The 72,089-nt window shown below is 36.9% G+C and overlaps 3 protein-coding genes and 1 long non-coding RNA gene across 5 annotated transcripts; 3 read left to right on the top strand and 1 right to left on the bottom strand.

The window, feature by feature from the left end:
- Positions 1 to 4,731: 4,731 nt before the first annotated feature.
- Positions 4,732 to 7,010, top strand: LOC110689456. The gene is made up of 4 exons (XM_021866245.1): positions 4,732 to 5,076; positions 5,208 to 5,661; positions 5,871 to 5,947; positions 6,114 to 7,010. Exons 1-4 carry the CDS (start codon positions 4,732 to 4,734, stop codon positions 7,008 to 7,010), a joined length of 1,773 nt encoding a protein of 590 aa, XP_021721937.1.
- Positions 7,011 to 9,067: 2,057 nt separating this feature from the next.
- Positions 9,068 to 12,799, top strand: LOC110689199. The gene is made up of 2 exons (XR_002504849.1): positions 9,068 to 9,430; positions 9,771 to 12,799. It is a non-coding gene; the product is annotated as an uncharacterized LOC110689199 (long non-coding RNA).
- Positions 12,800 to 15,186: 2,387 nt separating this feature from the next.
- LOC110689201 lies at positions 15,187 to 29,236 on the top strand. Of its 2 annotated transcripts, XM_021865925.1 has the most exons (8): positions 15,187 to 15,710; positions 16,350 to 16,497; positions 19,033 to 19,258; positions 19,419 to 19,469; positions 21,414 to 21,465; positions 21,534 to 21,592; positions 21,706 to 21,751; positions 28,748 to 29,236. In XM_021865925.1, exons 3-8 carry the CDS (start codon positions 19,130 to 19,132, stop codon positions 28,885 to 28,887), a joined length of 477 nt encoding a protein of 158 aa, XP_021721617.1. In that variant the 5' UTR covers positions 15,187 to 15,710; positions 16,350 to 16,497; positions 19,033 to 19,129; the 3' UTR covers positions 28,888 to 29,236. The 2 variants fall into 2 exon arrangements, with proteins under 2 accessions (XP_021721617.1, XP_021721618.1); XM_021865926.1 differs by lacking the exon at positions 16,350 to 16,497.
- A 20,142-nt stretch (positions 29,237 to 49,378) lies between these two features.
- Positions 49,379 to 51,698, bottom strand: LOC110689202 (zinc finger protein 8-like). The gene has a single exon (XM_021865927.1). The coding sequence runs from the start codon at positions 50,768 to 50,770 to the stop codon at positions 49,763 to 49,765; it is 1,008 nt and encodes a 335-aa protein (XP_021721619.1). The 5' UTR covers positions 50,771 to 51,698; the 3' UTR covers positions 49,379 to 49,762.
- Between the last annotated feature and the right edge of the window lie 20,391 nt (positions 51,699 to 72,089).

Here is a 72,089-nt window from a genome sequence, read left to right on the forward strand (position 1 = left end):
AATTTCAAGCCTTTAAATCCCACTAGCTCAAACCCCACTGTGATCATACAATAAAGTACGGTGGCGTCCAAAAGGGAAGAAGATAGAGCGAAAGAGTCGCCAACAAGTTTTTAAGGAACTTGTAAACCGTTCACGAGGATGAAGGTTACACCCCTTAACGATCCAAGAGATCGTCAACTCCATAAGGTCATGAACCAAATAAGGGTTCGGGGATGATGGTACAAATTCAACCTAAAAGAGATTGAACCTGCCCTAATAATAGGCCTCTACTTTATTCTGCTCGTATTCATGTGCGCTTTCTGACTAACATACAATCAATAGGATTAACCCTAAACCTGTTTAACTATGTTGGTTGAATTTTAATGCACAAATAAACTATTATTGGCGATCACTTGAATTATAATCACAATTAACCTAACAAGATTATTAATTATCTTATTAAGCGTGATTGCAAATACCAATTCCCTTTAAACATGCAATAAAAGTGATCAAGCAATAACAATAATAAATATCAAGCATCATAATAAATAATCAATAATAATCATAATCATAATAAATATTAGGGAGAATATAGGAAGCATCATACTTTTAATCATACTTAATACTAAAGTTACCCTAGACATGATACTAGGAATTAAAATAACACTCTAAGCATGATGTCTACATCATAATATCAATAAAACCATTAAAGTACTTACTTGGATGCCTCGTACCTCTTTCTAATAACAAAATACACGCGTTAGTAACTTCAAGGAAAATAATAATCAAAACAATTAAATAAAATAATTGAAAGAGAGATTTGGGACCAAACCCTCAGAAATTAAAACCTTTCACGTCTAGGGCGAAGGCAACTTCGAATATGGCTAGGTGTTTCTAGATCTTGTGAATACGGAATTTTGTATTAAAAAGCAAAGTATTAAAGGAAGAATGAATGAATGTTAAGAATTATTGATGAAAGAGATGAAGATGATGGAAAGAATTGAATTGATGAATAATTTTGTGAATGAAGAGAGTTGATTATTGGTCAATGAATATTGATCATTGGTGAAAACTTAAGAATAAAGAGAATTGGTGACTCTTGGTGAATCAAAACGGAGTTTTAAATACGATATTTATAGAGAAAATCATCCAAAAAAGATAATTTATCAAAACAGAGTCTGAAGACCACAAAATCACCTTGGCGCCAGCCTGGCTCATTGGCGCCAGGACCAGTGGCTAGCGCCAGGCGCCAATGGGTGGCGTCTGGCGCCAATCCTGGTTCCAGGCGCCAAGGCCTGGGGTTGGCACCAAATTGGATTTCAACACGTTTTCGAAAATCTAATAAATTTCCCGTACTGGAAGATAAAATAATATAATTTCAGTCGAAAATGCTATTTGATCTAATTAAAACTCTGAAGAGTCCTAATTGAATTAAGAATGATAAGACCTTCTAGAATGTTCTAGAAGACTAAAACCATTCCTAATTACATTAGGAATGATAAATCATATTAGGCCCTCCCCTAGATCATTGGGCCGTACTTAAAGCTCAAACCAGGCCCAGTTTAGTAAATTGGCCATAAATTCCTCAATATTCATCGAAATTGGGCTTATAATATATCGTTGGAAAGGTCTTTGCAAGCCCCATCCAACTACACCACTATTGGACCCATATCATGGACCAACCAAACTGGATTGGCTGTTTTCTTAAAATAAAGTTTTCAAAAACAGAGAGAAAAGAAAAGAAATAAAACTTTCCGCAACACTAGACCTTTCCACACTTTCGTTTCATTTGATTATGATTCGACGTGAAAGGTACTCATTACCGGGTTTGGTTTTGGGGAGACACAAATGGGTGTTTACAGTTTTAAACTTTATTTCCGTTTGGTTGACTTTTGAGTTGACTTGCTTAATCGGTTTTTAATTTTGAGTCTTCCGCTTTGTATCTTTGATAATTGCCTTAGCCGTTTTCACGGTGGCGGTAATGTCTTAGTTATTCCTAAATCGTGTTTTTAAAAGAGTAGAATGGGTATTTAAAAGAAAGGAATTTCTAGGGTGTTACGATAGGTTTACCAAACCTGTTTAATCTATGTTGGTTGAATATTAATGCGCAAATAAAACTATTATTGGCGATCACTTGAATTATAATCATATTAATCCTAAACAAGATTATTAATTATCTTATTAAGCGTGATTACAAGTACCAATTTTCTTTTAAACATGCATAAAAGGCGTGATCAAGCAATAACAATAAATATATATCAAGCAACATAATATTAATCAAAATAATAATCATCATCATAATAATAATAATCATAATTAAAAATAATCATGTTAAAGCATAATAATAGCAAGATCCTAGGCATGGTACTAACAAGATTAATAACAAACCCTAACATGTCACTAAACATAAAAGATCAAATCTTTAGCCCTAACATGAATATTAGGAAAGAAAATAAGAAGCATCACAACAATCATACTTGATATTAGGAATTTTTAGTTGTTACCCTAAACACGATACTAGGAAGCAATAAAACATCCTAACACGATACTAGGAATCAAAATAACAACCTAAACATGATTTCTATGTCAATTAAACAAATAAAATACTTGGATGCTTCATATCTATTTCTAATAACAAAATACACACGTTAGTAACTTCAAGGAAAATAATAAAATTAAATAATTAAAATAGAGATTAGAGATCAAAACCTTAGAAATATCAAACCTTTCACGTCTAGGGCGAAGACAACTTTGAACTTGGCTAGATAGGTGTGTTTAGATCTTGTGAATGCGGAATTTTGTTTGTAAAAAAAGTTGGTTTAGAGAGAGAGAGAGAATAAGCTTTAGCTTAGAGAGAGAGAAGAATTAGAGAATTTTGTTTTTATCATATCTTTTGATCTAGAAGTCCAAATAAGGCATATAATATGTTGTCGGAAAGCTCTTGAAGTCTACTTTCCTACCAAATTGGAATCAGATTAAAAATATTTTTATATATATATTTAGAATTTAAATATTATAATTAGACTCCCTCGAAAGAAAGGGCTCTCTAGCGCTTAGGGTTTACTGCCGCTTTGTGACGGATTTTGCTGCTATTTCCGGTGACTCTGACTGGAAGATGGCGGACGAATTAGCTTCTCAATATGAAAAATTGCGATTGAATGAAGAGGAAGGTGCAATTGTGGACTTAGGTGCAGCTGAATCTTCTCAACCCTCAGAAAAATATCATCTTATGCTGATTGGAAAATTAATAACTGACAGACCTTACAACGTGGAGGCTTTCAAGTCTACAATGGCGAAGGGCCTGGAAATTGACTAATAAAGTAGTAATTAGGGTTCTTGGCCCTAACTTATTTGCATTCCAATTCTTCCATTAGAGGGATAAGGAAAAGGTCTTGGAAGGGAGGCCTTGGTGTTTTGATAACCTTCTGCTTGTCCTTAAAGAAGTGGATGGTGATGAGCAACCGGAAAATATAACGTTGGTCTATTCTCCATTTTGGGTTCGAATTAAACATTTACCTTTCAATTGCCGCTCTTATGAGGATGTTAGGGAGTTGGTCGCAAGTATGGGTGAAGTCATTGAGATTGAAGAGGATTTTCTTGGGCTGGAACAAGTGATGATTAACATCACTAAACCGCTGCGCCACTGCCAGAGAATCCGCGATAAGAGTGGAAAGGAGATACTAATTGAATTTGCCTATGAGAGGCTCCCGTTCTTCTGTTTCGTGTGTGGTGTAATTGGGCATTGTGAGAAAGATTGTGACATGGTCTCGGAAGAGTCCAAGAAAAAGCAATTGGGGTGGGGAAGATGGATTAAGGCGTCACCACGTAAAGGGCGTATGAAGGACTTGGAGGAACTTGATGCGGTGATGGTGGCTAGGAAGAAGCTGTTTATTTTAAAGGAGGATGAGGAGAGGGATGTTAACGAAAATAACAGGGAGTTGGAGGAGGTCGTGATTAGTGAGAAGGAGGGGGAGGGGGTGAGGGAAGAGGGCGGATTGTAGCTGGTCAATGATACGACCACTGTCAATCCAAGGATAGATGGGGATGTTATTAGGGGGGTGCAAAACAATTTCTTATTGGTTCTGGCCCTATTGTCTTTGCGGCTGGTAAAGGTAATGTAGGGGACAAGGAGGTGGGAAAGAAGAGACGAAGGATACCGAGAGGAGTAGGTAGTGGTGAGGGTAATGATATGGAAGTCGAGCTGCATAAGGATGAGAAAAAAGGGGTAGGTACAATGTAGATGATGTGGAGCAGAAAGGTATGAGCAAGAAACAAATTACTGAAGATGGTTGGCGATTGGCGGGGGTTGACATGGAGCAACCCCCCCGAGACCAATGAGTATACTAAGTCTCAACTGTAGAGGGTTGGGAAACCCCTCTGCAGTAAGTAATCTCCGTGATTTAATTCGGATAGAGGCCCCGTGTGTGATTTTTCTATTGGAGACGAAATTAAGTAGTATAGAGTTTCGAAGAGTGCATACAAGTTTGGGTGATTTTGAAGGTTTGTCTGTTGATTCTAGAGGTAGATCGGGTGGTTTGGCATTATTATGGAAAAAGGGAGTGGCCCTCCATTTACGCTCTATGTCCCTTCACCACATTGATGTTGAAATTAGAGGCGGTTTAGGGGAGGAGGTTTGGAGATTGACCGGGTTTTATGGATGGCCGGAGGTTGGTAATAGACATTTATCATGGTCCTTGCTTCATGATCTCCATTCTCAATCTCATTTACCGTGGGCGTGCATCGGTGACTTTAATGAGATTTGCATCGGAAAAGAATGGTGGAAATGATAGAGCGAAGTGGAAAATGGCAAATTTTAGAGCGACAATTGATTTTTGTGGCTTCCGGAGTGTAGCTTTCTCGGGTTACGCTTTCACTTATGACAATGGGAGGGATGAGCTCGATAATACACAATGTCGCTTGGATAGGGCGTTGACCAATGATTCTTGGTTTGCGTCATTTCCCGAGGCTCATGTTATTCATATTGATCCTGAGTGGTCCGATCACGCTCCTATTAAGTTGGTTTTGTTCCAACAGCCTTCTTTCTCACTTGGTGAAATCCTTTCCGGTTTGAGCAATATTGGCAGCAAGATGAAGGATGTGCGAATGTAGTGGAGAGTGCTTGGATTGGAGGCCTTGGATTGGACTCTAAATTGTCATTGTGTGCTACGAATTTAAAAGAGTGGAGCTCTAATACTTTCGGTGCTACCTTTCGTGAGCTTTGAAAAAAGAGAAAGAAATTGCAGAAGTTAAATAGAGGGGGATTAACAGCGTCTCAAATTGAGCAGCGAAGGAGCTTGTTGCGTGATATTGAGGGCCTGATTAAACACGAGGAGCTTTATTGGAGACAAAGATCACGGGTGTCATGGCTTGCGGAGGGAGACCGCAATACTAAGTTCTTTCACCAAAGAGCTTCGGGCAGAAAGAGAAAAAAATTTATTCGCTCTTTGAAGGACTCTAATGGTGATCTTAAGGCTGAAGACGAGGTGATTGGGAGGATAGCCGTGAAATATTTTAAAAATTTATTTTCCTCTTCTAGTCCCTCTATAATTGAATTTGCCCTACAAGACTTCCAGAGTAGGGTAATGGATGATATGAATGCTATATTGAGAAGGTCGTACTCTGCGGAAGAGGTGAAGTTTGCTCTTGATCAAATGCATCCTATCAAAGCCCTCGGTCCGGATGGTATGTGCCTCTTATTTTTTATGACTTATTGGCATATTGTTGGTCCGTCAATTACCTCTTCTGTGCTTGCTATTATGTGGGGTGAGTCTATTCCTGAGTTCCTTAATAAGACTTTCATTGCTCTAATTCCGAAAAAAATAATGTTGATCAGATGTCGGATTTTAGGCCTATTTCATTGTGCAATGTGATTTATAAATTGGTCTTGAAAGTTCTTGCTAATCGACTAAAAGAGTTTCTTGATAAAATTATTTCTGTCCAACAAAGTGCTTTCACGTACTCCGGGGAGGTTGATTACAGATAATATTTTAGTCGCTTTCGAGGTGTTCCATCATATGAAAAATTTGAATTCAAAAGAGGGTTGCATGGCAATGAAATTAGATATGTCAAAGGCTTATGATAGGATCGAATGAGATTTTTTAGAAGCGGTTCTGAATAAATTTGGCTTTGATCAGAGTTGGAGTAGGTGTGTGATGAATTGTGTTCGTTCTGTTTCTTTCTCGATGTTGATTAATGGGAAGCCGTATGATGTTTTTACCCCGAGTAGAGGGATCCAACAGGGTAACCCTCTTTCCCCTTATCTGTTCATATTGTGTGCGGATATTTTTTCTCACCTTCTCCAGAGGGCGGAGGAATGTGGTACTCTTCATGGCATTAGAATTGCTCCGACGGCTCCGGATATTAGTCATTTGTTGTTTGCGGATGATTGCATTATTTTCTCGAAAGCAAATATGCAAGATTTAGAGGCCATTAATGATGTGTTGGAGGTCTATGAGAAGTCGTCGGGTCAAAATATTAATTTTGATAAGACGACTATTTTTTTTAGTAAGGGTGTTGGAGAGGGAAAACGGAAAGAGTTGGCTAATAGGTGTGGTGTTAGGGTGGTTGATATACATGATCGTTATCTTGGGCTTCCTACGGTGGTGGGGCGTTCGAAGAAGGTTATCACGAAAGGGATTACAGAAAAATTGTGGAAAAAACTCCAAGGATGGAAGGGGATGGTTCTTTCAAAAGCGGGTAGGGAGGTTATGATAAAGGCGGTGGCCCAATCTCTCCCTACTTATGCAATAAGCGTGTTCAAATTTCCATCTTCGTTTTGTGATGAGTTGAAATCCTTGGTAGCACAATTTTGGTGGGGGCAAAAACAAGGGGAAAGGAAGTTACATTGGTTAGCTTGGAAGAAGCTATGCCGGTCAAAGAAAGAAGGGGGATTGAGGTTTCGAGATTTCAAGTTGTTTAACAGGGATCTTCTTGGGAAACAGGCTTGGAGGTTGGTGGCTCAACATGGCAGCCTTATTGAACGTGTTAATACTACCCAAATTCTTCATATATTGAGGCAGAGATGGGGTTGAATCCAAGTTATACTTGGCATGGTATTTGGGAGGCAAAGTGGATGGTTAATAGGGGAATGAGATGGAGAGTGGGCAATGGAGGAAATATCAATTTCTGGTCTGATTGTTGGGTTCCGATTACTCAGACTAGGAAAATCATTTTGCCAATGGGTGCTAATGCTGCGAATTTAAAAGTTGCTGAGCTTATTGATCAACAAGCAAAGTGTTGGAAGATGGATCGCCACTCCGAGTTGCTGCTCCCTTTCGAAAGGGATAGAATTCTCAGTATCCCTATTAGTAAGAGGCTGCCTTGTGATAGTTTGTATTGGGACTTGGTAAAAGATGGCTGCTATTCGGTGAGATCGGCTTATAAAGCTCTTTTTAATGATGATTGGCATCGTGGTGAGGAAGCTCCTTCCAATGTGCGTAGTTTTTGGTTAAAGATTTGGGGTCTTGATGTGCTACCACGCATTAGAGTCTTTGCTTGGAGAACATCCCAAAATGCTATCCCGACGAGGAGTTGCATCAGCCATCGAATTCACAGATACGAGGCTCTGTGTGGCATCTGTAACAGAGCTGATGAAATTGTCCTACACGCCCTGAAGGATTGTCATGTGGCTAGGGCTGTTTGGAGTTGTTCCTCCTACGAGCATGTGGCGTCTCGCGATTTTAGTAGCCTTATAGACTGGTGGAATTTTTGTTTTAGCTCGTTGGAGGAGGAGGATGTTGAGAATATTGTTACTCTTTGCTAGGCCGTGTGGAACGCACGGAAAAAGCTGGTGATGGAAGGTGAGATCCCCAATGTTGATCAGATTGTGAGCTATGCTTCGAAGATGAGTGCTGAAGCTCGTGCTGCTAGGCAGCAGTGTTGCTCGAATGGGACTGCTGCTGGGATGAGCTATCCTTCGGTCTGGAGTGCCCCTGCTGTTGGAGTGTTTAAAATTAATGTTGATGCAGGTTGTTTGGGGGATGTAGGCTCGGGGTTGGGTGTGGTCTGCAGGGATGGTGGTTGGTAAGGTTAGGTGGGCTGCGGTGTCCCAGATGCATGAGACATGGGATCCGAATGTGGCCGAGGCAAAAGTAATCTTGCTGGGGCTCAAGCTGGTAAAGGAGAAAGGTATGAGCAATGTGGTGATCGAGAGTGATTGCCTTGGAGTTACTGAAGCTCTTTGCAAGCGTGTGAGAGGCTCTAATTCCGTTCATTTGATTATCGATGATATTCTTGAGTTTTATTCTAGTTTTTGCTAGTGTCACTTGGTCTTTTGTCAAGAGGGGGGGGGGGAATAAATTAGCTCATTTTGTAGCTCATTTTCAACCATGGCTAGTTGGTTTGAGAATGTGGAATGATGTAATCCCTGATTTTATTTTGGATACTTCTTTGAGTGATATACCAATATAATCTATCCCGTCCCTCAGGGTCTTTCAAAAAAAAAAATTGTAGATAAAAATATATGGCCGAAATAGTAGGACGGTGTCAGTTTTGGATAGAGTTTTGTATTTCTTTCATATCTTTTTTCGTTATAGCTCGAAATTAATATTATAATATATCATAGGAAAGATAATTTCAAGATGTATCCAACCATATAATATTTGGATAAAGATTATGAGGCACAAAAATAATATCTGACTGTCTTTGAACATCTTTAAATTCAAATAGAATTATGATTAAAAAAGGAAAGGTTTTATAAAAGGAAAGTTTTTATTTAACTCAAATTCTTTAATCTTATCTTTTCAAAAAGGATAATATAGAAGATTCTAATTAATCCTAATTAGTTTAGGAATAGAATTAGACCTTTGGACCCTCCACATGATCATTGAGCCGTAGGTAAAAACCAGTTTGGGCCCAATTTAGTATTTTGGCCATAACTTCCTTATTATTCATCGGAATTGGGCTTATAATATATCGTTGGAAAGGTTTTTTCAAACCCATCCAACACTAGTACAAAGTTGGGCTTAAGTAACATTTATTGGTAACACTTTAAAAATTTCATGATTGGTTGATTTTCAGTAACACTTTTGTAACATTTTAATATTAGGTAACATTTTTTGTAACACTCTAATATTAGTTAACACTTCATAGTAACACTTTATTATTAGGTTATTTAGGTATCATTTAATTGTAACACTTTAATATTAAATAGAACTTGATTGTAAAACTTAATTTGATAAAATAATAGTAAAAATAAAACCCTCACAACTCTCTTCCTCCTTATTTCTCGGTTTCTCCATCAAGCATTCAAGCTTTCTCTTTCTCTTGAAACTACACCTCCTTTCCACCGCTACCCCCTTCTCGATCTCGGTGCTCCACTGTAGTCCACCGCAGCCTACCTCCATTGCAGCACATGCTCCTAGTTAAAGAGACAACGATGTTTGCCCCCTCAAAAGACATCGATTGTCACCTCCTGGCTTCCATCTTCGGCGGCTTCCACCTTAAAGTTTGGGTTAGTGTTTGTTTCGTTTCTTCTCCCTTCCATTATCAACAAGAGTTTTGAGTTAGCTAAAGTTAGGGTTTTAATTCCCTCTCTCTAATCTTGTTGATGATTTCTTAATTTGATGTTTAATTTCACTATTGCCTCAAAAAAAAAAAAAAAAAAGTTCACTATCTTCATACTGAATTTTGTGTGCATCAAAATTGGTCGATGTATTTTGATGAGTTTGGGGTTTTTGCTTTTTCTTCTTTTCGATAATTTCCGTTTTGATTTACATTGTAATTTGATCTTTGTTGACTAATCTATCCAATTTAATTTAATTATTTTCTATTCTGAATTAATTCCTCATAAGCTTGTCGAGAACCCAAGTAATTATGGGCAAAAGAGATGAAGAAATCCAGGACAATACCAGTTATAATCGGAGGAATGGTGTTTGATTACTTTGATATTCAATAAGCTACTGCTGCTATTCCTGCTACTGCCAAAACCACTACTACTAGCAAGGTTTTTTGTTTATTTTTATTTTTTTAAAGCTCTAATTATGGAATTGGATTTTTATTTTTCATTATCTCGATACTTTTTCTTATTAGTTGTTAATTTTGTAAGAAAGTGTGATAATTGCGTCATTTGCCACATTTTCTAAGCTTTAATTTTGTGGGGGTTTAGATGATTAAATGGCTAATTTATGCAATTTACTCTTTTTTTTCTTCTAGATGTTGCTTAATTTTTTTTATTTGGATTTAGGTGTCTAATGAGTTTAGCTTCTACTTCAGTAAAAAAAACTCAGTTTTAATACTATGTTTATCTTTTTCCCATGGCTACATTATCAGTTACGTCTATAGTCAAGCTCTCGATTATACAAGGACTAGGAAATTAACATGATTATCTTACTTTAATGTATTAGTAACACTAAGAGGTGTTATATTCTTTTAAGGTGAATTAACATATATACTTAAGTATTAGTTAGTATTAATCCCCAAATTTAATTACCAATTTATTAAAAAAGTTTAGGATTACCGTCAAAGCAATTAAATTGAAATAAAAGAGAAGCAATCAGTAAGCTTCTATAGGCAGACAAATAATACTTGCTACTTCAAGAGTAGTTTGGGATGTCATAGTATTAATGCAAACTCTAGTTATATTAAGGGTTGGTCCCCTAAGAGCTAGAACTGAACATCATTTGTAGAACTTAAAATGTTAGGTTGAACAAAAAGCATCTATTAGCAGCTCATAAATGCTTATTAAACCACAAGAAAATAGAAAGCAGATAAGACTTTAAAAAAATAAATAAATTAGAATCTTGATTGTTAATCTAGCCGAGGTTCAAGACTTATCATATGTCACAAGTCATTATGATCCAATTGCTGGATTTTTGCTCTGTTTCCTCAGTATCATAAACAACAGCCGTTTTACTGATAAGAGTTTACCCAGGGATAAGCCATCATGATTACCTCAATCATAAAGTTGGGGTGATGAGAATTGAACCTCCAACCTCTTAGTTGAGAGCGTGCGATCTCTAATTTTCTACCATCAAGTTTCCACTTGATTCTCATACCTTATTGCTGCATTCACATACGTCGTATTAAGCGTGCAAAAATGTTATGCAGTTCACCAGAAAAAGCATATTTTATTGTTCCTTGAGTAAGGTTAATGTACTTAATAGTACAATGAGCTACATATACTTTAGTAATCCCTCACCAAACTGTCCTTCATGTTAGGTGTTTAACAAAGATGTTGCCTTCAGAATAAGGGTATATAAAGAATGAATTTCGTTGAAACTTTGAGGTCTCTGCAATTCTCTGAGGTTGTGTGCAATTAATCTTGCTAATAGTCTGAATTCTTATGGTGGCTGGTCTATATGTCCTAGTTCTTATGTGAAGTCTGGTGCTTAGTTGCTCTTTTTGTGCTCAGTTGCTCGAATCTGTAGTCAGCTGCCTAACAAAGGTAATAAGCTCTTAAACCCGTATCCTAATCAGTGAAAGTGACCAGTTTCGGTCCTATGACATGCATGCATAATTCTGCAGAACAAAATTCAATGCATGGATTTGTGACTTAGTTCCTGCATCTGATCCATGTAGGGAGAGAACCTTTAGTTTGAACTTAATGCATGCAATATCAGTTAGCTAGTCATATATGAACTTTCCCTAGTAGGTATGTTTCTAGTAGCGTTAAAACATGTTTAGCATGGTGTATCAATTAAGCAAGTGTCAAATCTAGTTATTAATAATTCAATCCATGAATAATAAAATGATTACTCTCACTTGATCATTTCCTTTTTTTCATTTTTACACAGGAATTGAACAGCCCTTCATGGATGTAATACAAGTTTGTATTCCTTGTTCCTCAATGGTGAATGAAAGACTATAGTTTTGTTCTGGCCAGTTCACTTTATAGTCTGCCAACAATGAAAATTGGACATAGTTTTGTTCTGGCCACTCTCTTTTGAGGTAAATCAAGAAGGTGGAATTAGCTATGTAAACTCTGAACATCAGGCTAATAATCTGCTAGGGGTCTGATACTCTGAAAATCTGAAAATTTGTTTGTCATCAATAATGTTTGTCAACTTGTTGTCTTGTGTGTTCTTTGTAGGAAGCAAGATCTAGATGGCAGAATATGAAAAACGTAGACAAGCAAGGATAGAACAAAATAGAAGCAAAATGAAGGATTTGGGGGTTACATCCATGGCTTATGAAATGAAAGAGTCGATGAAGGGCTCTAAATAAACGAAAAAGCACTAACTCTTAATATTGCGTTATTTCATTTTTGTTCTAGATGTTTGATATATGATGCTTTCACAAATTGGATCAAAGGGATCAAGATGTAGAATTGGGATAACAAGTGAAGATGCTACAAGAAGCACTTACTGTTACTGCTGTTTGGATGCTTTTACTGCTATTTTTTTTGCTGCTGGTGCTGTTTTTTGCTGCTGCTGTTGCCGCCGCTGCTGTTTTTTGCTGTTACTGTTGTCTGTTGCTGCCCCCTGCTGTTGCTTGCTGCCTCCTACTGCTACTTGCCGCCACTGCTGCTGCTGTTTGCCGCCACTGCTGCTGCTGTTTGCCGCCACTGCTGCTGCTGTCTGCCGCCACTACTGTCTGCTATTTCTGTTTGCTGCTACGTAATGCTGTTTGCTGGTTTGTTACAGCTGCTGCCATTCTGCTAGCTAGCTGCTACCGCTATTTGCTGTTATTAATATTGTTTACTGCTATCGCTGACTGTTTTTTGAAATTTGGAAGTTTTCTTATTTCCTCACTTTTTGCAAGCCAGAGATCGTAGTTGCTTTTCATTCTGTTTGGATTATTACGAAGTATATTGTTTGGCCAAACATTAAAATTGGTGTTTATGAATTTTCTTATAAGACTTATGAAATTATTTCAATCCAAATTGTTGCCTATCATATATGTTAATTTCTTATTCATTGTTGTGCATATTAATATTAATTTTATATTTAAATAAACATTAATAATAATAATAATAATAATCTATTAATTAATTAGGTGCTACATTTTGTAAAAAGTGATACATAATGTCGAAAAAAGTGCTATTATATGTCCAAGATAATTGAAAAATGTTACCTAATAATCAATAAAGTGTTACATTAGTTCAAAAAAGTGATAAATAATGTCGGATAAAGTGATACTATATGATTGAAAAATGGTACTAAAGATAAGTAAGTGTCCCATAAGAAATAAAAGGTATCACTTTAAAAATGGTACTGATAATATTAAAAAATGTTACATAAGAGGGTTTATAGTAACAATTTTAAAGGTGTTACCATAGATTACCCAAAGTGTTACATAAGACCTTAGGTAACATGGGCGGATGTATCACCCACTAAAGTGTTACATATTGTCTATAATAACACTTTTACCACTTTATGTAACACTTTTTAGGTGTTACTTAAGGTTAGTTTTGTACTAGTGCAACTACACCATTATTGGACCCATATCATGGATCAAACTAAACTGGAATACACGTTTTTTAAAAATAGGGTAAGAAAAGAAATATTTTCAAAAACCGAAAGAAGAGATATTTTAATAAAAACATTCTCATCACTAGACTTTTCACACTTTTTCTTTGTTCGATAATCAATGACATGAAAGGTATTCATTACTGGGTTTGGTTTTGGGGAGACACATTTGGGTGTCTACACTAATGGAGTTAGGATTGATAATTATGTTTCAAAGAGTTTGAAATTGAATATAACTACTCCTTTTGAGAATCCTTGTTTTGTACGAAATGGAATATATTCAGATATTATTTTTGTGCCTCATAATCTTTATCCAAATCTTATATTGTTGGATATATCTTGAAATTATCTTTCCAATGATATATTATAATATTAATTCCGAGCAATAACGAAAAAGATATGAATGAGATACGAAACTATATCCAAAACTTACACCCTTACACTATTTCGACCATATATTTTTATCTACAAAATATTTTAATCTGATTCAAATTGGGTTGGAAATTAGACTTCAAGAGATTTCTAACGACATATTATATGACTTATTTAGACTTCTGGATCAAAAGATATGATAAAACAAAATCCGCAAAAACTGTCCTGCATCGCCAAAGTCGCCTAACGACAAGTCCTGTCGTTGGCGACATAAGCGTGTTTTATTCCTTTTCGAACTCTGATTCGATTCTATCAATTTTGGACTATTTTCTTATAAATAGGGTCCCTAGACCTCCGTTTTTCAATAACCAGAATTCTTTAATTTTCTCTCTCTCTAAGCTAAAGCTTATTCTTCTCTTCCTCTTTCTAGCCTAGCCTTTTACAAACACAATTCCTCGCTCATTAGATCTAGACACATTTAACCAAGTTCGAAGTTGCCTTCGCGCTAGACGTGAAAGGTTGATATTTTATGAGGGTTTGGTCCCAAATCCAGTTTAAACATTTTAACTCTTTCTTTCAATTCTTTAGTTATTTATTTAATTTTATTATATTTTCCTAGAAGTTACTAACGTGTGTATTTTGTTATTAGAAAGAGATACGAAACATCCAAGTAAGTATTTTAATTGTTCTATTGATATTATGATATAGAAATCATGCTTAGATTATTATTTTGATTCCTAGTATCATGTTTGGATGTTTTATTGCTTCCTAGTATCATATTTAGGGTAATGATTAAGTTTCTTATATTAAGTATGATTAAAAGAATGCTTCCTATTTTCTTTCCTAATATCATGTTAGGGTTAAAGCTATGATTTTTTATATGTTTAGTGACATGCTAGGGTTTGTTATTAATTTTGTTAGTATCATGCCTAGGATCTTGCTATTATTATGCTTTATTTTTAACATGAACATGATTATTTTGATTATGATTATGATTATGGTTATGATTATTATTATTATGTTGCTTGATGATTGATATTGTTATTGCTTGATCACGCCTTTTATGCATGTTTAAAGGGAATTGTTACTTGTAATCACGCTTAATAAGATAATTAATAATCTTGTTTAGGTTAATTTGATTATAATTCAAGTGATCACCAATAATAGTTTTGTTTATGAATTAATATTCAACCAACATAGATTAAACAGGTTTAGGGTTAACCTATTGATTGCATGTTAGTCAGAAAGCGCACATGAATACGAGAAGAATAAAGTAGAGACCTATTTTATAGGGCGAATTCTTTCTCTTTTAGATTGGATTCGTACCCTCATCCCCGAACACCAGTCATGGTTCTTGATCTATTGGAGTTAACGATCTCTTGGATCATTAAGGGGTGTAACCTTCACCCTGTGAACGGTTTACAATCTCCTAAAACTTGTTGGCGACTCTTTCACTCTAGCTTCCTTTCCTTTGGACAGTGGCGGATTTACACGTGTGTACACTGAGTCACGTGACTCAGCAGTGCCAAAAAAAAAATAAAAAAAAAAAGGAAAAAAAAACAAAAAACAAGAGAAAACGGCCAAAAGGCCCAAAACGCGTGAAATTAAAACGAAAACCTCAGAACCCTAACTCCCTCTCTCAAATCAGCCGCTACAGCGCTACTTGCCTTCTTCGTCGGCGACAGCAACCACGCCGGAGGCCACTCAGTCAGTCGTTCGACGCTCGACGCTAACAAGTAACAACTCGAGGCCTCGACTCTCGAGTCCCTACTCGGCTACTCCCTCGACTTCAAAGTTCTAAAGCCCAACTCGACTGGCCGACTGCTGTCCTTCAAGGCTTCAACTTGACCGCCGCGCCGCCACCGAGCAGTCGTCAGTCGAGCACGGAGCACCGACTCACCGAGCCACCGTCAATTGAGCTTTGAGCAAGCAGCCAAGCAGTGAAGCAGCAAGGTATTTAATTATATACCTTTTAAGTTTTGAGTTTTTATTTGCTTTGTTAATTATAATTTTGCATAATTTTAGTCACTTGAATAGTCGAATGATTAAATTGAATTATTGAAATGAATTGTTGATTTGTTGTTCATTATTGATTTATTGTGTTAATTACTTAATTAATTATATTTATAATTTCGGTCATTTATTGATTTATAAATTATAATTTCATTGAAAATTTGTAATTGACAGTTAGTTTGCTGTAATGTTGTTCATTGTCAATTTGTCACATTGTGGATTTGTCATTTGTGGTGTTGATGAATTGTTGAAAACTTGAAATGCAGAATTGTTGAGTAGTTTTGAGTACTATTGGACTATTGGTACTTTGTAGAATTGTAGTTTGTAGCCTTTCGTGTATATATGAATGTATTATGTGTATTCAAATGAATTGAAATTGTGTATATATGATTGTATAAATGAATTGCTGAATTTTTTGTAATTGTTTATTTGCTTAATTGATTTTCAGAATGAAGCGGAAACGTACTCCAAATAAAATGCAAAATATCGCTAGTTTCTTCACTAAATGAAGGTGGTTGTATCCAAAAATAGAATTTTGTTAATATTTTTGGATTCGAAATTTTTTTTGTATTGTTACAGGTGATCAATTATTCAGGGTGACTCACAAGTTTAGAAATCCTGGATCCGCCACTGCCTTTGGACGTCTCCATGCTTAAGTGTATGATCACAGTGGGGTTGAAGTTTGGGGTAATGCTTGAAATATTCTCTACAATTGGGGAGGGATCCGGTAAGAACATTCTCTTATATAAGAACCCTAGTTTTATAGGAACCAATCTCAACCGTAGAATTAGATTGATTTGAACGAATCAGATTAAAGGAGGAGAATTAAGGGCAGTTTTGTGAATATGATACCGCCACCTCTATTACTAAAACCCAAAACTCTATACAATACCACCATTAACGACCAAATACAAGCTTTGATTCAATACTTACTCATATTTGAGGTCAAAATCAACGATCAGTGTTAACATAAACAAGCATAATTAAGTGGTTTGAGTATATTTTTTCCGCAAAGCTCTAGATTGATGCAATTCGTCAGATTCGAGTGCGTTTTTTAATTCATTGGATGTTCATTGCTTTTGTTCATGTCCGAATTTTTGTTATTTTGTCTATTCGTTGTTTGAATACGTTATTTTCGTTGTTCTAATTCAATAAATTTGTTGTTTGTGTTGTTCAATTCGAATTCAATAAATTTGATGTTTTTGATTTTTGTTTTTCACCTTAAATTTCGTCATTTGTGTTGGTCTAAATCTGAATTATACATATTCGTTATTTGTGTTATTCCAATTCATCAATTTCATTGTTAATGTAATGTTAGGGATTTTGTATTTGGAATAATTGTTCAACCTATTCAATTTTAGGTATATATTAATATTGCTAATTTTTTTGGTCTTTACAATCAGACATTTCTGAGCCAATTTTGTAAGTTTATGCTTTATGTTTGAACTTATACTCCAAAATTTTCGAAGAATTTGATGATTTTGTAAGGCGATTTTAATATATAGTTCGAATTGTTGCGGGGTTACAATGAATAAGCTAATAGAAGTTTCTTGAATTTATGTGCCTGCTACCATTTTGTAAGAATTTTTATACAATACAATATAACTAGTACAATATCAAAAGTTTTTTTTTTAAGAAAAAAACGTCATGTCAAAATGAACATATGATCTATTATACATGATCTTTATATACCTTGTAGTTACATACATGTCTTTTTCAACATGACCACTTGATGTTATTATATCCTTCAATAGTTGAGAATCATTCATAATGATTATAGAACATATGAACTTTTATGTATTCTAACCCAAATTCAGAATGAATATTCATGTTGGAGATGTTACATAAAATGAACATTATTTTTGAAATTTGATATATGAACTTAAATAATCTTATGTCAAAGTGTTATTGAAATGAACATTTTTGTGTACTTAAATAAACAACTACAAACATATATGTGTATCAAAAGAATTTCAAAAAAAAAAAAAAAAAACGTCATGCCAAAATGAACATATAATCTATTATAAATTATCATTATACCTTGCAATTGCAGATGTGTCATTTGTCATTTTCAACGGGACCACTTGTTATTATATATTTTAAAAGTTGAGGATCAATTACAGGAAATTTAGCTTAGCGCTCATTTTGTATTTTATTTACTCTTGATTAAATAGGAATATCATCGTCATCTCCATTTATATATACTTATTTTTTTTTTAAAAAAAAATCAATTAAGAATTACATAACTCCATAATGTAAATGATTAATTAAATAAACACTTTCAAATCAAGTAAAAATAACACTTACATTTCTCTAGAATTTTCTTCCTTACTCTCTTAAAGATCATGCTTCGCTCTAAAAAAAATTTAACACATTGTTTTACTTGTTTTGTGACCAATGTTTAGTAAAATTACATTGAATTACTTACAATGATTCATTTTGCACACTTGATGTATCTTATTTTTCCCGAAAATTAAAATCGCAAAAAAATTAAGAAAACTTAGGGTTTGTATTTTATTTTCAAAAAATGAACAAATGTACTTACGATTGTGCGTAATTTTCGTTGTTGTTTTGCATAATCTAGCGCAATTTCTTCCTTTTATCAAACATTTTTCTTGATTTTTTTACTTAATTTTGAGATTTCTTCCAGAAATTTAGTAAATTATTTAATTTTTTGGTGAAATAGAAAATGGAGAGAGAAAATGAAAACTGCAGGTAACAGTGTACATTTTTTTGTTTTTGTTTTATTTTATTTTATTTTTTGTAGGGTAATTGCAGTAAATGTTGTTAGTGGGGGAAGCAAGGGCTATATGGTAATTTTGTGCGGAGGGGGGGGGGTGTAGGCAGTTTTGGCTAAAGGGGGGTGTAGCCATCAACAATTATACAAATGGTCCAATTAGGCCCTCAATATAATCAATTGAGAAGCTAATGGAGTTGACGAACTTTGGTCATCAAGGTTAATTTGATGTATTTGTAAAAATTAACTCTTAGGGTTACATGGTGAATCTAAACATTAATAGTATATGATGAGTAATTGCAAAATCCAGAGGTATATGATGAAAATGTAGTCATTAATTTTTTATTATTATTCAAATTTTTTAGTGATCACTTTTTTTTACTCCGTATTTGTTTAAATTGTTCTTGCCTTTATTTTTCTAACTTCAACAATACTTTGATATTCTTGCTAACTTAAAAAATTCATGCTCTTTATTATTTTATTTTTTTTCCTTTTTTCCTTTCCAAATTCATAATAATTGCAAAGAAAGAGAAGTCTAAGTACAAGAATTAATTGAAGCATTGGAGTATTAGCATAAAAAAAAAAAAAAGCACACAGCCAAATCATTAGGGCAAGTGGAGAGATGGGAACTCGAGAAGTGTATGAGGAGAAGCTTCGAACTGGAAATGCGTATCACCATGCTCCCACCATCAATCCTGGCCTTGGCACCCCACGTTGCCCCCGTTGTCTCTCGCTCCTCGACTCTGATTCTGTATATTCTCTCAATCTTATTAATCTGTGTGCTTTCTCTTTGACCTTTTCCTTTTTCTTTAGCTCCATTTTGGTGTGCATATTAACAGTTTGACGATTTGTCTCAAAGAGTTTTCTTGCTATGCTGACTACTTGCCTTTTTGGGTTTCTTGTTGATTCAGAGGAGTGGTGAATGGACAATTACTCCTGTGTTGCATGACGCTACAACTGTGGTATGAATCCTGTCTTTTCTGTTTCTGTTTTTGTATACCTGAATATAGTAAGCAAGCTGCCTATACAATCTATTTCTTGCAGTTCCTATTTCTCTCAGAAATTGTAGACGAACTTTGTATTTTGTTAAATTTTTGAATGGAACCTAATTGCTTATTTCTTAAAATCTGTCTTGATGAAGTGAGACAAATTGAAACCCACGAGGTGTTAATCGGATGTGTTTATAGTAGTTAGAGGATTTGGAGCTTTTTAATGCAATGTGCGAGTATATTTTTCATGTTAGAGCTAAGTGTGGTCATTTGTCTTTGTCTTGGTTCCCACTTAGGGTTCTTCCATTTTGTCTTGGCTACATATAGACTTTGCATCTTGATCTCAAGGTTTGTTTGATGGGCTTTAATGGGTTCAAGTTTGCAACGCTTTCTGGACTGTTGAAGTTTGTTGAAAAAAATTAAGGGCTGGGGGTGTAAATGGGTTGGGAACACGTAGTTTAGACAGGGGAGGCCATTCATTCTGGATGTAATAAAAAAAATAAAAAATAAAAACTTTGACAAGGCTGGATTTGATAATTAAGATGGAGAGTTCTGCTTGTGATTGCAGGAATTACTTGTAGCGAGTTGGTTGGAGAGGTCGAGATGACCATATATTAAAAGTTTGCCCAGTGGGAGAGGATGGCAACAGATAAAAAATTGAAAGCCAATACCATATATTTTCTATGGAATCTCCTTTTTTACATGAGATAATCTATATTTATTAATCAAGCACCTGTCTTGAAGCAGCTTTGGTTTTTGTTTGGTGTTTCTAAAGGTGATTTCTGATCACATGTTAGAAATTTTTTTGGTAAAGAGAGTGCATGTTAAAGTATGTATATGAGTGTATGGGTTGTCTATCAAACTAGGAAATCCCTCCTTTGAGTCTCTGTTTGAAAACAGGATTAGTTTGTTATTTTTAAGAATGTCATTCTTATTATTTGTGCCTCCTGATTTCATGCAAAATTGGTCTTAGATTTTGTCCTACCAATCTCGTGAAATGATTTTGCAAGACTTGTCTTTTAATGTGGTGGTAGATGCAAAAGATTATTGCTGCTGCTGTTATGCTAGATAGTTAGTTGCTGATATGAGGAGGGCTGATGACGAGAGAGATTTTTTTTTGACAAAATCATGAAGTAAGAGGAGGTGTAGGTGGATGGTGGTGTAGGTTGTTTCTATTCTTCCCAGCTGTTGGCTTTAAAAACCAGCCAACAGACAAGACAGTGTTAAACTGCCAGAGATAGACTAGTCGTTTTCCTTTATCTCCTCACTTGGTGGTGATGTCTTGATAAATGTGATTATAAAGTAAATTCTAACACTGATTCTCTTGCGGCAGTTGGCATTTGTTCCTTTTGCAGCTTAAGATTGTATCACCTTGTCTGGAGAAACTTATTAGAAACTTGTAGATGTCATGATTGTCATTCCAAATTTGTATATCGTTTAGTTGTCTTGGTTCTCTTTTAAAACTCCCTTAATTTTACCTTGGACACTTTCTTTTTCTCACTTAACATATCTTTTTCCAAACTCTTTTAACTGATTATCTTGTTATGTCCTTTTTTCTATATCATACAGCTCCTTTATGACGCTTCATGTTAGCAGACACTAAATCATTTTGGGACTGTGGCTTTGTTGTTGTTGTTGTTGTACTGTTTTTTGTTTATAAGATTGGCATTATTTGTCCACTCTTTTAAACAGTTGGAGGACTCAATCTTGTCCTTAAAGGATGTATTAAGATCTGTTTATAAAATGATTTTTTTTCCCTATTCATTTATGCCTTTACGGAATACAATAGTCATTGCACTGGGATCAAGGCTTTCACATCGTTCTGATTTTACTTTTGGTTTTTAAGCCCCCCTGGCTTCGTCTCTAAAATTTCTCCACCCCATTCATCTAAATGTATATATGTGGACTATTATGTAGGCCGGCTGTGGGATTGGAGGAATGCTAAGTGCTACTCATGTTTTCAACACTGGTAATTTCCTGTTTTACCTTACTTTCATTGAAAAGAAGTCTCTGCAGTCTAATGATACTTATTTTTAGGTATACCTTTCGTCCAGAAGTATGTTAATGGACCCAAATGGCTTCCATTTGTTGTTGGGGTAAGTCCAATCCATTCACAGGCAATTGTAAATTTATCATGATATTTACTGACCTTCATTTCTGTAAATCTTATTTTAGCTTAATCTTACTGTAATTTCTGTACCTGCTGCAGCTTCCACCCTTACTTTTGTCTTCAGCTGCATGTGCTGCCTTTGGTGGTAAGATTTGATTTGTATCTTACTATAAATTGTAGAATATCTTTTTTATTGAGTAATATTTTAGTGTGTAGCTGTAGGTTGATTGTTGGTGCATGATAGTTGCTGCAAGTCCTTAGGCAGTTGCATATACGATCTCTTGTGCGAACAAGATCCTTAAAAAAAAAAAATTGCCTTTTCTCTCATTCCAATTATTTAATTTGCAAATTGGTAGAATTTGTTAAAAGACTCCTATATTACTCGCTGCTTAGAAATATTGGCATCAACTTTTTTGTTGTTTGCTCAGTCCAAGTAACTCGAGGAATTATTTGTTTGTTGTCATTGATACTTAGATCGCTAGATTCACTACTATCAAACAATGAGTTGAGGCCTAAAGCCAAAAGGTTGGTTTTTATAATTTGCCTCCATAGTTTTGATCGAGGATAGTAAAGAAATTATGAATCTCTCAAGTTCTAACTACCCTCACCAGTCACCCTACATCACCACAACATGTCTGGGTTCTCACAAAGCCTCATCATCAATGTCTTTTAATGTCTGTCAATCTGGTCTAACTAATGGCCTTTGCCTTTTTTTATGACCACTCATGTTGAGCTTTATTAATGCATTGGCGGTGTTCCTTCCAGTGTCAACTGACTAATCTACTTGTTGCTCATCAGACTCTTCACCAAAGTTGGCTAAAATAGTATAAATGACATTGGTCACAGAAAATATGGACAGCTTGGATCCCATTTGGCATGATGTAGCATTAAGGGTCTTTGATTATCGTTGTGTGACTAAGGTATTGGTTTGTGTGAATCCTTGGTTATTGGCAATCTTATGGCAAGGTCAGCGAGTTAGAGCTGAGAGAGTGATAGCTTTTGGATAAAGAGTTGAGTACCCCCCCCCCCCAATTAAATAAAGAAACTAATTTAAAACCTGCTTGTGTTTGGTTGTATATGTCCTAAATTGAGATGTAAGAATAGAGAATTACTTAAGCTTTAAATTATCTTAAAGGCAAGTTGAATTTAGATTCTATAGGTATTTGATGAATTAATTTGATTCAATAGTAGTAAAGGAAAAGAAGAGAAAGTAAGGGAAGGGTAAAAAAAGAAGAGAAGGGAAAGTAAAGAAATTTTATTTTCCAATGGTTGGTCAAGGAAAGGAAATAAAGGGAAGAGAAAAGAAGTTTGATTTGCAACTTTTATTTTTCTTTTTCTAGTCAAATTCTTCCAATTTGAGGAGGAAAGGAAAGCTAAAACAAAATGGTGTAGGGAATTCCCTCCCAATTACATTCCTTTCCTTTGAATTCTCATGTCATTTATCAAAACCAAACATGGGATCATAAATAAAACCTTTTCCATTCCGTTCTTTTCTAGCCAAATCCCTTCAAGGGAAAAAGGCCTCAAAAGGCCTCAGTTTAAAAGGAAAAAGTTATGATAATATTGAAAGTTTTCTTCATTAACACTATGTTAGGATAATGAGAAATGAATGGAAAGGAAGAGAAATGAAAGGGAGGCCTACATCATCCTTTGTTTGGATATCTTATAAAAGGAGGGAAGAGAAGAGAATTCGAAGGATCCATCTTTCTTCCCCTTTTATTAAACCAAATCCCTCCATTGTTGGAGAGATTTAGTAGCAAATGGAAGATCACCCTCTCCCTCCCTCCATCACCTCCCTTTCCCTTTTTCTCCTCCCCTTCATTATTGTTATCCAAACATAATTGGCTTTTATTTTCCTAAAGTTTTGAAGGAAATTTCTTAATTACCCATTGTTGCCCTCTCCTTTTGTGTTTCAATGTAAATTTAGCAATTTGTAACCATGGTATTGTTATCACTACCTCCATTTTTTATTTTGTGCAACAAAATTAGTGACACATTTCCTAACCCAAAATTTCTTAATGTTAATGGAAACAAGGGGTAAGTGATTAATGGAAAAGAGATAAAAATAAGGATAATTAATAAGTCAAGGCCAACCGCGACTAACTCCACCTACCACCACGAACATCACCTATTCAACTAGCACCAACAACCTCTTTCTCATCACCATCCTACCACCACCAACATCCACGCAGTCAACCATAACCATTACCACCCGCAGGACCCTCCCGCTTCTTGAAAGTACCACCATCCACCCATCCTCTCCTTGAAACAACCACCACCCACCTTCCTGCTTCCCAAAACCACCGCCATTCACCCTCTCTCTTCTCGATCCACCACCATATACCCTCTCTCCCCGAAACAACCACCACCCAACCTCCTCTTCCATCCCTTACGATGCAATGCCTTATCCTCATGCAAATATAGAAACTTAATATCCTTCCTAACTCCTTCCAACCAAGTCATTTTCGATCTCCCTCTCCCTCATCTAACCCCTCCTTGGTCCCACCCTTCCACTATTTATACCGGTGCACCCTTGAGTCGCCGTCTTACATGGCTAAACCAACATAGACGATATTCCCTTAGTTTGTCTTTCGAATAACCTCGTTTCTGATTCCATTTCTTAGAGTGTTCCCGTACATCCACCTTGACATTCGCATTTTTGTAACCTCCATCTTTATAATGTGCTCCCTCTTAGTAGCCTAACATTCCGTACCATAGAGCAACACTAGTCTTATGGCAATCCTGTAGAATTTTGCCTTCAATTGTAAGGGAATGCTTGGTCACATAACACTCTCGTGGTTGCTCTCCTCTTAAGCCACCTTGAGTCCTTGACTTAATTATGTGGGCCACATCTTAATCAATGTCACCATTTTTCTGGATGATTGACCAAAGATATTTAAAGCATTCACTCATGGTCAAGTCCTTTCCATCCAAACTCACCACCTCATTGTTTGTCCCCCTTTGAGTACCAAAGCGGCATACCAAATATTCAGTCTGTCTTACTCCGACTTAGCTTAAACCAAATTCCAATATTTTCCTCCATTTCTCCAACTTAGCATTAACCCTATCTTTAGCTTCATCCACCAAAATGATATCATCCGCAAACAGTATACACTATGGGACTTAATCTTGAATTGGTCTAGTTACTTCATCTAAAACCATTGCAAAAAGGTAAGGGCTTAATGCATAAATGCAATCCAATTTTAATAGGAAAATCTTTTGTCAACCCTCCACATGTCCTCACATTTGTTGACACATCCCAATACAAATCCTTAACCAGGTCCACATACTTTGGTGGGATACCTTTCTTTTGCCCACCAAAGCACATCTCTTGGCACCTTGTCATATGTCTTCTCTAAATCAATAAAGACTATTTGATCCTTCTTCTTTACCCAGTAAAACTCCATCATGTGCCTTATCAAATGGATTGCTTCCATAGTAGATCTCCTTGGCATAAAATCAAATTAGTTATTCAAAGTGGTTTTGCATGCCCTCAAACTATATTCAATCACTCTTTCCCACTACTTCATAGTGTGGCTCATAAGCTTGATCCCTTGATAGTTAAAACAATCCTGAGCATCTCCTTTGTTTTTATGCACCAGGATTAAGTTGCTCTTCCTCCAATCTTGCGGGATCCTTGTAGCTCTCCATATCTTGTTAAAGAGATCAATGAAGCAATCAATGCCAATCTTACCCAAACATCTCCACACCTCTATCGGTATACCATTCGGCCCAACTGCATTCTTAGGTTTCTTCTTTTTCAGTGCAATCTCCACCTCTATTCCTAATCCTTCGCTACACTCCATGTTGATTTCTTCATCACTTACAAAGGTATCTCCTATTCCCCCTTCATAACTTCCATTAAACAATTCATCGAAGTACCCCTTCCACTTTTGAACAACTTGGTTCTTATCTTTTATACACTTTACCATGCCAATATCCTTCCTTGCCTATTGTCATCTTTTCGCCATCTTATAAATGATCTTTTCTCCCTTGGAGTCAAGCTTTTCATAGACCTCTTGATAAGCCTTTTCTCTCGCTTGTCGAACCACTGCTTTTGCCTTACTCTTAGCCTCCTTATACGCTGCATAGATTTCGCCGCTCCTACATTTTCCCAAGGCGTGATAGCATTCCCTTTTTTGCATAATTACTTTCCACCACGAAGTATATGGCAGTATTGAAGTTCTCCCCTTTGATTCCCCTAAGACCTCTTTGGACACTCTCAAGAAACAGTTCTTCATTTGTAACCAAGTCATGCCTAGATCCACCTCTCTATCCTAATCTGAATCCTTGATTACCTTTTCTGTAAAAACCTTAGCATTTGCATCCCTTAGAGTCCACCATCCTATCCTTAGCTTCTCTTGTCTTCCTTTTTTCTTCGCCTTCTCTTTCAAACAAATAGTCATAACCAAAAGCCGATGTTGGGTGACCACACTCTCTCCTGGAATGATCTTGCAGATTAAGCTACTTTGTCTATCCGTGCTCCGTTAGGAAGTCTATTTGTGTTGTATTTGCTCCACTCTGAAAAGTTATCAACTGCGAATCCCGTTTCTTAAACCAAGTATTAGCCAAAATTATATCACATGATTGGGAAAAATCCATAATAGCTTCGCCTCTTGCGTCCTTTCGCCCATACCCAAAGCCTCCATAAACCCTCTTAAAGCCATCCCGGCTTACCCCAACATGCCTATTGAAATCACCTCCAATATATAGTTTCTTCGTATGGTAAAAACCCTGTAGCACCTCATCCAAATCCTCCCAATATTGTTGATTCTCTTCTGCACCTAAACCTAAATCAACTTGGGGAGCATAAGCACTAACGGCATTCTCAATCTCCTTGCCACAACGCAACTTCACCCTTATCAACCTGTCATTCTTCCAATAAACATCGATTACCTCTTTCGACAACCTCTCATCAAGAATCACACCAACTCCATTCCTAGCTCCACCATTCCTCATCCTGTGGCTTGTCTGTCCAGCGTACCACACTTTATACCCAAAACCAAGCCTCGAGATCCTTCTCCTGTCCACCTTGTCTCTTGGAGGCACATGATGTTTACCCGTCTTCTCTTCATCACTTCTACCACTTCTGTTGATTTTCTCGTAAAAGACCCCACATTCCAAGAACCAATCCGCAAACTAGTCCTTCCTCACACGCTCCCTAGTACCACACTTAGGCAATATGGTGCGTCGCTTCGGGGCAACGACCTAACAACCCTTGCATACTTATCACTGCACCCAAGAAGTGAAGCGCGTCGCTCAGTAGGGAACGCCCCAATGGCACACCCTTGTTCATTTAACACCACACTCTTGCAATGTGGCGCGTCACTTCTGGGCGATGACCTAGCAAGCCTTGCATACTTATCACTACACCCGGGTCTAGGAAGTACAGCGCGACGCTGAGTAGGGAACTCCCCCACTTAAATATCAGTTTTGCTCATGTCATGGGATGTGACAAAGTTTTACACTGGTGGCCTACTGAAACCCTCCTTTATCCGGGGACTGACGGTTCCCAACTGGCAGAGTTAACTAAAATTGGAAATTGTCCAGTTACAACCACAGTGTAAGGAAAGGGATGGGAAGGATTAAGAGAAAGGGAGGGAAATAGTGACCTTTTACTTTTCTTCTAAACAATTGAGAGAGTTAGTTTATTAAAGTGGAAGGAAAATGAACCCTTAAGGGAAAATGCATCCCTCACTTTCCCTCCAAAATTTCATATCCAAACATAATTTAAGAAATTGTAAATCACAAAAATTTTCAGTGATGGGTGCACTAGTCTCAACTCTTGATGTCATTAACTTTATCAATCTAATTCCCGATTCAGCTAAATGAGAACCATTGGTTTAGACTCCTTTCCAACTTTTAGTGTAATTGGCAGAGCTCGGAAGGCGATATGGGTTCAATCTGGGCTGATGAACAGGAGGCAGACTGCAGGTTAGGGATTAGGATGTGGGTTGAAAGTGTAAAATTAGGAGGTAATGGGGTGTTTGTCTTTATGTTAGTTCTATATTCAGTAACTAATTCTCAGGCAAAGAAAAAAATTCTTAATCAATATGTATTTCCATGCCACCATGCCAGCTTGATATTAATGTTGTTACTGAAACAGGAACTTTCACTAATTATCCAGGGTAGACCAGATTTTTTTTCTCTTTGTGGTTGCTCTCATGGTTGAACTTATATCTGCTAGCAAGCTTTCAGCTTTAATTCTAATGGAATCAGTCAATTTTTTTACAAAGTTATCTCCTTTTTCTATCTATTGTGAATGAATAGCCACTTCATTCTATTCTAGTGATAGTAGTGAAGCATCGAGGGTAAACTATTCTTCACAGGAACGAAGTATACATGTAACTCTACCCACTAAACCCATCTATTGGCGAGAGCATTTTCTGAGTGCAAGACAAGGAGTCAATCAAAATGTTAATACATTTAGAATCTAGTCTCTGGTGGAATTTCTTGGCAAATTTTCCTTTGCTCTGAAACATCCTTGACTTCTTGAGGTACAAATGTACAATGTATACAAATGTTCCAGAATTCACTTTGAAACCATTTAAAAACATAAAAGCAATTTACAGAGGAAATAAAAACTAATTAGGCACATTTTGCCCTTTGAAAGCAAACTAGAAGGAAATGTCTTTTTTGGATCTAGCCTTAGAGTGCGAAAATTTAGTTTTGTTAAGGAAGTTGGAAGCCACAAAGTTTTTATATTGAAAGGGTAAGAAGGGACTCGGGTATGCCATCTGTGGTCATGACTCAAATTATTGGGGCAGAGGTCTTCTTTAAATGGATGATATAGCATTTCACTGCAGGGATAAGGAGATATAATTAGGAAGTACTAAGATGGAGATGAGGGAGAGGGACACATTTACATTTCATGCTTTTTAGAGTTTGCATTTGCGTTTTTTCACACTAATTCTTGTTTTGCAGGCAGAGCATTCTTTCTTTCTTTTTCTTTTTTTTTTTTATTTATTTTTTTTAATTAATGAATTTATTTATTTTTATAATTATTTATGGTACTTGATTGATTCAGTAATGTTCGAATAGATCGGCAAGTAATGTTAACACGAATTAATACTCTTGCTCTTTACAGTCTATACTTAATGTATGTCTGTCAAATAAGTTGATCAAGGCATCAAATGTGCAGGTTATGCTCTTCCTAAATTTACCCAGCTTACCGTGACATCATATTATGCTGCTTCAAGTGCTTCACATTATGGGATATCTCTACTCACTAGACAAATTGAAGAGGCACATATGTCAACCTCTCAGCAAGAGAAACTCTGATGATGATGATGATGATGCGTGTAAGATGACTTACGTGACACAGCTGCTGCTTTGCTTGTACCAGGTTAATGTTTATGGCCACTTCCTGTAATGCATTTATCTAGAATATTCAATTCTGGATTTTTCGTTAGTTCCCCTCTCCCCTCCCCCCTCTTTTAAAGTATGACTTCCACCTTTTTTGAATTTAGTTGTCACATTACTATTAGGAATACGTCCAACCTTTTTATCTATATATTGTTAGGAATAGTGAATTATACTTGAATTTTAAGGCAGTTTTAGCCGAGTTATATGTATAGTTGAAGATATTTAAATCTTTCATAATAGATAGAGACATTTGATTGATCTGACATTTACTTTGTTGATCTTTGCACATCCAAAGTTATTTCATTGTCCTCCTTTGCAACTTGCAATAGATATTTTCCTTGCTTTTGAGCTTAATTTTAGAAGTAGCTTGTAAACAATCAGCTTGTATTTTACTTAAATGGTGGTTCATTGAGCCCACACAACCCACATTATTTTGTGGGAGGAATAACTAAAGTCCAACCTTTCTTGCTCCAAAACTATTCGAAAGAGAAGAAATGTGGGACTTGTAACCACTTAGAATAGTTAGGCTGGGCCCAAATCTGTTTGTGTTAGGGCCTCAAGTCATGTCTGAATTCCATAGGCCCAGTAATCTGCTGTGCAATTGGGACAGTTGGTGATGGGCCAAAGAGTTTAAAACCACGTCATAATTCTTGAATAAGGTGGTGTCCTACACTCCTATCCATAAACAAAAGAAAACGATATTAAAAGGGATTAAGGTTTAGATTAGGGGATACTTCAATCATGTTGTACTGTTGTCACTAAGAGGGACATTTTGATGATATTCAATGCTGCTTACTATGTTACTCGAACTCTTCATTTTACCTCGTATACCCGTGTTGGATCCTCGACAAGAACACTTCATTTTGGGCCAAAATCATGAATTTTTTTCTCTATATAACAAAATTTTAGGGCAAGGGTGGGTATCTGAGGGTGAGTAACATAGACTACTGCCCTTCTATATTCAACATCTCAATTGATCTTCAAACCAAAATTTTTGTAAAGTCTACCTTTTCCACTCTTTACTTTCAATTTATAGGTGTCTCTCCAGTAAATCCATGATTGATTATTCAACTGGGGAACATAGTAAATCCTCTGTTCTTTGTCTTTGATGAAATAGGTTTAGTCCAGAAATCGAGTTAGCGTGAACCATGAGCTGTAGAAGGTTAGGATCTTGACTAACTGAAACTCAATGTCAACCTTTCCTGTTTCCTTACTAGACATATGTTTGTTGAACTGTTGCAACCCAATTTTTGTAGTCAAAGTTTGTTGCCGTCTTAGCTTGATTGTGTTGCTCACTAAAAAGTTACAACTTTAAAGGAAGCTTTAGTTTTCGAGTTTGGTTAAGAATTATTTTTGAAATTCTTCGTAGGAAACTTCTTTTTCCACAAATCATTGCTAGTTGAAGTAAAGGTTTGAGGTTTTTCTTTCCAACTGTTTTGATGTCAACTTCACTTGTCTACTTGCCACTTCTCAACTAGATATTTTTGTGTGTTTTTGATTCAAAATTGATATTATCTTGTACTGTGTGGTTTAGAGTACTTTGATGTGTCTCAATTGATTTGCCAAAATATTATGTGGATCATATAATATTATTAGGTGTGACAAAGAACCGACAATTTTCTTTATAAGTCTAGTATTTGTATGATGGATATTCTTCATTTTATGTCTAATAAATACTTGGATAAATGATGAGGACAAATCGCAACTATTGCGACTGCCCATTTAAAGCTCCCATGTTGTATAAGGGAATTTCAAAAATATAATTTTGTTCCTTGAATTTGGAAATATGTATTTCATGTCTTATTTTTATTTTTGTTATAAAATATTTGGAATTTTATTTTAGAAATATATGAACTCGTTGCATTTTCCTATTTCTGTCTCCTTTTTTAGAAATCGTTATATGAGAGCTAATACTAGTACAGTAGGTGAATGAATAGGTAAGCTCTGAATTGATTGAGCTATTATTATTGATTTTAACTGTTGTACTCTTCTGGGTATTTTTTCTGGTTAGAAATTTAATGTGATGTACATGTAAGAAAATCATTCAATAACATTGTTTTGGGGATGGTAAGATGAAGAATTATTATTATATGTTGGACCCATCATGTTCTAATTGGGTGTAGATTTACACTTTAGACCCTTGAGAGGTGGGTAGGATGAGGACGAGGATGAGAAAAGTTCTAACTCTGGAGAACTTTATTAGTAGGATTCAAATCTATGATCTCAAGGTCATAATGTAGGAATTATACCACTAAACCAAGCTATCTTGGTACGTTGTAGCATTATGCTTATCAAATGACACGTAATTATTGTTTTATGGGTTGGATACGAAGTGTGCTAAGAAACGTGATCTTTAAGTGATTATAAGCTTCAATATAATTCTCACAAGTAAGCGTCATAGTCATTTTCTATACTTAACAACTTGATCAAACCAACAAATACTTATTGATTAGATTTAGAGGGTCCTAATCAATAATGAATTGAATAGATGAAGACAGATGACTAAGGACATATTGAGGTGATTAGAGAAGATCTTGTTTGAAGATATCTCCATCATTGTACTTCATTGTTACAGAATTCTTGAAATCTAGCTGAGATCTACATCAGTATGGCTAGCAACAACTGTAGTTTTTATTAAGATTAGAGGGACATTTTTCACTTAAAGGCTAAATTCTGTTGAAACACTCTTTCTGAATTATGGTCATTTTCTCTGAAAGAACAATGACTTCCCAAATGTGGGCCCCAGATACATGTGAATGTGTAAGATCCATACATAAATATAACTTCATAGCAGAAAGTTACCCAAAGAAGAGTCAGCCAAAGATGGACCTACTGATCTAACAATATGGTCTACAAATTTGGTGGCATTTATTAGTAAGTGAATGCCAAAGTCACTCCCCAAGAAATTGACAGTTAGAGGAGGAAGGGAGGAGTTTTTGGTTGGGTTATGTGATGGTCGACCTGACAAAATTGACTATATCCGATTATCACTCGACCCAGAATGACCCTAAGTCTCGAGTTTTCAACCAGACCTGTCAATCCCACAAAGTTGATTCAATCCAAAACCTGAATTGACACAACCGGTTGTATTTATAAACTAATCCAAATTGACTTGACCCGAACTTGATCAAAACGACCCGATTGCCAGGTTATGTGATGGTGATCTAGCAACCCCAACCCTGTGGGTGTGGCGTATGTTAGCAAGACATTAGCACACTGTATAAACTGTCAACCTCGTTCGCAACTTTTTATAGGGGTTAGTGGGGGCCAAGTATACTTAAATTCTACAGTGTCTTTGTGTTTTAGGAAGTGGTCCTATGATATGATGATAATGTGGTTTCTCTTTCTCTTCAAATGTCTTTATTGTTCCTTTAATTGTCATATACTAACACATATACTTGCTACTATATAGTACACTTTATATATATATATATGTATATATACACACATATTCTTGCATGAACAGATGCTCCCTTACTGAGATGCATTAAATATGGGTTGGACCCATTTTTATAATATGGTTGGATGATGCAATGTGTTCGCCTAACGATTCTGCTATTTTGGTGGCCGCTCTGTCAGTCATGGGTTCTTTTAATTCTCTCTCTCTCTGTGAAATCAGACAGTTCCTTGGTTATGTACATATAGGGCAGTGGTTCATGTTTTAGTTTTAACCCTCTTCTGTGTTACTCTTACAGTGCTTCCTCCCTGAATTAGGCTTCAGTAAATCCTTGGTTTTTGTTTTTTCTCTCTCCTTTTTTCAAAGTTCAAACTTTTATTGCTCTAGTTTGGTGGTTTTACCTACTTAACTTTTAATTCGAGTGAATGTACTGGTTCATCCATTCTATTATTATTGCCGTATGCCCGTATCTACAATTTTTTCTTACATCCACTCGTCTTTTTATTTTATCTCTTTTACTTTACTCAACTTTTTTAATTTTTCCCTACACCCATGCACTTTGTCCATGCATCACAATAAACAAATGTTTATAATAAGCGAGTTGAAATTTCATAAATAAATAGATTTATATGTAGTATATAATATTATAACATAATGACATTTTTTATATATATATTATGCACCGTATATTTGTATAGTATGTGTCAATTTTAGCAAAATAAAAATAAAAATAAATGTCACAATGATAATTGTGAAGGAAAATGTTTGCTTAACCACGAGGGTCACCGGTAGGGATGTCAATATTAAGTGGATATCCACTAACCCGCTCCACTCGCAATAAATAAATGGATGAAAACCCGAATTAAATGGATGAAAAGCGAGTGACGGATGAAGCGGATGATGGATCGGATCGGATATGGATGATATTTTTTTCACCCGCTAATCATCCACCCACCCGTTTAACATATATTAATTTTTTAATCTAAGAATTTTAATAATAAAATCTGAAATGTGCAAAATTATATGTATTTTTTTGTTGCAAATTAATTTTTCAAACAATATATTGTTATTGTTTCCTTTTTAATTAATAAAATTAATAAAACTATTGTACAAATAACCGAAAATTAAAGTTATGTGAGTTTTTTTCAACTTTAATACTCATCCATTAGTCATCCGCTCCACCCGTTTCATCCGCGGATGATGGACGGATGGATATGGATGATGGGTGAAGCGTGTGATGGATGGATGTGGATGGAGCGATTAGAGTAATGGATGGATGCGGGTGAAGCTTCACCCGATCCGAATCCGATCCATTGCCATCTCTAGTCACCGGTGTGTGAGTAAGTTAGAGTTTGATCCTAAAAGGTTATACTCCCTCTGTTTTTAAATACCTGCTCCATTTTTATTTTTTGCACTATTTATTTGTCCTACTTTGACTAATGTTTGTGATTTATAAATAAGAAAAAAGTTAGTCTTGTGGGTACTTCTTAGAATCATCTCAATGAATAAATTATTAATTTTTAATTGCTAGAATTTATACTTATTGATACTTAAAGGTATGAGTGATCAAAGATTAGTATCGGCATGCGTGTCCAAGAGAAATGCAGTAAGTATTTAAAAACGGAGGGAGTAGTAGTAAGGTGAAGAACTAATTACATGGTTGATAATTCGTTATCCATTTTTTTTCTTTTTTTTTACATATATTGGGATGATAATCAAACAAGCATGGTTGACCTTTTCTTATGAGCTTTTATTCAACTTAAATTCCATGTTCTTTTTAGGATAATTGTATAATTTGGTAGCTTTCTCAATTTTATCTTGTGCCATAGAACACATTTATCCGTTAAATAATTGAATTAATTTGAAATATTTTGGGAGTCTGGCATATTAAGATTTCACTTTAAATTTTTTATTTTTAATATAATTTTGATTTTTTTTTTAAATTTCGAAGAAATATTAATGGAGGAGCCATTTTTCAGATGTTAGCTCATTGTGTGTGGGCAGAAGCATAGTCCAAAGAGTGGTCCATGGGGTGATCCATGTATTGGAATTCGGATATGTGGCAGCAAGCAGCTAGATTATTTGCATTTATTGGTTTTTTTTGGCAATAATGTGTTATGTATTTTCTTGAAAATTATTATTATATTTTCAATATTATAGTTATAGTCGATTCATGATTGAATTTATGAAATTCTAGTTTGATTTGAGAAACATGTTTAAGTTTCATAAATCAAAATGACATGAATATTTTGACTTAAAATTTAGATGCATGGATATTTCTTAAAACTAGCATGGGTGTCGACTGACAATCCTTTACACGTATGTATTTTTTCCCTTTCTATTATAAATAAACTAGTACTTGTGAGTACTTGACACCCCATGTTTATAATATCGACAACTCAGCTTCAAGTATACATGTCTTTGTGAATATTGGTATATGTAGGGGCGGAGCCACAAGGGGGCTGGTGGAGGCTCAGCCCCCCGTTGCTCAACTGGTGATATATGTAATATATAGAATGACCCCCCTAAAATAACTAATAAGTAATAAATAGTCAATATTTGTCTTACATATCATGATGTTAGTGGTAGCCCAATTGGTTTGTTGGAGTTTTCATGATGACTTGGTGAGAGAGAGGTCTCAGGTTCGATTGCTCACTTTGAGCATTTTTTTTTGTTTCTTGGCCCCCATAGATTTTTATTCCTGGCTTCGCCCCTACGTATATGTATTGGAAGATGATAGAGTGATTGTTTTGGTGTGGAAGATAAGTGTCCACCAAGATGTGGAAAAATGGTTTGGATTAAGAATTTTGGGTCATTTTCAGATGATAAGTCTATAGGTTTTGTTGTAAGTCATTCCACGAATTAGGTAATAGTCAGCGTAAGTTATAGATCAGTTCATTATTTATGGTTGGGTTAGTACGGTGCACACCAAATCAAGACATTTTTTTTGGATTTATTTAGATTACTAGATTAATTATAATAACCTATAATCAATTGGCCATGTATTAAAACAAATAAATTATATAGAAAAATAAAAACATGTTAGAGAAAATATTTAAATAGGTCATATTTATAATGCGCAAGCTGATATGTAAAGAAGTTTACTTTAGATTTTATATGTAAATAAAAGTCATAATATAATCTACATGCAGCCTTATTTTTATATAACAATGGTTTTTGTAGAAAGTCATTTTGGTAGGAATTTTTAATAATATATTGTCAAGTGCCCCTTTAGATAGTAATGGATGATATTGGCAGGGTACTTTAGCCTTTTTCTTAGGCATGTTGATGCGGTTGGATGGAGACATATTCTTTTAGCTCATGTTCGATTAATTTGGATGATATCTTGGTTCCATGATTTGCTAAAACTTGGGACAAGTTTTTTTCAAGAGGGGGAGTATGATGCGGTTCCAAGGCATCAATATTGTTATTATAATTATTTTTATTGTTATTTTTAGTTTATTATTAGATGACCGAATTTATTAGGATATTTTTGTTAGTTTAATTCGGTTAGTATAAGATAAGCTTAACTTTAAAGATCATATTTGCAAAATATTATCTTTACAAGTTAGAGTTAGTTTCCTAGTTAGATTAGAATTTGTTTTACCGATTTTTAGGCTAATTATTTAGCTTATAAATACGTGATGGTGTTTAACGAAAAGTATGATTGATTGTTTTGAAATTTATAAAGTTTTACGTAAGCTTGTGCTTGTGTATTCTTGGCCTAGTTTAGGTTTTAAGCTCGTGTTGCTTAGCGTTTCTTGACCGAGACTCAAGATTCCAAACCTTTCAACTGCGATTGAAGGTTATATCCATCAAAATTCATATCACATGTAAAATAGTTTAGACGTTAAGTTGTGGTGTGTGTACGTGTATTGCGTGCTCATTTGTTGAGCATTTAGTGTAGATGAACTCATGAAGTGAGCTCAAAAGTGAAGGAAATAAAAATGTGCTATAAATGAATGAGAGTTATTTGAATACTGTGATGTATTATCACTAACATTCGTGATATTTATAAGTTATTTACAGGATTTAACTTTCACCTTTGTGCAAAAAAAAAAAAAAAATCTCTTTAATAGGTAGGTTGTTTATTTAGGGAATGAAAATTAGGTATATTTGAAGCATAATATGACGGAAAAAGATATATGCAACCTTTTGGATGTATATAAGAAGATGAAAATGGAAAGAAGACAATAAATAAACATTTATTACTTCGATTTACTCGTGAATTGTTGATAATTTCCCAACTTAATACTAAAAAAGAAAGCATATTAAAGCTTATACGCAGCCCTTAGGGCTGCATATAGCATTACCCTAATATGATACAAGAAGCCGACTTGATTGAAATAAGATTACTATTCTACCTCGTAATTAGTTTTGAGAATTTTATATTTGATTAAAGTCTTGTGGGTGATACCCAAGACTTGGGTTTAAAACCCGTCTACACCACTAATTGCTCTTTCTAGCTCTGAAAAATGAAGAAAATTGAAGAAAAAAAATATATGTAGCCCTTAGGCTGTATATAAGAAGCTAAAAATGGAAAGAAGTGACAATAAATAAACATTTATTACTTTGTTTTACTATGAATTGTTGATAAATTCCCAACTTAATACTCCCTTCATTTCATAATGTTAGTCACACATACTATTTTGGGCGTTTAAAAAAGATCTACCCATATTAAATATAGTTCATTTATAATTAGGGTGGTGATAAGATAAATGATTGGCGTGTTCAATTGTTTTATTGAGTGTTATTTGGTTAACAAATTAGTCATTTAGCCTCCAGTTTACTACTTATATATGTTGTAATTTAGTTGTTACATATATCAATAATGGTCGAGTTAACTGAGATTTTTGCTACTTCGTACTTTCTTATATAATTGGTTGGCAATCATTTAATGTAGAATTGATAAGAGTGGAGAGATGTACATTTACGCAATCACTATGCTAACTTTTATATAATACTCGAGTCTATTTCATTTTGGAGTTTTTTTTTTCTACTAAATTAATGCAACTAACAATTGTTGCTTACATAAACCAAGTCGTTACCAATCATGATGGGGTGAAATTGGTCATTTTCTACCTTATGTTGCAATAACTAATAAAACGAAAGAAAAAGAAGTACGGGCTACTGTAAGCTTCAATGATAAGAACCTTTCATTACTCTTGAATGAGGTTGATTTATGTTCGTATAATAGGACAATTTTAATTTTAATGTGAGCATTTTTTCATGAGTATGATCATTTTTTATTAAATTTTTTTTACCTGATAATAATATGCTCATTTGTGAAACTTTAGTTGAGAAAAAAAATATATATAAATAAAATTTGGTAGGGGCTATGGTGCAAGAATGTTGATTTAACAATGTCAAAAACCAAACGGTAACAAATTATTATTTTTTTGGCTATTAAACCAACCAAAATTATTTCAGCGGTTTGACCATATTATAAAGTTATGAAGTACTCCGTATAAATCAAACATGAATTTGTCCATATGATCATGACAGTCATTAATTGAATATGGAGAATATTGAACTAGTTGATCTTGATCATAGATGGAATTTTTGGAGATGACATAGGAGATCACTAATTTACTTTTGGCATCACTAATATTATCTCTCATATAAAATTAACTTAACAAAACTTAATAAGTGAACGTATTTATGTGAAATAAATAAAAGGAAATGGAGGTTGTACATAACAATAGCTTATTTCATATAAAATACATATAATATTACTTCAGAATCTTATTTTTTTTAAATTGAATTTTTTTTAAATTGAATTTTTTTTTTTTTTTGTATATCTCACTGATAATATATAATAACTAGTTGTATATATATTGGCTATTGGCAATTCGTTAGTAAAAATAAATGTTGTCGGTTGTTTTGAAAAATTCATGAAAATGTAGGTTTATTTACAACTTTGGTTTGTAAAAGATGGAACAGCTAATAGATGCAAACAGAAGTTGACTGGCGTGGCCTCTCAAAATACGTTAAAACTATGTACTTACATAATTATAGTTGCTAAGATCAGCACATAATGCTTATTATTATTATTATTGTTGTTGACTTTTTCTGTCATTTTTTATTAATACTCCTACCATATTATTGTACTACTTTTCAACTCGAGTATTAAAATCATCTACTTCAACTCTTCTCAATTTAAGACACTTGAAGTAAATGATAAAAACACAAGTATTAAGCAAAATAAAGGTGTATAAGTTAGTTATTGTGTCAAATCAAGTTTACTAACCATGTACTAATAATAGTAATAAGTAGGTTTGATTAAACTTTAAAAGTCGTATTAATAGTGGAATATGAATTGATATACTATAATTATTATTTGTAAATAGAGGGAGTATTTTTTTTCTTTTCGGGAATGTTTCAGTTGCATATAACTTGGGATCGTGCAACGAATTGGAATTGAACTGTAGTTAGCATAATATTTATCCTAGTTACTTTTTTCATCTTGTGAATTTAATAAGGGCCTTTAGAGGAAAAGGAGAGATCAAGCTAGCATATTAATGGTTCGGTCCAAGTACACAATTTTAGTGTAGATGATAATAAATTGCTGTGTTTGCTCTGCATTTTGTAAGTAAGGTCATTCAATGATGTTGGTACATCAACTATTCAGCTTATTAGGTTATGAGCTGTTTTTGTTCTTCTTGTTATAACATAGTAGATGGATTAAAAATAGGAAGACATGCAATTTCATCTTCTAAGTTTATTTATTATTATTATTATTATTATTATTATTATTATTATTATTATTATTATTATTATTATTTACTTTTATTCATGCATTATGTAATTTTTATATCACAGTAAAAAATTTAAAATTTCAATCGGCCTACATTGATTAATGTTTAATGTCATGTGTTCAAGTGTCAAACTTGAAAGGTTTAAGAGAATTTGCTTGAAATTTTAATTTTAAAATCAAAAGTGAATTAGTCAAATATAGTCACATGTAGAAAAATGCAACACCATTATGTGTTTTGAGCAAAATTCCAACTACTTCTGAAAACATATTGTAAAAATGTGACATTGAAATGATAACAATGACTACAATATATTTAAGGTATTTTGTAAAATGATGTTTAACAAAGTAATCTAAATTATGAAGCGTTGGAACAATGTGATTATGACTAGCAATTAATTCTCCACAAACAAAGTATTTATGTGCAAGAAGAGGGATGGTGGGGATAAAAAAATGCTCACACATTAGTACATTTTATTTATTTATTTATCTATCTATTTAATTCAAGCTTTGAGTTAAAAGATCATTTATATAGAAATTTCTCCTTCAAGCATTAACTATGATGTAAAAGAGTAATTTGAGTTTGAGATAAAAAGATATGTATTTATATAAGCCCTAAACAATTGATAAGTATTAGCTATACAATAAGCAAAGATGTATTGTCTTCTTTGCTTTGCCTATGATATTTCTTAATATGGATATCATATTTAGATTTTTCAGTCTTTGAATGTAATTGCATCTATATCTTCAATTTAGTTCCATGTAATAATGTTAGTTAGTTTTCCCTTTAAATTTTGAAGTTTTCTAATCGACCAGAATTTTAAAATAAAGGGAATACATGTTGATAAGTATATTAGGTGACTCGTACTTCGTAGCTTTGTCCGCCCGATCGGGCGGACATTGCCCGGTCTGACCGGGCGGAAGAAGAAGAGGTGCCTGGCAAATTCGTTGAAGAAGCTGCTCTCGCGCCCGACCGGGCGAGCCTTCGCCCGACCGGGCGAGCCTTCGCCCGATCGGGCAGACCTTGCCCGGTCTGACCGGGCGGTGGGGGTTGGATACGTTGAAGCATTCGTATGGAGTCTTCTTCTCGCGCCCGATCGGGCAGACCTTGCCCGGTCTGACCGGGCGGAGAAGGAAAAATGCGGAGACGCGGATTTTACGATTTAAAGTTATCTTTTATGTTATCTTTTTGCCCAAGTATCTTTTATTTTAGGGATTAATATAAAACCTCCCTAATATTAGTATTAGGGTTAAGAGAGAGAGAGTGAGAGCCGTTCTTGAGAAATACAAGAATCATCTTTGTAATCTTTGCAGTTTATAGTGAAATCATTCGATCTCGGTGCCCGTGGACGTAGCTATCACATCGATAGTGAACCACGTAAATTCTTGGTGTTGTTCTTATTGTTTGCATTGAATTTCTTTATTGTTTTCTTGTTTGTTTACGACCTTTGCTTCCGCTGTCGCACAACAATTGGTATCAGAGCTCAGGTTCAATCCTTGGAGAGTTTCTTGAAGATAACAATGGCAGGAGATTCAACAATAAGAATTGAGAAGTTTACCGGGAAAAATAGTTTCGGGCTATGGCAAATTAAGATGAAGGCTCTGTTAAAACAACAGCAGATATGGCGTCCGTTGGCTCCAAAGAGTACTACTTCGGAGTCAGGAGACGGACCGACTGACTCGCAGTTAGAAGTTATGGAAGAGAAGGCACACTCTACCATATTACTTAGTCTTGATGATCAAATCATCACGGAGGTTGCTGATCAGGAAACGGCGGCTGGATTGTGGCTGAAGCTGGAGTCATTGTATATGACTAAGTCGTTGACCAACAAATTATTACTGAAACAGCGGTTGTTTAGCCTCCGGATGCAGTCAGGTACTTCCTTACGGGAACATCTAGAAAAACTTAACTCTATTTTGCTTGATTTACGTAATTTAGATGTTAAAATTGATGATGAGGATGCTGCGTTGATTTTACTTGTATCTCTACCGTCTAGCTTTGAGAATTTTGTAGAGTCTTTTGTTGTTGGTAAGGATTCTATAACCTTAGAAGAAGTGAAGGCAGCACTTCATACTAGGGAACTCAGAATGAAAGCTACGAGTGATAATGGGGATAATGGTAGTGGGTTATTTGTTAAGTCCGGAAAGTCTAAAAAGAATAAGGGGTTTAACAAGGGGAACAATGCTGGGTCGGGTGCTGGAAACGGCAAGGATGGATCTAGTAAAACTACTACTAAAACATGTTATTACTGTAAAGAACCGGGTCACTTTAGGAATAATTGTCCGGTGAGGAAAAACAAGTCCCAGGCTGCTGTAGTTGAAGAGAAACCGAATGAGAGCTATAATTCAGAGGAAGATTTAGCATTAGTCAGTTCTGCTAGGTCTGATGATTTATCTGATAACTGGGTTCTAGATTCGGGGTGTTCGTTCCATATGTGTCCACGTCGAGATTGGTTTGATACATATGAACCTCGCAATGGGGGTATGGTTATAGTCGGTAACAATGCTCCATGTAAGGTCACAGGTATTGGTTCCATGAGGTTGAGGACTGTTGATGGGCGGAGGTTAACTTTGACTAATGTACGGCATGTTCCTGCTTTAGGAAAGAATCTGATTTCATTGGGTACCCTGGATGAATTGGGGTACAATGGTGTGTTTTCAGATGGGGAGTTGTGTATTTTCAGAGGTTCTGAGTTGGTACTTAAGGGTATCAAAAGGAACACCCTCTATGTTTTTGAGGGTGTTACACTGCCTAGTTCTGCGGTTTGCGCATCTGTATCTCACCAGGAGATGACTAAGATTTGGCACATGAGGCTTGGTCATATGGGGGAGAAGGGGATGCAGCTATTGTCCAAGAGGGGTCTTCTATCCGGGGTCAAGGTTGCCAACCTTGAATTTTGTGAGCATTGTGTGTTTGGTAAGAAACACAGGTCAAAGTTCAGCAAGGGTGCTCACATTACTGATGCAGTGCTCGATTACATCCATTCAGATTGCTGGGGTCCATCTAGAGTTGAAGGTATGGGAGGTTACCACTATTTTGTGTCATTTGTTGATGACAAGTCCCGATACACATGGCTTAGGTTGCTTAAGTCAAAGGATGAGGCCTTCAAAGTTTTCAAGCAATGGAAAGCTTTGGTGGAAAATCGACAAGGAAGGAAGATCAAGAAGCTACGAACGGACAATGGGCTAGAGTTTTGCAAAGACGAGTTTAATCAGTTCTGTGCAGATGAGGGTATAGGTCGGCATCATACTGTCAGGAAGACACCACAGCAGAACGGTGTAGCAGAACGGGTTAATCAGACACTGCTAGAGAGAGTTCGATGCATGCTCTCTAATGCAGGGCTTGGGAGGAGGTACTGGAGTGAAGCTGTGTTAACAGCTTGTTATGTCATTAATAGGGGTCCTCATTCTGGAATTGATTCCAAAATTCCGTTTGAGATCTGGAGTGGTAAGCTGCCTAATTTTTCGAATTTGAAGATTTTTGGTTGTGTTGCTTATTATCATGTTATTGAGGGTAAGCTGGATCCACGAGCCAAGAAGGGGTGTTTTGTTGGGTACGGGGATGGTGTGAAGGGGTTTAGAATTTTTTCACCTTCGGAGGGTCGGGTCATTCTTAGTAGGGATGTTACTTTCGATGAAAACACCATGTATTCAATTAAAAATGCAGAGATTTCAGATTTGAGAAGGGAAGGAGACAATTTATTACAGACAGATGGGGTACTTGAGGTACATCAGTCTACCATTGCTGATTTACCTCGGGTACAATATATTGATGATGATGCTGATGTTCCAGTGCCGGGTACTCCTGAACCTGAGATTACTCCTACTCATTCTAACTCTGGGGATGAGGTGGAGCAATCTAATCAGGGGTCATCTAGTCAACCTGACACCATTCTTGAGATGCCTAAACGAGTTATCAAGAAGCCTGTTAGATTGATTGAAGAGATGGAGGGAAGAAATTGCTGTGTTGATGCGATGACAGGTTATGCATTGAGTGTAGCTGATGATGTAGAGTCATTTGAACCTGCCACATATAAACAAGCAATTAGTTGTAGTGAGTCTGCGCAATGGCTTGCCGCAATGGGTGAAGAGATGCAGTCTCTTTACAAGAACAGAGTGTGGGAACTGGTAAAGGTACCGGAAGGGAGGAAGCTTGTGGGTTGTAAATGGATTTACAAGAAGAAAGAAGGGTTGTCGGAAACTGAGCAAATACGTTTTAAGGCTAGGCTAGTTGCTAAGGGGTTCAGTCAGGTAGAAGGGGTTGACTTTGTTGAGATATTCTCACCTGTGGTTCGACATACTTCTATCCGTGTGTTATTGTCAATTGTAGCACATTTTGATCTTGAGCTGGAGCAGTTGGATGTTAAAACGGCTTTCCTTCATGGCGATTTGGAGGAGGAGATTCTGATGAAGCAGCCCGAAGGATTCGAAGTTCCTGGAAAGGAACACTATGCCTGCAGATTGCTAAAGTCATTGTATGGACTTAAGCAATCCCCCCGACAGTGGTACAAAAGGTTTGATTCTTTTATGGTTTCACAAGGTTTTGACAGGAATTCATATGATTGCTGTGTGTATCATAGTAAGCTGGATAATGGTTCCATGATTTATCTTTTGTTATATGTTGATGACATGTTGGTTGCCACAAAGAATAAATCTGATATTGCTAGATTAAAGGAGATGCTTAACTCGGAGTTTGACATGAAAGACTTGGGTGCAGCTAGGAAGATTTTGGGTATGGAGATCTACAGGGATCGGGCTAGAGGTAAGCTTTTCTTGACTCAGAAAAGCTACATTGAAAAGATTCTGTCTCGTTTTGGGATGGAAAAATCGAAGCCTATAAGTACGCCAACTACTGTTAGTTGTAAGTTGTCTTTGTCTATGTCACCTCAATCAGAGGAGGAGTTGTCTTATATGTCTAGAGTTCCATATGCAAACGCGGTTGGTTGTTTGATGTATGCTATGGTCTGTACTAGGCCGGATATTGCGCATGCTGTTAGTGTTGTAAGCAGGTTTATGGCTCGACCTGGGAGGGAACACTGGCAAGGGGTGAAAAGGATTTTTCGCTACCTGAGAGGGACAGCTGATATTGGTCTTGTGTACGGGAATGGTAAGGAATGCTTGGTCACTGGGTACAGTGATTCTGATTATGCAGCTGATGTGGATACCAGGAGGTCTGTGACTGGTTATGTGTTCACTTTGGGTGGTTCTGTGGTTAGTTGGAAGTCTACATTGCAGTCATCAGTTACGTTGTCAACTACTGAAGCTGAGTATATGGCTCTAACTTCTGCAGCTAAGGAGTCTATTTGGCTCAAAGGCCTAGTAGGTGAACTGGGTATTGCACAGGATTTTGCTACAGTGTATTGTGATAGTCTAAGTGCGATTTGCTTAGCTAAAGATCAAGTACACCATGATCGGACGAAGCACATTGATGTCAGGTATCATTTCTTGCGTACTGACAAGAGGATTAAGGTGAAGAAGATTGGGACTGCTGACAACCCGGCTGATTTCTTCACTAAGCCTGTTCCGTTTAGCAAGTTTAAACATTGCTTAGACTTGCTAAATATTGATTACTACGTGATGTAGTAGGCCCTGAGGGGCGAAGTTGGGGAGCTCCTGGTGTAGGTGTGTTGGCATTAAGGTGGAGCTTGCCCGGGGCTTGTGATGCAGGTGGAGCATTATGAGTTGTTATACTTGGAGACGAGTATGTGATGGGTCTTGGTTGAAGACTTATCGGGATGTATGGCTTATGCATGAGTCCTGCATCGGGTTTGGCTTGAGATGTTTTTTCACTATGTCTTGATGGGGTCGTTTGCTGACTACGAGTTCTCGTCAAGGTGGAGATTGTTGATAAGTATATTAGGTGACTCGTACTTCGTAGCTTTGTCCGCCCGATCGGGCGGACATTGCCCGGTCTGACCGGGCGGAAGAAGAAGAGGTGCCTGGCAAATTCGTTGAAGAAGCTGCTCTCGCGCCCGACCGGGCGAGCCTTCGCCCGACCGGGCGAGCCTTCGCCCGATCGGGCAGACCTTGCCCGGTCTGACCGGGCGGTGGGGGTTGGATACGTTGAAGCATTCGTATGGAGTCTTCTTCTCGCGCCCGATCGGGCAGACCTTGCCCGGTCTGACCGGGCGGAGAAGGAAAAATGCGGAGACGCGGATTTTACGATTTAAAGTTATCTTTTATGTTATCTTTTTGCCCAAGTATCTTTTATTTTAGGGATTAATATAAAACCTCCCTAATATTAGTATTAGGGTTAAGAGAGAGAGAGTGAGAGCCGTTCTTGAGAAATACAAGAATCATCTTTGTAATCTTTGCAGTTTATAGTGAAATCATTCGATCTCGGTGCCCGTGGACGTAGCTATCACATCGATAGTGAACCACGTAAATTCTTGGTGTTGTTCTTATTGTTTGCATTGAATTTCTTTATTGTTTTCTTGTTTGTTTACGACCTTTGCTTCCGCTGTCGCACAACAATACAATTAGAAAAAAATGTTTAAACAAAGATGTTCCACCATCTTCAATATAGTGAAATAATTCTACATCTTTGCTATTCCCTTTATTTATGTTTTTTCTCGGAAGTTTATGGTACAACAATGAATTATGAATGTCTACATGTTTGCAACTAGGTACAAATATGAGTCATGAGGGTCTAACTTCATTTCCTTCTCTCTCTCTTCTTTTTTGCTTAAACCAACAACAAAGTTGTTGGGCCTATCTCAACTTTTATCTGTCAAGGTCCCCCATTGTGAATCTATTTCTAGATTTTCATGATCTTATTTTTCACATTGTCTGTTTCCATAACTACCGCATATGATATCATAGGTTAAAAATATCAACCAGTTAAATGTCTCATTTTTACATTGGTATTATAATAAAAGCTTTTTCGGTCCAGAATTTGCAATTAGAGAATGATAGAATCTAGGGGGATGGATATATAACGCCCAACTAACATTAATTCAGTTGATTGATATCTAGGTCATTTTATTTATTTGCATTTTGGATATTGATTTTAAGAATTGATCGATTTCACAAAAACTTGTTTAATTATATTCACATGTTAATTATACTGATAGAAGAAATGGGATTGTTGCTTGTTCCATCGCTTTGTATGTAAATAGAAGTACAAAACTTAATACAAGGCAATATTCCACGAGAAAATATCATCTCTGAAACGATATAATTAATAAGCGATGATCATAAATGTATGAGTGAAATATTAACCATTTGGGTTTTGGAGAGGAAAATGAGGTAATAGAGTTTGATTTGAGGAGCTAAATTATGGCACTTCTTAATTGCTAATATCATTTCGTTTTATGAATTGTGATGCCTTAAGTATTGACTAAAGTCCTACCTACTCAAGCAAGAAGTTATGTGTTTAAACAAAATTATACTCAGTACAATATAGTATTTATATCACAATGTCTTCTTGTTTTGTTTGATACATATAAACTTGTGAAAAAGTAAATAGTCAAAATTATGAATAACGTGGGAATTCATGCATCTTACATAAATGTTTAATTGTTGTACATGGAAGAGACTGATTGAAGATCAGATGAACGTATACGATACAGATAGAGAGACAAAGAGAAGAGAGAGGGTGTGTTTATGTATTATGAATGTATAGAGATTCACTTAAATCCTTAATTAGTGCTTAATCTAACCTATTTTCCTAACTTTTACATTAAGAAAGTCTTATGTTTGAAGGAGTGACACTCGATTAAGCATGTTGCAAGATGGTGCCCTATACAAAATGAAGTTCTAACTTGGATACGATGATCTATCCATATTTAGGCTGAAACTCGAGTGAACTTTTGATTTTTCTAATTAATAGTGAGCAATTTAAGATATTAATTAACCTCTCTTCAACTGTTTTTCTCTTAAACATAAATGATCTTAAATGATGCCAAAAGCTTAAGAATAATCGGTAGTAACAAAAAACCAATCATCTTTTGAACTTTCGGATAAATAAGGTGATCGGTTTTAGCCATTCCAACACGTAAGACAAGCTAAAAAGACTTTGATGACTTCCCTAGCCATCATGAGACCGAATTCATACTTCCTATGTCCCTAAAATCTAACTTATTTCACAGTTTGTCTTTTAAAGCTCATTTCATTGCCGAAAAAACATAATTTCTTATTTGGATTGGGATGTATCATCCACTAACAACTTTTTAGTCAATTTTAATCAACAATATCTTCTAATCCCACTATAAATTCTTAAATGTTCTCCAAAGAAGACAAAGTTTTGTCCAACTTACCTTATTTACATTTATTATAGGAATTTAATTAGATAAGTATTAATTATAAGTTTAGGGAAAAAAAATCTTTAATAAGACTATACTACGGAGTACTAAATTAATTTTTAATATATTCAGATAAGTTCTAATAAATTAGAATAAGTTTAAATAAACTCAATTAAAATCAAATTAAAGCCGTCCAAATAATTGAAAATGAGGTGAACACATTGCGCCTTATACTATTCTCACCATTTTCATATATTTTTCAATCTTCATTAACTATATTCTCATAGCATTCCTCCCCCATGCCTGGAGGAAAAAAAAAGACCTTTTGGGATATCTCCAGAGTATAAAATATTGTCGTCATCAATTACATGTTATCTTCAGTTCTTCACTATAAAAATATGAGTATATATGTTTGAATCAAAAATAAAAGTTTTAATAAGTATAAAATAATTTTAAGTCTTGATATGTAAATTATCGTGTTTTTCTCTCTCAATCCCTAACATTCATTTTTTTTTTGGTGGGAAATTCTATTGGTTTCTACTTTCTACTGGAGAAAAGCCACAATTTTTTTAGTTTTGTTTTGTTTTGTTTTGTTTGTAGGTTTTCTTAATAATTATTTCTCCTTTTAAGATTTCACCGTGATAAATAAGACATTGTCAGTTTATTATCCTATTTGTTAGAGAGACATATTTTCCTTTTCACTTTATAGGATCATAAATATGATGGGTTATTGAATTATTAGTTCATCGATAAGGATTCAAATATGATCACATTTGATGTGTTATCATGTTAGAATAAGATTGTGTTTTCAATTCTACCGATTAAAATTAGGATGATATCTAAAATGTGAGATCTGAGATGATGTTTATTAATTTTCTCAACGCGGCTCTTTTTTCACCAAAATTAATAATCAATCAAACCACATTCCAAATTTTGTTTATCATATTTAATTAGGCTATATGTTTAATCACATTTCAAATAAACATGTTTCAACAAAAAAAAAAAAAAAAAACCTAATAAGCTAAAGAATTATTAGAAGAAAATGTTTTATTTGGTAAAAAAAAAAAAAAAAAAAAAAAAGACATACACTCCAAATTTACTTTGTATGTAATTTAATATAATATAATTTAATAGACTAATAATCAAATCCCAATGTAGAGTGTGTGTCCATAAGAAAGTACAATTAAAACTTGTTTAGATTGACAGACACTTTAAAAAATGGCAGGGCAGGGCAGGACTTATCTAATACAGTGTCCAGCACCTGAAATATGTGCCACTTTTGCAATGCAATGAAGCAGGAGCCTCCCAGAGCTAGCAGACCACCGCACCAGCTCAGCTCTCAAGTCTGAATAACTCACTTTAACTTACACCCCAACACCATTATTTGACTGCCCCCACACGTGTGTATTTACTTCTTCACATGACTTTTCCATTGGAGCCTACTACTTGCCCTTCCTTACTAGACTTGTTTGTAGGCCTCTTTTTTCTTATTTTTATTCCTTAATTTTGTCCCACTTACCATTTTTTTTTATTAATTTTTTTTATAAAATTTGAGAAAGAGAAATAAATATCATGCCTAGAGGTTTCAATTCGTATGACTAGATTGAGACTGATGAGATCGGGTCGGATCAAGTTAATTTTAAATGTTGAGTCATGGTGAATTATTATATCCTCCCGAGTCTAAATCTGAATCGGATATCTTTTAGATTGGTTTTGGATTGAGTTGGATGTGCTTTTGACACCTCAAATCATGCCAATGAAAATTTGAAGTGCTTGAATGCCTAGAAACTAACTAACTTGTATAATGTGAACAATGTAATTTGATTATATATGGTGGACATTAAGAATTGAGAAGAAAATAAATAAATAAATTGAGTTTTCATTGATTAATGTCTAACCATTTATCTAACCTTATATCAATTATGAGGAAATTAGGTTGAAATAGATTATTGCGAATATACCTAATTAGTAGTAATATGACAACTAAATCTGAATAGATGAAGTGATCAACATTATCTGAAATTCTCCAACAAGACGAGTTGAAGTAGCTTAATTGAAAATACTCATAAACAACTCAAAATATTGAGCATAAAACTTACATATTACCTTTATTAACCTAATTAGAAGAAAAAAAATTAGAAATTTTAATCTCATTTACATTAACAATTAACTTGAAAAAAACTAAAAGAAGTCAAGCTTTGAAGAAGGATTAATTAATTAATTAATCTCATCATTAGCAGCGCAAAATAACACACACTCACTTTCCATTAAACCTTAATTCGTGTTCAAATTATCAGTTGATTGAGCTAAGCTTAGGCAATAGCTAAATTAAATTAACAAATTAAATGACATAAATAAGTAAGTATATAAAATAAATAAACTAAAAATTTACTAATATTACAAATGAAGATCTAAACTCACTTGATCACTACTATTGCGCCGTACTTGATTTTGATGACTAGAAGAATTCATCAAACTCATGTTCATATTCATATTCATATTAACATTATTGGTACCACCTTTTAAAGAAGTAGCTGAATTACTGTCAATGCTACTACTAAACCCCGGAGAATGATGAGATCCACCGATCAAAGGGTGGTGCAATGGACGGTCACGATGAACTCCGCTCGAGGCGTAACTGCTGTGATGAAGGTGATGGCTGGTTTGATGGAGGGATGAATGCGAATGGACTGCGGAAGGGATTCGCCACACGGCGAGTGGACTTCCGTTTATCGTAGGCGGATGATGTGGTGGTTGGTGGTGGTGGTAGGCGTATCTAGGGTTATTGGTGGGGGTGTTTGTGTTTGAGAGTGATGTAGGGTAGTAAGAGTTGTTAGCGCGATTTGAGTAGCTGTTAGCTAAGCTGTAGAAGTGGTGGTGGTGGTGCGTAGGGTCCACCGTCATCATGGCGGACTGAAGGTGGGCCCGCTTAGCGTGTTGCCGTTCGCGCTTGTGAGCATTTTGGTGGCCTCCTAAGGCTTGGGAAGTAGGGAAGTTTCTACAACAATAGTGGCATTCAAATTTTCTACCACTTTCACTACTAGTATTATTGTTGTTGTTGTTGATGTTGTTGTTGTTGATGTTGTTGGCTTCCTTGTTACTAGTAGAAGTATTGAGAGAGTTTATGTTATTGTTTTTATCTTTAGAGGTTTCGAGATTGTTGCTGTCTCCGGAGTCGGAGTTGTCGGTGGCGGTGGTGGAGGAGGAGGAGAAGTCTATGCCGAAGAGGCGGATGCCAGAGGCGATGGAGGAGGAGGAAAACTTGGTGGTGCTGGTGGTGGGAGCGGGCCGAATGAAGGGGAGTTGAGAGAAGGAGTCTACGTTCATGAAATCATGAGTTTGATCTAGGGAGCTTGTTGTAGTTGTAGTTGTGGGTGTTGTTGGTGTTGCTACTGCGTTTTCCATTATTATAAAGGGAATGGATTTATAATGAATAATTTGTTGGTTTTTTTAATTGTTGGGGTTTAAAGGGTTATTATTATTTGGGAAGAGGAAGGTGAAGTTTGAAGTTGTTGAAATAGAGAGGAAAAAAGAGGGGGGTTGGAAGAGAAGGGATTAAAGGAAGCAAATGTGAAAGAAAGAGGGAGTAGAGGAGACTATGTATGTATGTGGAGTTGGCGTGGTGGTGGAAGGAGAAGAGGTTAAATGGTGGGGTCTAAGGAAGCTAAGCTAATGGTAAGTTGTATAGTACAATTTGCATGCATGGGGCCTCTTGTCTATAAAATGGGGTTATTTTCATAAAATTCATAAGAAAATACTCATATACAATTGAGTTTTAGAAATGGTGAAAAAAAAAGTTTTTTACCACTTTCATAAAAAAAAGTTTTATTTTAGCATCACATAAAAAATTAAATTGTCTTTTTACTACCAATTACACCCAATTAATTTCGTCTATAAATCCGTTAATGGGGTCTATCATGTACACGTGTCACCATATTATTAGGTGTAAAAAAAAAAATAAAAGATAGAAAATAAATAAAATCAAAATCATTGCATCCAAGCTAGCCACAGCCGCCAGTACACCTTTTGCAGCCCCATCGCCGGACCAGCTCTCAAGTGCCCACAGCCGGTCCGTTTCTGGCAACCCCCTTCCCCCTCCTTGCTGGCAGCCCCTCTTGCCTTCTACTTCCGTCAGCCTCTCCTCCTCCTTTCCCCTTTCCTTTTTACGACCACCGACCTCGCCTACTCTTTCTCCTTCCTTTCTGACCTCAAACTTCGATCCCCTTCCCTTCTGACCCCTTCCCACCGAATTCCGATCTCTTTTCTACCTACCGAATTTCGAACACTTCTAAAACCCTAGCCACCACCTTGACCCCCTGCCTAGCCACCACCAAAATCCGACCCCTCCATAGCCCTACACGAAATTCTGACCAACCGAGGTGGGGTTGATTTCGTTCCTGATTGATTGGCATGGAAGTTAAGGGGAGATAAAGAGGAAATGTCAAAAAGGTGGGCCCTACTAACATATTCATGGACGTAATCCGTTAGTTAGTGGTAAAACCTAATTTTTGAAAACTTTGTTGGTGGTAAAATACAAACTTTTTTAAAGGAGGTGGTAAAAGCCAATAAGTGATTTTTTTTTCATGGTGGAAAAAGTCAAAATTTTCTAATATAAATCAAATATAATCGATCCTGTTGTATCCGGGTCGAGAAACTAATTTTTTCTGGTTTTGGGTCTTGTTTTCGATCTAATTGAAAACCCTACCAAAATTATTAATATTATCCGTAATAAATTTGAAAATTTTAATTTTATGAGCTTATTTGAAATATATTTAAAAAGAAAGTCATTTAAAAAAGTTTCCCTTTTTTCGTTTGAGTTTCTCCGTTTTTTAATAAGTGTTCCATTTTCTTTGTTTAGCTAAAAATTACATTTAAAAATATTTCCTCTCTTGGTCCCCACCTAAATCTATTTCTACTTTTTTTTTAAAAAAAAAATTGTTCCTTTTCTCTCACATTCAATAGTTTTAAAAAATTGTTTTAATAAAGTATCAACCCCACTATCTTTCTTTTACGATTTTTCAATACTCTAACTACCCAACATTTCTCTTATTTTATTAAACTTAATTAAATTTCCTATAACTATGTGTCAGTCAAAGTGTAACACTTATTAAAACACCAAGAGAGTAACATTAATAATTTTTTTGATATTTTGCTTAAAAATCTTAAAATTGGTCCAAACCAGTTCGGTTCGGGTTTTAGATTGATTTTTCTAGTCCAGTCCTTGCCTATTCGACGTGGTCTCCAATTTTTATAACTTAACTTTTCAGTTTTCGGCCTGCTCCAGTCTTGGATCAGTGAACAACCCTAAATATAAGTATTTTTTAAGTTCAAATCAAATTTCATACATTCAAAATTATAGGAGGAAGAGTCCACCAAACAAGCTTGATGGAGTTGGTGGCAAACTCGCCTTGTGACTTTAAGCATACAAATTCAAGCCCTACTTTTCTACTCTCAAGTGTTAACCTGCAAAGTTGAGCTAGTTAAACTTGTGAGATGTGGATTAGTCCTTCATCTTACCTAAAAAATGAGGAGTCCGTCTTATTATAATTAAGATGTTTAAATCTTTTTTTATTTTTTTGTTGAAATGGGATACTCATATGCTTTGTTTAAAAAGATTGTGCTACAAGCTACAACAATGATAAATGCAAATATGTAGTAGAGAATTAAATCTATAATTAAGTGTAATGTATTACACAATATTGATCACTTATAAATGTTTATCACTACTATAAAGATTTATTTTCTATCATTTTGAGGTCTTAATTTAGTGTTAAGAGTCGTGAATTAAGTCTCCATTTAGAATACTATTATCATTTATATTAATGTTGCACTCTTCATCTTTAATTTTACTTATTAAATCCTAGTACTTGGAAATTTCATTAAACTTAATGCTACGAGATTATTTATTAATTAGTTGATTAAATTGCGTTAGTAATTGCTCCCACCATAATTTAAAGTAACCAGATAATTAAATACCTTTACAAAACTATATAAGCAAAGAAAAATTGAAATTAATAGTCCCTCATTTGCTTCATCTTCTTAAAACAATCTCACCTTTGCATATTCTAGAAACAATCCCACCTTAATGTAGGACTTTTAATATTCTAAGAGGAATTGCATGAATCATATTCATATACTACCTCCGTTACATATTAGTTGCAACTTTGGAATATTTTATCTCTCACAAATATTGCCCAAAGTTGCAACTAATATGTAACGGAGGTAGTACATTTAATTACCAAGGTCATTGCATAACACATAAAGAACCTATAATTATACCTTTGAAGCGTGATTCCACGTGTGATCGAGCAAGAACAATAAGGAGAACAAGAACCCCAAGCATGATTCCTCTACTTGGTCCACGGGCACAAATTGAACCTCCACTAATGCTAGTTAGTTGTGATTGAACCTTTCAATCAATCTTCTACGAGGAGGAGAGGAGACAAACGAGCCACGAACCATCACCACCACCACCGTGCGCCAGTGTCTGTACTATACGGAAAAAAGGGGGAGGAAGAGAAAGGCGTGTGAGAGAGAGGGGTTAGGGTGTTTGGTTGCTTGCTTCACAATTTACTATATGAAACTACACTAGCTCTACTCCTTACATGACTTTTCATTACCTCATGAGGCCCATCAATGGCCGCACACTTGTTCAATCCAATACCGTTGTGTGTGACCTCATAGGATCCATTATATTGGGTTTTGGACTATTTGACTAGACCAAAGATCATTTATCATATCTAGCAATAGACAATGACGACCTAAGAGAATGAACTAATTATCTCCATAATAGTGATCCTTGATATATCTAGTAATTGCACTTGACGAAAACATAATTCCTTCACTTAACACCCCATATTCTCAAAACAAGCCTTTTACCTGTTAGTGAAATCGGTAACTTTTTTAGAGGGTATTTTGTTAAGTATTGCCTTTTACTTCCTTCGTTCTTTATTACTTGACATGTATTCCTTTTTAGGAAGTTTATTTTTACTTGAAATGCATTCCCTTTTATGAAGTTTATTTTTACTTGACATGTTTCCTCTTTTGGTAAATTTAATTTAATAATCTACTTTTACTTATTTACCCTCACATTTTGAAGATAATTAAAACCATATACCCTTTCTAACCATACCCCCTTCTCTCTCACCTCAATCATTCAACCTTCTTAATTCTTCATAGTTCACTAGACCACCATATCCTCCCTCCACCCTCCGAGTTATCCATGTCATCCACCCATCTCCACCACCCAACAATTGTTTTTGAAACACATTCGCAAAACATCAATCATCACCCTTATCTACCTCTTCACCGTCGATGGTCTCAAACTCTTCCCCTCACACCCTCTCTCGTCACCTCCACCACTCTACTGTGCCCTGTGACCACCTTAATTTGTAAAAATGCTTGAAGTTCATCAAAAATTGAGGCCATGGTGGTCAAATTTGGCTAGCAATTGTAGATCTGAAACGACCATAGCCAATTTCGACCACCAATAAGCTCTTAATTCTGAAATTCTTCTCAGGGACGGTGGTTGATGAAGTGTGGGTATTTTCTCTCTCCTCTCGTTCCTCTATTTTTGTGGTGGTATGTACGATGATACATATGCGATTTGTCAAGTATGAACAGGGTTTGGTGGTTATGGTGGTGGCATAAGGGGATGTGGTGGTGGAGTGAGAGGTTACTGCTGGGAATATTTCAAGCATTATCCCTAGCTTGAACCCCACTGTGATCATACACTAAAGTACGGTGGCGTCCAAAGGGAAAGAAGATAGAGCAAAAGAGTCGCCAACAAGTTTTTTAGGAACTTGTAAACCGTTCATGAGGTGAAGGTTACACCCCTTAACGATCCAAGAGATCGTCAACTCCATAAGGTATTGAACCAAATAGGGTTCGGGGATGAAGGTACAAATCCAACCTAAAAGAGATTGAACCTGCCCTAATAATAGGCCTCTACTTTATTCTGATCGTATTCATGTGCGCTTTTTGACTAACATACAATCAATAAGATTAACCCTAAACTTGTTTAATCTATGTTGGTTGAACATTAATGCACAAATAAACTATTATTGGCGATCACTTGAATTATAATCATATTAACCCTAAACAAGATTATTATTTATCTTATTAAGCGTGATCACAAGTACAAATTCCCGTTAAACATGCATAAAAGGCGTGATAAAGCAATAAATAGCAAGCAACATAATATTCAATTAACAATAATAATAGTTATAATAATCATAAATTATAATCATAATCAAAACAATTATAAAATATAATCATGAATCATGTTAAAGCATAAAAATAGCAAAATCCTAGGCATGATACTAACAAGATTAATAACAAACCCTAGCATGTCACTAAACAATAAAGATCAAAGTTTTAGCCCTAACATGATACTAACAATCATAAATATTAGGAAGAAAATAAAAGGCATCATACTTTTAATCATACTTGATATTAAAGTTACCCTAAACATCAAACTAAGGAAAACATCCTAACATGATACTAGGAATCATAATAACAAACTAAGCATGATTTCTACATAATAACATCAATAAAAACTATTAAAGTACTTACTTGGATGCCTCGTACCTCTTTCAAATAACAAAATACACACGTTAGTAACTTCAAGGAAAATAATAAACAAAACAATTAAATTAAATAATTGAAATAAAGATTTGGGACCAAACCCTCATAAATTAAACCTTTCACGTCTAGGGCGAAGGCAACTTCGAATATGGCTAGGTGTTTCTAAATATAATGAGTGCGAAATTTTTATATTTGAGAGAAGCTAGTTTAGAAAAGAGAGAGAGAGTAATCAAGAGAATCTTGATGAGAGTTGGTGAATGAAAACGGAGTTTTTAGGAAGCTATTTATAGAGAAAATCAGCCAAAAAGATAAAACATCAAAAACAGAGTTCCGACGCATAAAATCAAATTAACGCCAAACGCTGACCTTAGCGCCAGACGCTAAGGGTAGCGCCAGGCGCTACAGCTGGCGTTTGGCGCTGACTAAGAAAACGATGTGTTTTCTTAAAATCAGATAGAAATTGCCGTACAGGAGGATAAGATTGTATTTTCCTCAGAAACGTTCTTTGATTTTAATTAAAACTCTAAAAAGTCAATTTATCAATGCTAATTAAATTAGGAATGAAAAGAACCTTCTAGAAGAATCTAGAAGACTAAAACCATTCCTAATTTTATTAGGAATGATAAATTCATATCAGGCCCTCCTCTAGATCATTGGGCCGCATATTAGGCTCAAACCAGGCCCAGTTCAGTAATTTGGCCATAACTTCCTCAATATTCATCGGAATCGGGCTTATAATATATCGTTGGAAAGCTCTTTTCAATCCGCATACAACTACACTATTATTGGAACCATATTATGGACCAACAAAACTGTATTGGATATTTTCTAAAAATAGGTTTTCAAAAACAGAGAGAAAAGAAAAGAAATTAAAACTATCCGCAACACTAGACTTTCCACACTTTCACTTTATTCGATTATGATTCGACGCGAAAGGTACTCATCACCGGGTTTGGTTTTGGGGAGACACAAATGGGTGTCTACAAAAACCCCCACTTTGACTGAGTTTGGAGAAACGCAAGTTTCGAAAACAAAAGTCAAAGTATCGATAGAGTCGGAGAATGATTTAGAATGTTCTGCGATCCTAAATCATTCTTGTAACACCGATACCTGCAAACTAGCCTTAGTTAAACAGATAAAAGAGTTAAGAAATGCGTATCTTGCACCGTCGAGCACACGTCTATGAAGTAACCGATTTGCTACTGCTTTACTGTTTTGATGACCTTCTGCCAAGAGAATGCCATCCCGCTTGAAAACTGCTACGCTTGTAACTGTTTCCAATATCGAAGATTGTTTCGCTTGAAACGATCCTCTTCCTCTTTATGACCATCTTCCACGTCTAAGGGAACATGATCGAAGACAACTTCGCTTGAAATCACCTTCAGTTGTTTTTGACAACTCTCCACAACCTAGGGAATGCCGTCGAAGATATCCTCGCTTGAAGCGATCCTCATTTGTTGCTATAATTTTCCAAAGGAAATTACCGAAGACCTTCGCTTGTCGATCTTTAAAAGTTCGCTTGAACCTTACTTCCGCTATGTCTGTACGTCGGCGTTTTTGCTGCTTTTGAACCTGTATGTCGGTGCCTTTTGCTAAATAAATGAACCAATACGTCGGTGCCTTTTGCGATGAGCCAATGCTTAGGCGCTTTAAGCTAAGTGAGACGATCTTTCATCAGGTCGATCACTTTGTGTAATCAAGCCGATTACTAAAAATCGCGTCAAATTGCTTAGAAGGGCTAACTGGCGTACCAAGGAAACCAAAATATATTGCAAAAAAGTCGGAACAACCAAACTGAGGGCTGACTGTTCTAGCGCCGCTGAAATAACATCAGCGCTAATAATCTGACTGTAACGCCAGACGCTGGAGCTAGCGCCATGCGCTAAAGCCATCGATTGACGCCAAGGTCTGGCGCTTGGCGCCAGATTCGGGTATTCCTTAAATACCCTTTTCTTCTTCATTTTCGCTGCTGCTCGTCGTGTTTTTTGCTCGAAAATTTTCAGAAATCCATTTGCTTCGTTCTTGCTCGTTTCTCAACCAAATTCGCTCAAATTTGTTGCAAATCAAAGATTATTCCATCCATTTTCCCGATCTATGTAAGTTTTCTTCGAACTCACACCGGTTTTAATGAATTTTGCATGTGTTTATTCTCAAATTTCATGAAAATTCAAAATTTAGAATGCTTAATTCTCTTTGTTTGTCAAATTTTATGCCATGAAATTGCTTGATTATTATGTTTATATATTGCCTTGGGAGTAATTTGAGACTTGTTTGACTCAATTTGGTGAAGAAATGAACGAATTGCCATTGTTGAACCTCTTAAGGTCGGGAATACAATGTGGCTCGTTCTTGATGTTTTTGCTAGCAATTCTTGTCCAATTTGTCACAATAATTACTATAGTATTGCAAGAAATTGTTTGATTTCTTGAAAAATGTCATTATGCTCAATTTGAATTTGTGCTCTGTTTTAGTACTACGTACTTTGTTTTTCTTGCGAACATAGTATCATGCGGCTAGGCGAACCTTAGATACTATAGAACCTTAATTTGTGAATATTCTGCACAATGTATTATGGCTAGACAAGAGGTTCCGGTTCACGGTCCCGAGACATTCGACGGGAGCATGAGCTCGTAGAGGACGATGCCGAGCCGTCCACTTCGCTTGGTCGACTCCCTGAGTGGGATGAGTGGACCTTATACTTTTCCCCCGTCCATCAAATTTTTGAGAGGGTGAGACGGGGCATCACTGTCGGGAGGACGCGCTGTCATGGTTCCGGCTGTGACGGCTTGGGCGATCTGTACAAGATGTACATCGCCAGAGATGATCAGACGAGACTTCTATGGGAGTCTTGCGGTCTTACTGCGTTGTACGAGACCTCCGAGGCAATGGTTGCCTCCAGCGGGGGTCACCATGTAGTTCGTGCTCTGGTGGAGTTCTTCTGGGACACCACCAACACTTTCCACTTTTCTTGGGGTGAGATGATGGTTACTCCTACCGACTTCAGTCTCATCACAGGATTGAAGTTTAGTTCCATGCCACTGCTGTTTGACAGTGGGATCGACATCTTTTCCCCTGAGGTTGAGGAGCTATTGGATCCGATTGCTATTCGGACTCGAGATGAGGTAGAGTAGTCTCAGTTCAGCGCTAGGGAGATTCGCCGCTCGACCCTAGCAACGGCTTTGGACGATGGTGCGACCACCCAAGAGCAGCGGGTGCACATCTTTGCACTCATCTTGCTGCCAGGGACGTTCTCCCCTGAAAAGGGTAGTAGGGCGCTGCTTTATTACCTTCCTGCCGTCCGCGATCTACACCTGATCAGGACTTATGACTGGGCCAGCTTGGCCTATGCTGATTTCATTCGAGCGCTGAGGGACTCGTGTCGACATCGATCCTTTGGGACGAATGTTGCTTTGTCCAGCTTTTGGAGGGTCGTAGAGGTGAACCTTATTCCCTGTAAAGTTTAGCTCTACGTTTTAGTTAGCATTTGCTGATAACTTTAGCTTCTTGTAGATCTGGTTCTACGAGTACTTCCCTTCAGCCGCGCCGGCGAGACCGTCGCCGCGCAGGTTTCTAGTTAGCGCTTCTAAGGGCAGCCCCCGTGTGAGGATGTCCACTGCATATGTCCGATATTGGAACATCTCGGTATGATTCTTTTCTTATTTGTCATTTTGTGATGCCTTAGATAGATTCTCGCCTGATTGACGCTCTTTGCAGGAGCCTGAGGTGCTGTACCGACCATGGGTCGACCTGACAGTCCCAGGGTTAGCCGCACAGTATTTTGCTGAGCGTCGCTATTTCTTGGGGACTTATGGAGCGACTGCATACCTTGGAGAGAGGGTTTCTATTCAGCATTCCTCTGATACATTTTTCGTTCCTGCTCCTCCACCACGTCACATGTTTAACGCCACGAGGTTGTTAAGCATGTCAGAGGGAGCTGACACCCCTTGGCGATCTTATAAGATCCCTGGGCGATGCTATGCGGAGGAGTTACTGCCGTTGTTAGCTCCAGTTCCTGTACCCGCTGAGAATGTGGCGGTATGATTTTTCAAATTTTACCTTGAGTGAAGTAACCCCCAAGTAATGCTTTACTGATTTTGTTTTGCTTTGTCAGGACGATACTGCTGAGTTCGTGCCACCCCGTATGTCTATCCATTATCAAGGGACATATGGGCCGATTGAGGAGATGATTCCTCCGGCTCCTGAGGACGAGCGCTTCATGGAGCGGTCGATTCCTCGCCACCAGACTCGGGTAAGCTTGTTTATTTGCAACTTCTGTCCATATATGTTATGCATGTTTACCGACTTATTTATTTGACAGTTCTCACGCGAGGTGGTTTCGGCGATGGCACGGTGCATAGATGCCTTCCGGATCCAGCTAGTCCGGATGAGGAACATGGCTACCTGCCGTCGGGACGACGCCGTTCAGGAGGTAGTCTTCTCTTCATATGTTTTTGTATTACCGCTTCTATTTTGCCTGTTTCTGATTTTAATTTCCTTTGCACCGTCATCCCATTCTTTCTCGTACCCGCACGAGACCTGAGGTGCGGAGGGATCCGGTGAGGTCTAGCTTGAGACGTCGCCGTACTACTTCGGGAGGTAGGGGCGGTCGTTCTGAGGCTGCTCGGGTAGAGGGCTCAGGTTCTTCCTCTGAGGGTGCACATGCTGCGCCGGTAGGCCAGGGAGAGGCTACCTCGGCTCTTAGAGGTGGTGGGATATACGAGGTTAGCTCGTTATCGCAACAGCCTCCACAACATCAGCCTCAGCCTCAGGTTGATCTCGGGTGGACGGGTCCTACGTTGAGCTTTCCTCCTCCCGCGGAGACTGGAGCTGATGCTGGAGCTGGAGCCGGAGCTAGTGGAGTGGTTACTCCCCGTACAACGGAGTTTATGCGATGATGGGTTTACGTCCCCCGGCGCCGTAGTTTGTTCCTGTGCTTTTTTATTATTTATTTGACTTTGTATAGAACTTTGCCTTTTAGACTCATTTTTTTAGACATATTTTGTATATATATACTATTATGAGTTTATTTTATTTATCATGTTTTTTCATTTTTTATTATTATGTGCATGTTTGTGTGTGCAAAGAAATGTGACAAATAATTTTGCGCAAAAAATCCGTCATTTTTATTATTGATGGAGGGTATTCGACTTTCTCCCCCAAAAATAAAAAAATGAAAAAAGGAAAAGTCAAATGAAATATTGGATTTATAAAAACTTGGAAATTAGTCTAAATAAAATCCAAAAATAATATAATTAATGCAATAGCTAAATTAATTAAAAAAAAGGAATAAACGAATATTTAGAAAAAGATAAGGAAATCGTAAAGTCATTAGCAGACTCGAATTAAGTTAAAAACGCGGTTATTAGAAAGCGCGTAGATGAGGCAAATTGGCGCCAGTTGGCACCATGCGTTTTGGTGTAGCGCCAGGCGCTACACTTAGCGTTTGGCGCCAGGCTCTGGCGTCAGGCGCCAATAGTAGCGTCTGGCGCTAAAGAGCGCTGATCCCGAATCCTTCCCAGATTAAAACTGTTCCGATTTCGTGCATAAATACCCCCCTGCCCAGCCGATTCTTTTCATAATTTCAGCAAATAAAATAATTCTTAGCTTTAGAAAAATAATATCATGTCTCTAGTCACCAAAACTTTTACCCAATACACCCATGAATGGTGTCGGTCTCTTAATTCCAAAGAAAGAAAAGAATTAGATGTGTTTCCTTTGGGGGGTATATATGCTATCAAAGTGGTAGATCTTGACTTAGATTTTATTCATACCGCTCTAGAATATTGGGATGTAGATATTCATTGCTTTAGAATAGGGTATGATGAAATTATCCCTTTGCCGGAAGAATTTGGTTTTGGGGAGACACAAATGGGTGTCTACAAAAACCCCCACTTTGACTGAGTTTGGAGAAACGCAAGTTTCGAAAACAAAAGTCAAAGTATCGATAGAGTCGGAGAATGAATTAGAATGTTCTGCAATCCTAAATCATTCTTGTAACACCGATACCTGCAAACTAGCCTTAGTTAAACAGATAAAAGAGTTAAGAAATGCGTATCTTGCACCGTCGAGCACACGTCTATGAAGTAACCGATTTGCTACTGCTTTACTGTTTTGATGACCTTCTGCCAAGAGAATGCCATCCCGCTTGAAAACTGCTACGCTTGTAACTGTTTCCAATATCGAAGATTGTTTCGCTTGAAACGATCCTCTTCCTCTTTATGACCATCTTCCACGTCTAAGGGAACATGATCGAAGACAACTTCGCTTGAAATCACCTTCAGTTGTTTTTGACAACTCTCCACAACCTAGGGAATGCCGTCGAAGATATCCTCGCTTGAAGCGATCCTCATTTGTTGCTATAATTTTCCAAAGGAAATTACCGAAGACCTTCGCTTGTCGATCTTTAAAAGTTCGCTTGAACCTTACTTCCGCTATGTCTGTACGTCGGCGTTTTTGCTGCTTTTGAACCTGTATGTCGGTGCCTTTTGCTAAATAAATGAACCAATACGTCGGTGCCTTTTGCGATGAGCCAATGCTTAGGCGCTTTAAGCTAAGTGAGACGATCTTTCATCAGGTCGATCACTTTGTGTAATCAAGCCGATTACTAAAAATCGCGTCAAATTGCTTAGAAGGGCTAACTGGCGTACCAAGGAAACCAAAATATATTGCAAAAAAGTCGGAACAACCAAACTGAGGGCTGACTGTTCTAGCGCCGCTGAAATAACATCAGCGCTAATAATCTGACTGTAACGCCAGACGCTGGAGCTAGCGCCATGCGCTAAAGCCATCGATTGACGCCAAGGTCTGGCGCTTGGCGCCAGATTCGGGTATTCCTTAAATACCCTTTTCTTCTTCATTTTCGCTGCTGCTCGTCGTGTTTTTTGCTCGAAAATTTTCAGAAATCCATTTGCTTCGTTCTTGCTCGTTTCTCAACCAAATTCGCTCAAATTTGTTGCAAATCAAAGATTATTCCATCCATTTTCCCGATCTATGTAAGTTTTCTTCGAACTCACACCGGTTTTAATGAATTTTGCATGTGTTTATTCTCAAATTTCATGAAAATTCAAAATTTAGAATGCTTAATTCTCTTTGTTTGTCAAATTTTATGCCATGAAATTGCTTGATTATTATGTTTATATATTGCCTTGGGAGTAATTTGATACTTGTTTGACTCAATTTGGTGAAGAAATGAACGAATTGCCATTGTTGAACCTCTTAAGGTCGGGAATACAATGTGGCTCGTTCTTGATGTTTTTGCTAGCAATTCTTGTCCAATTTGTCACAATAATTACTATAGTATTGCAAGAAATTGTTTGATTTCTTGAAAAATGTCATTATGCTCAATTTGAATTTGTGCTCTGTTTTAGTACTACGTACTTTGTTTTTCTTGCGAACATAGTATCATGCGGCTAGGCGAACCTTAGATACTATAGAACCTTAATTTGTGAATATTCTGCACAATGTATTATGGCTAGACAAGAGGTTCCGGTTCACGGTCCCGAGACATTCGACGGGAGCATGAGCTCGTAGAGGACGATGCCGAGCCGTCCACTTCGCTTGGTCGACTCCCTGAGTGGGATGAGTGGACCTTATACTTTTCCCCCGTCCATCAAATTTTTGAGAGGGTGAGACGGGGCATCACTGTCGGGAGGACGCGCTGTCATGGTTCCGGCTGTGACGGCTTGGGCGATCTGTACAAGATGTACATCGCCAGAGATGATCAGACGAGACTTCTATGGGAGTCTTGCGGTCTTACTGCGTTGTACGAGACCTCCGAGGCAATGGTTGCCTCCAGCGGGGGTCACCATGTAGTTCGTGCTCTGGTGGAGTTCTTCTGGGACACCACCAACACTTTCCACTTTTCTTGGGGTGAGATGATGGTTACTCCTACCGACTTCAGTCTCATCACAGGATTGAAGTTTAGTTCCATGCCACTGCTGTTTGACAGTGGGATCGACATCTTTTCCCCTGAGGTTGAGGAGCTATTGGATCCGATTGCTATTCGGACTCGAGATGAGGTAGAGTAGTCTCAGTTCAGCGCTAGGGAGATTCGCCGCTCGACCCTAGCAACGGCTTTGGACGATGGTGCGACCACCCAAGAGCAGCGGGTGCACATCTTTGCACTCATCTTGCTGCCAGGGACGTTCTCCCCTGAAAAGGGTAGTAGGGCGCTGCTTTATTACCTTCCTGCCGTCCGCGATCTACACCTGATCAGGACTTATGACTGGGCCAGCTTGGCCTATGCTGATTTCATTCGAGCGCTGAGGGACTCGTGTCGACATCGATCCTTTGGGACGAATGTTGCTTTGTCCAGCTTTTGGAGGGTCGTAGAGGTGAACCTTATTCCCTGTAAAGTTTAGCTCTACGTTTTAGTTAGCATTTGCTGATAACTTTAGCTTCTTGTAGATCTGGTTCTACGAGTACTTCCCTTCAGCCGCGCCGGCGAGACCGTCGCCGCGCAGGTTTCTAGTTAGCGCTTCTAAGGGCAGCCCCCGTGTGAGGATGTCCACTGCATATGTCCGATATTGGAACATCTCGGTATGATTCTTTTCTTATTTGTCATTTTGTGATGCCTTAGATAGATTCTCGCCTGATTGACGCTCTTTGCAGGAGCCTGAGGTGCTGTACCGACCATGGGTCGACCTGACAGTCCCAGGGTTAGCCGCACAGTATTTTGCTGAGCGTCGCTATTTCTTGGGGACTTATGGAGCGACTGCATACCTTGGAGAGAGGGTTTCTATTCAGCATTCCTCTGATACATTTTTCGTTCCTGCTCCTCCACTACGTCACATGTTTAACGCCACGAGGTTGTTAAGCATGTCAGAGGGAGCTGACACCCCTTGGCGATCTTACAAGATCCCTGGGCGATGCTATGCGGAGGAGTTACTGCCGTTGTTAGCTCCAGTTCCTGTACCCGCTGAGAATGTGGCGGTATGATTTTTCAAATTTTACCTTGAGTGAAGTAACCCCCAAGTAATGCTTTACTGATTTTGTTTTGCTTTGTCAGGACGATACTGCTGAGTTCGTGCCACCCCGTATGTCTATCCATTATCAAGGGACATATGGGCCGATTGAGGAGATGATTCCTCCGGCTCCTGAGGACGAGCGCTTCATGGAGCGGTCGATTCCTCGCCACCAGACTCGGGTAAGCTTGTTTATTTGCAACTTCTGTCCATATATGTTATGCATGTTTACCGACTTATTTATTTGACAGTTCTCACGCGAGGTGGTTTCGGCGATGGCACGGTGCATAGATGCCTTCCGGATCCAGCTACTCCGGATGAGGAACATGGCTACCTGCCGTCGGGACGACGCCGTTCAGGAGGTAGTCTTCTCTTCATATGTTTTTGTATTACCGCTTCTATTTTGCCTGTTTCTGATTTTAATTTCCTTTGCACCGTCATCCCATTCTTTCTCGTACCCGCACGAGACCTGAGGTGCGGAGGGATCCGGTGAGGTCTAGCTTGAGACGTCGCCGTACTACTTCGGGAGGTAGGGGCGGTTGTTCTGAGGCTGCTCGGGTAGAGGGCTCAGGTTCTTCCTCTGAGGGTGCACATGCTGCGCCGGTAGGCCAGGGAGAGGCTACCTCGGCTCTTAGAGGTGGTGGGATATACGAGGTTAGCTCGTCATCTCAACAGCCTCCACAACATCAGCCTCAGCCTCAGGTTGATCTCGGGTGGACGGGTCCTACGTTGAGCTTTCCTCCTCCCGCGGAGACTGGAGCTGATGCTGGAGCTGGAGCCGGAGCTAGTGGAGTGGTTACTCCCCGTACAACGGAGTTTTATGCGATGATGGGTTTACGTCCCCCGGCGCCGTAGTTTGTTCCTGTGCTTTTTTATTATTTATTTGACTTTGTATAGAACTTTGCCTTTTAGACTCATTTTTTTTAGACATATTTTGTATATATATACTATTATGAGTTTATTTTATTTATCATGTTTTTTCATTTTTTATTATTATGTGCATGTTTGTGTGTGCAAAGAAATGTGACAAATAATTTTGCGCAAAAAATCCGTTATTATTATTATTGATGGAGGGTATTCGACTTTCTCCCCCAAAAATAAAAAAATGAAAAAAGGAAAAGTCAAATGAAATATTGGATTTATAAAAACTTGGAAATTAGTCTAAATAAAATCCAAAAATAATATAATTAATGCAATAGCTAAATTAATTAAAAAAAAGGAATAAATGAATATTTAGAAAAATATAAGGAAATCGTAAAGTCATTAGCAGACTCGAATTAAGTTAAAAAACGCGGTTATTAGAAAGCGCGTAAATGAGGCAAATTGGCGCCAGCTGGCGCCATGCGTTTTGGTGTAGCGCCACGCGCTACACTTAGCGTTTGGCGCCAGGCTCTGGCGTCAGGCGCCAATAGTAGCGTCTGGCGCTAAAGAGCGCTGATCCCGAATCCTTCCCAGATTAAAACTGTTCCGATTTCGTGCATAAATACCCCCCCTGCCCAGCCGATTCTTTTCATAATTTCAGCAAATAAAATAATTCTTAGCTTTAGAAAAATAATATCATGTCTCTAGTCATCAAAACTTTTACCCAATACACCCATGAATGGTGTCGGTCTCTTAATTCCAAAGAAAGAAAAGAATTAGATGTGTTTCCTTTGGGGGGTATATATGCTATCAAAGTGGTAGATCTTGACTTAGATTTTATTCATACCGCTCTAGAATATTGGGATGTAGATATTCATTGCTTTAGAATAGGGTATGATGAAATTATCCCTTTGCCGGAAGAATTTGGTGCTATTTTAGGTTTCCCTGCAATAGATCTTGTAGTAATCTTTAGAATAGATGCATATTATTATAAGGATTTTGAACGCTTCTTCAATTTAAAGAGAGAGATCTATCAAAAATAGTAGATGGCAACATAGTTAATTTGAAAGAATTTGCTCGCCATTATTTTTATAAACCTTACTCCGAATCTTTTCATGTTTATAGAAGAAGGGCTTTCTTATTTTGCATGCTTAATCAATTTTTCCTTACTAGTGGTAAAAATAATGAGGGTCAATCAAATATAACCACTGTATTAGAACAAATTTTATTAGGGAGAAATCCAATGCCATTAATAGTTGGAGAGACTATGATTAGTCTTGATGAATTGAAGAGGAATCCAAAAGCACATTCTCGGGGCTCTCCAATTTTATTACAGGTGGAAAAATAATATTTTTAATTACAGAAATCAAAAATATATTTTTGTATAGTAATAATAATTTATTTGCATTGCAATTTTTTTTATAGATGTGGCTAATGGAAAGACTGGAATTAATTAGCCCTCCGGACAATATTGAGAAGTACACTCCAAATTGCTTTGTGAGGAGGAAGAAACGCTTCTCTAAGATGGGGTGCCATGAATGGAAGAAGGTCTTCGACTCCTGCAATTTTGCCATCAAGTGGGTCATCCCTTGGTAGAAAATAGAAAGGATGGTTGGTGTCAACAAGCAACCTTTCTGCCGTCTTCCAAGCTTGTTTCGTATGACTTTTTACTATCCCTGCAGGGTAAAAAGACAATACAGCCTACATCAGACTATTCCTTCCGGAATCTTCGTCCTCCCTACGAGTTCCCTGTCTCCTAAGAAGTAGACAAATTTAACGCTTATTGGAGAGCTAGACCTTTATGGGAAGTAATTACCCAAAAGGTTCCTCCTTCCTTGCCCAATGATGTGAAAAAGGGGCTTTTAAAGAAACCTTCAAAGGACGTGAAGAAAAATCAGGGTAAAACTGATGTGAAGAGTCGTCTAGGTGACAGGGTGATTCCTGCTAAGGAACGCTTAGGTGAAAGAGTTGAATTCAAAACACCTACAATGCCTAGGAAGAAGAGTACTGCAAAAGATAAGGGAAAAAGGAAAGCTGACACCCCAGAAAATAAAGCTTGGGTAGAAAAGAAGCATGGAGCAGCTAAGGTTATGGATGATGAGGAGGAAGCAGACAAAAATTGGAAAAGGGCTAAGAAAGAGAAGGAAGATTAAGAGCATTGCTTAATTTCCAATTATTAGACTTAGTTTATTTTTTTTATTTAAAGTTAATTTATTTAAGCATTATTTAAATTCCATCAATAATGTAATTTATTTTATTAATGAAATTTCATCTTTTTAATTAAATTATTTACTTTAAATTTATTTTATTAAAGCAATGAATACCGAAAAAATTAATTTTCCAGAAATGTTTCGAGTATGGAAGTCGAAAATTTTCCGAAAAAAAAAAACACCGAAATATTTCCAGAATTTTAACTGTTATTTGGCGCCACGATTTCGAGGCTGGCGCCGGCTGCGGCAGTCTGGCGTCAGGCGACGGTGCCGTCGGCTGGCGCTAACGTTCAACGGCTTGCGCTGGAACGTTTTCCGTGACGCCGATCTTCTATCGAATTTTTTATTAATTCTGGGATGCGAGATTTTTGAAAAATAAAGTGGCTGCACCCGTAAAGGGTTGCCTACGTATCCTTTCTTAAGGAATCAGGCCAAACGTAGATCTCTTGAGTGTCCTACTCAAGTAATTATGGGTAGTATTTCTTAAGTTGGTCAAGATTTGTCATGTTCGAGAATTCATTGCCATCCATATCAGTTAATTTTGCTGCACCTCCTGACAGGATTGTTTTGACAATGTAGGGTCCAGACCAGTTAGGTCTAAATTTTCCCCTTGGATCTAAAACATTTTTCCTTAATGCTTTTAACACCAAGTCTCCTACTTTGATGTTTCTTGTCTTGAACTTCTTATTAAAATTCCTAGACAAACGAGTTTGGTAACACTGAGTGTGATGTAGAGCGTCTAGTCGTTTTTCATCGAGTAGAATTAGCTCTTCATATCTTGCCCTAGTCCATTCAACTTCATCGAGTTTGCTCTCTAGTGCAATGCGTAGAGACGGAATCTCTAGTTCGACAGGTTGTACGACATCCATTCCATATACCAAGGAGAATGACGTATTTCCTGTTGATGTGCGAATTGACGTGCGGTAACCCGATAATGCGAAGTGAAGTTTGTCAGGCCAATCCTTATAATTTTCCGTCATTTTCTCGATGATAGTCTTTAGATTTTTATTAGCTGCCTCGACTGCTCCATTTGCTTGAGGTCTATAAGGGGAAGAATGATGATGTTGAACGCCATATTTTTGTAGCAATTCTTCACATTCGGCTTGAAAGTGAGTTCCATTGTCACTTATCATTTCATGTGGGACTCCGTATCGACAAATAATATTTCTCTCGATAAAGAGTGCTACATGTTTTGCAGTGAGTTTAGCGTATGATTTTGCTTCAACCCACTTTGTGAAGTAATCAATTGCTACTAGGATATATTCGTCGCCTCCTGTTCCTGGGGGAGTGATTTTGCCGATGATGTCAATTCCCCAAGTAGAGAATGGCCATGGCGACGTGTAGGTGTAGAGCAAGGATGGAGGAACATGTTATAAATTGGCATAGATTTGGCACTTAGGGCATCTTTTTACGTATTGATGGCAATCCCTATTCATTGTAGTCCAATAATATCCTTCTTGCATTATCTTTTGGACTAACATTTTGCCATTTATATGAGTGCCACAGATTCCTTCGTGGACTATCCTCATTGCTCTTTGTGCATCCCTTTTTCCTACACATAAGAGAGCTCGACCCTTAGGTACCCTTTTATGTAGCTCGTTGTCTATGAGTACGTATTGGGAAGCCAAGAGTCTTAATGCTCGTTTTTTTCTTTTGTCAGCATGGGGAGGGTATTCTCCTTTGGTGACATAATTGAGTATATCCGTGTACCACGGTTCTTCTTCTTCTTCTTCTTCTTCTTCTTCTTCTTCTTCTTCTTCTTCTTCTTCTTCTTCTTCTTCTTCTTCTTCTTCTTCTTCTTCTTCTTCTTCTTCTTCTTCTTCTTCTTCTTCTTCTTCTTCTTCTTCTTCTTCTTCTTCTTCTTCTTCTTCTTCTTCTTCTTCTTCTTCTTCTTCTTCATCTTGGACTACTTCGTCATCTTCTATAGCTTGAATGTATGCTGGTTTGTGCCTTTTCTCTATAGTTAGAGGCATTTGCTCAATTTCCGTGGGAATCCTAACCATTGAGGCTAGTCTTGCCAAAGCATCAGCAAATTGATTTTTTTCTCTAGGTAGATATATGTATTCTACCTTCTCTAATTGATTAATAAGAGTTTCCAGATAGGTTTGGTAAGGGGCTAGACTTTCACTCCTTACTTTCCACCTTTTAGATATTTGATTAATGATTAATAAAGAGTCTCTGAATATCCTTAACTTTTTTACTCCCAATGCCAAAGCTGTTTCAAGGCCTACCACGCATGCTTCGTATTCAGCAGCATTGTTGGTAACGTCGAAATCAAGCTTTATGGAGCTTGGAACATGCTCTTCTTTAGGTGATACTAGTAATACTCCAACGACACATCCCTTTTGGTTTGAGGCTCCGTCGAAGTACAAGGTCCAAGTATCATCTTCAGTGACCATTAAGTCTTCATCTGGAAATTCATTGTCTTGTATCGGCGTCGAGTCTTCTATTGGAAAGTCCGCTAGAAAGTATGACACCACAGATCCTTTGATATCTTTTTGTGGCATAAACCTTACATCATACTGGGCTAAATTGACTATCCATCTCGATATGCGTCCATTGAGTGTAGATTTCTCGAATAGATACTTGAGTGGATCTAATCGAGAGACTACAAAGATGGTATGCACTAGCATGTAATGTCTTAATTTGGTTGTAGCCCACACCAAGGCGAGGCACAATTTCTCAAGCGGTGTGTAACGTGCTTCATATTCGAGCATTTTCTTGCTTAAATAGTAGATTGCATTTTCTTTGCCTTCTACTTCTTGTGCTAGCATAGCTCCCATTGTCTCTTTGGTAACCGTCAAATACAACCTAAGAGGTATTCCGGGAAGTGCTGATGCTAATACGGGAGGATTTGCGAGATAGGCTTTGGTCTTTTCAAAGGCTTTTTAACACTCGTCATCCCATATTACTGGTACATTCTTTTTAAGCTTCTTAAAGATTGGTTCACATATCGTTGTCAATTTTGATATGAACCTACTTATGTATTGCAACCGGCCAATAAATCCTCGAATCTGTTTTTCGGTTTTGGGCGGTGGCATTGACATAATTGCTTTGATCTTGGTTGGGTCTATCTCTATCCCTCTAGAACTTATAACATAACCCAAAATCTTGCCTGAGGTGACTCCAAAAGCACACTTAGATGGGTTCAACCTCATGTTGTATTTTCTTAGCCTTTAGAAAAATTTTCTTAAGGCTACTTGATGGCCTGGACGGTCTTTTGATTTTACAATCATGTCGTCGACATATACTTCGACTTCTTTATGCATCATGTCAAGGAGTAAGGCAGTTGCTGCACGTTGGTAGGTGGCACCCGCGTTTTTCACCCCGAATGGCATTACCGTGTAGCAGTAAGTGCCCCATGGTGTTATGAAGGTTGTTTTCTCCATATCTTCTTCTGCCATGAGAATCTGATTGTAACCTGCGTATCCGTCCATAAACGAGAGAAGTGCATGATTTGACGTGTTATCTACCAGAATATCGATGTGTGGTAAAGGGAAGTCGTCCTTTGGACTTGCCTTATTTAGATCTCGATATTCGACACACATTCTTATCCTTCCATCTTTTTTCGGAACTGGGACGATGTTGGCGACCTATTCAGGGTATTTAGATACCTTGATGAAACCTGTAGTTATTTGTTTTTGAACCTCTTCTTTTATTTTAAGAGCTACGTCGGGTTTCATTCGACGTAACTTTTGTTTTACAGCTTTCATTCCTGGAATTAGTGGTATGGTGTGTTGAGCTATTTCTCTATTAATGCCTGGCATATCTTCGTATGACCAAGCAAATACATCGATAAACTCTTTAAGTAAGTTAATTAAATCGGTTATTTCTTGTTCGTTAAGTGTTAGTCCGATTTTAACTTCTCTTTTATTGGTTGAATCATTTGAGATATCAACCATCTCAGGTTCTTCAATTACCGGTGTTTTCTTTTCGAGTGTTTCCATTGCTTTAATAAGTTCTTTGTCTTTTTCATTGTTAGTTAAGAAATTCTTGTCACCTTGGGTTAGAGAAGAACACAAGAAATAAGGAGAAGAAGATATATTATTGTACTATGAGATCATTACATCAAAGAGTGATATGTCCTCAAGGACTTGATCACTA

This window comes from Chenopodium quinoa, unplaced genomic scaffold (genome assembly GCF_001683475.1).
Source record: "Chenopodium quinoa cultivar QQ74 unplaced genomic scaffold, ASM168347v1, whole genome shotgun sequence".
Taxonomy (NCBI): domain Eukaryota; kingdom Viridiplantae; phylum Streptophyta; class Magnoliopsida; order Caryophyllales; family Amaranthaceae; genus Chenopodium; species Chenopodium quinoa.

What these genes read in the sequence shown, in the direction of transcription:
- LOC110689456 (XM_021866245.1), top strand. Translation starts at nt 4,732, where the DNA reads ATGAGATTTGCATCGGAAAAGAATGGTGGAAATGATAGAGCGAAGTGG. An exon ending in CAAAGCCCTCGGTCCGGATG is followed by an intron (nt 5,662 to 5,870) that starts GTATGTGCCTCT and finishes TGGTCTTGAAAG; the next exon opens with TTCTTGCTAATCGACTAAAA. An exon ending in CTTTCACGTACTCCGGGGAG is followed by an intron (nt 5,948 to 6,113) that starts GTTGATTACAGA and finishes GGCTTTGATCAG; the next exon opens with AGTTGGAGTAGGTGTGTGAT.
- LOC110689201 (XM_021865925.1), top strand. Translation starts at nt 19,130, where the DNA reads ATGGGAACTCGAGAAGTGTATGAGGAGAAGCTTCGAACTGGAAATGCG. An exon ending in CGCTCCTCGACTCTGATTCT is followed by an intron (nt 19,259 to 19,418) that starts GTATATTCTCTC and finishes TTGTTGATTCAG; the next exon opens with AGGAGTGGTGAATGGACAAT. An exon ending in TGCATGACGCTACAACTGTG is followed by an intron (nt 19,470 to 21,413) that starts GTATGAATCCTG and finishes ACTATTATGTAG; the next exon opens with GCCGGCTGTGGGATTGGAGG.
- LOC110689202 (XM_021865927.1), bottom strand. Translation starts at nt 50,770, where the DNA reads ATGGAAAACGCAGTAGCAACACCAACAACACCCACAACTACAACTACA.